Source organism: Mytilus trossulus, chromosome 3, assembly GCF_036588685.1.
Source record: "Mytilus trossulus isolate FHL-02 chromosome 3, PNRI_Mtr1.1.1.hap1, whole genome shotgun sequence".
Classification (NCBI taxonomy): Eukaryota; Metazoa; Mollusca; class Bivalvia; order Mytilida; family Mytilidae; genus Mytilus; species Mytilus trossulus.
Genome location: NC_086375.1, coordinates 63,558,734 through 63,620,641, shown reverse-complemented (window position 1 = coordinate 63,620,641; position 61,908 = coordinate 63,558,734). Strand labels below are relative to the sequence as shown.

Genomic DNA, 61,908 nt, shown 5'->3' with positions numbered 1-61,908 from the left:
ATATATCAAACAAGAATGTGTCCCAAGTACACGGATGCCCCACTCGCACTAAAATTTTCAATGTTCAGTGGACCGTGAACATGGGCTAAAAACTCTAATTTGGCATTGCAATTAGAAAGATTATATCATAGGGAACATGACTGTGTACTAAGTTTCAAGTTGATCGGACTTCAACTTCATAAAAAACTACCTTGGCTTAAAACTTTAACCTGAACTGGGATGAACGAACGGTACGACGAACAAACAAACGACGGACTTATAGACCCTCTACTATCGTAGGTGGGGCATAAAAATTTGCAATGCGTTTAAAACTGTAAGTATGAAACAAAATATCAGTTCATAATCATATCACTCACTTTAAAAAAAAAAGTGGGGATACACTGTTTTGCTTCTGTCTGTCCTTTTTAGTCAATTCATCCTACAGTTCGTCCGTTTGTTCCATGAATATTTTCGTCACATTACAAGGATTTCTATAATTTGGTTTCAGGGTTTATATAATTCACTTATATCGTGCGATGCGTTTTGAGATTCATCACCCAACAACTTCCTGTTTATCGAAATATTTCGGCGGGGGTATCATCAGTAAGCAGTAACTCAAATGTTTCACTTGTTTTAAATGCTTTAACGTTTACTTAAATCTCCTACTAGAATCGCCAAAATCGGCTTTAGAGGTCCCGGCCACTCATTGTGTAAGTGGAAAGGGGATGGAATTAGCTCGTCTCATACGGCACAAAAACTATAATAAACCTACAATTCGATTCTTTGGCTATAGGATGTTGTCTTTTTGACAGATTCTGCATTAATTTTCCTTTCTCAATTTTATTCAGTTTTATCGTAATTATTGTTTTACATTTTCTAAAAGTGAACAAAATATAGGTGTTCTGCTTCCATTCGAAAAAAAATCTTTTCACCTTTTATTCTTAAATGGTCTGTATGGTAGGCCATGAAGAAACAAAACAACAAAGAAAGGAAGAAAAAAAACAACGAAAATAAAAGATGCTAGAGGCTTGAGCTTATTCGAAAAATGATTAACAATTTTGGATGCATACACGAGATTGCTTAAGCTGGTTAATCATTGTTACAATGTTTTCAAATATATATATACTATTTAACGGTCGCAGTTCAATTTCATTTGTCTGAATTTTCTTTGATTGTGAATAAAACGAGATGCGGGATATTGTTTGACTTAAATTGAGTTGTTTACTTTGTTGAAATAAATATGCAACTCCAGTACGAAAGGTTATACAACGACGAGAAGACAATTTTTAAATTGATGTTTTTGACGACTGTATCACCCATCGTGTAAATCTCTTAATTCACGGAAAGATATGGTTAACAATCCGATAATAAACTTTCAAAGGAATTTTTAAACGCCATGTAAAAATCAGAAACAGAAACAGAAACAAATGCAATTTTGCAATGTTGCGTTAATTTTCAAAAAAGATGATGCTGGATATATTACAATGATCTGTAAACATGAAGCAAGGAGTAATTGAGGCAGCACAGGCTGAAAAAACACCATATAATTATATCACATCAAATAATCTTGTTGTTCTTCATATTTTTTTCAATCTTGAAATGTCATACTTTAGATGTTAAAAAACAAAGAGACATGTATTGTCGAAATGCGCATCTGGTGCAAGAAAATTGGTACCGTTAATCTTATTACTTTTGCATAATATTGAAATTTTCAAGTTCACTTCGAATCGATATCCAGCGAAACTTATTATAATTATAGTAATACATAAAAATAGTTAATATTTATTACGAAGACGGACAGGTTGAAAATTCGCACACGAGATATATTTTTAATGTTATTTAATAAAGTTTTTAAATGTTATTTTTCGTTTAAATCACTTTTAGTTTAACGTGCGTTATAGTTTGTTTTGTAAACATTTACATGCGTATATATTTATTGCAAGAAATATATCTGAAACGGACGAAATTGCACACGCAGATGCAGTTCTCATTTAACGATAACATTGAAAATAATACATGTAGAAATGAACTATCCAAAGAAGGCAAAGATACGAATTTATTGGGTAAATTAAAATAAAAAGGCGTAGATAAATCCTGTTCTAGATACGGAGAGCGAAAGCGAACACAATTTTACATAAACTTTTGACAACAGGTAAGTTTGTCGAGATGTATAGCTGTTACCTATATTATTCGAGAGTCCCGTTTAAAATCTTTGTTTAAACACATCAACAGTAATAGAAATACAAAGAAAATATCAAAATTTAAATAGACGTCTGAGGGAATTTTCAAATATGGTACACTATTTGAAAAAAATAGGCTAGTCTGCATGGTTTACCACAAACAGTACCTCATAACAGACATGACTCTGAACCTCAGATTGTGTTATCTTCTTGCGAATCAAAACAGTCGGTTTTTACACATATGTACCAGCATTTCAGACAAATGGAACTGGATGTAGATATAAGAAGATGAACATGAGCATGAGTGTCATTGAAACAACTCACCATCCATGTCATAACTTAAAAAGGTAAACCCTTATAGGTCAAAGTACGGTCTTAAACACGGAGCATTTATAGACTAGATATGTGCACTGAACAGAATGAACAAATGTCTGGTCGCCTTGCTGTCCGCACATAATGTTCGCATCTATATATTCTTATGTCGTAGGTGGGACCCTTATACTAGTATAATAGTCCCATGTCGTAGGTATATGCCTTCAACATTGAGATAAAACATACCGTATTGTCGGCTATAAAAAGACCCCGATATAAAAAATCTGAAACAATTAAATTAATTACAGCCGATTCCATTGAGTGTGTAGGCAAGGGTAATAACTTTGGTTAGCTAAGGTATACGACAATCCTTTCGGAGTAGCCTGGTCTTATAACAGACATATAGATTGGTTATCTGTCGGATGAGTTTACATTTAAAGGAGTGTAGTTCACCTGAACTAAAAATGACTTCACGGTTAAGCTAGTCGCGAATCAAGCTCACCAAAGATATTACCTTTGCCTTCACACTCAATAGAATCGGCTGTAAATTAATACCAGTATTAAACGCCCTATTGGCAAAATACATTCCACTCTTTTAGATTAAATGTTCAAAACACTGACCTTTCACGACAAATTCCCACACTGAGCTCCTTTAATCTATATTTCATTTCTAATTTTATTGTCAATTTGATTTTGAATGGACAAAGTGTTTTAACTGGCAATATGAATAGATTCATTCTGAACCTGAGAAAGTTCAAATAAGAGTAAAAATGAGTCAAGTTGATCCTTAATATCAAATAAATATAAACAAACACCACGCGTGCAATCATAACTTACATGCATAAACAGAAAACTCAGCTGACCATGTCTAAAATCAAACGAGTGATACAAAAAATAACACAGAAATTTAAAGTTTGAGCAACACAAACCCCATGAAAACAGATAATGCCCTGTAAGAATCAGGAGTTCACACTTCAGTGTTTGTTTTTTTATTTATTACATTTTAGATAACACTCAAATTTCTACCAAAATAAAAAGAATTCTTTTATATTTGAAATCCAACAAATGAAAGTCTTTATTGTTCTGTTATTGTAGGAGAAAAAAATCGGTATATGACTGACTATCTTGCTTTGTGTGTGCTACATGTAACTGGACAATATTAGAAAAAATAAGCCTTTGGTCATACTAAACGTTTGGTAGATTTTGTCAAGCTAAAAATTTAAGTTAAGTCGGTTAACATTGTAAGCAAGAGAACGATGAAACTACTTAGAAAATGGATAGATTAGAAACCAATTTTATCTGTTTAGATTAAACATATTCTATGGTATCAGAAAGTACCATTATTTCATCGTTGCTCATGATAAATCAGAAATTAATTTTGCAAAAAAAAATGCACAGAATAAAAGAAATAGATACTCTGCATCGTCCTTGATAATAGTTCGATAAGTTGGCTCGTCCTGTAGATATTCATGCAGTCAGAACTGCACGTGTTAGGTAGGAACATCTATACATGTATAAAAAAAATCTTCCATATGCTAGGAAGGGATATCTGGTTACATTTTGTCAAGCACCAGCAGAAGAGTAAAGTAGTAAATTGCAGCAAACTTAAATCGACGTCAAAGTGTATGATTTCAACGTTACGTTGAATTTTACGTTAGAACACATTTTATGTGTTACCAAAATTGAAATTTCTAAACTAATTTTTCACCGATCGTTTTCAAATTTTTTACATTGTGTTGGCATACGTATTTTCTGTTTAATTAATTAAAAATCTGATAATTCATAATTTTTGCCATAAGGGTCATTTTTGCTTGTCGGGCGTCATATATGTTATATGTGACGTATCATCCCTCGGGCCTAAAGGCCCTTGGGCTGATATTGATGTCTCGGGATGATACGACATATGATACGGATTTTGCCATGTATTATTCTCTATACATGTATATAGACAATAACTGTTTAGTGTCTTTAAATATCAGTTGTATTTGTACGAGGCTAAGAAACAGGTGTAATGCGAGCTTTAGCGAGCTATGACTCCTGTTTCGAGCCGAGGTCAAATACAACTGATATTTAAAGACAATCAACAGTTATTGTCTTTATCCTATGATTAATTCTGTATACTGTTTGTGATTTGAATGACATAACAACTCTAATTTTTGGCATTTATTTTCGATTTAAAATCCCTTGAGGCCCGCGTAGTAATACAAAAATCACACATTCAGCTGAAGACGGGTTCGCAACAAAAGAATCTCGAATAGTCAACAATAATAAATCGCTCAAGGTGAATAATTATCTATATTAACATGACAACTAATTTCAACAGTAAAAAAATAAGAAAACATTATCCCATTTGAAACAGAAGTGTACGAGTTGTCCTACGCTTCAGAATTTGAACTGAACTCGACATGATTGATTTTCTTACACATGTAATCATTCAAGTTTTGAAATCGATGATTGTCGTTGTAAAAAATACTGCTGTATGTGTCTGTTATCAAAAAATATTGCGACTGCACTTTTTAACCCCCCCCCCCCCCCCAAAAAAAAAAACAACCCGGTGCTTCGCAGGGCGCAGCTTTATACGACCGCAGAAGTCGAACCCTGAACAGTTGGGGCAAGTATGGACACAATATTCAAGCTTGATACAGTTCTGAATTTGTATTTTGATTGAATAGTTGGCACAACATAGGTTTCTGACACAGAATGAATGTGGTCCAAGAACTTCAAAACTTTTAAATTGGACATTTACCTATTATGGTCTAATATTCAAAATCAAAATACATAGTAAGATTCAGCATATCAAAGAACCCCAAGAATTTAATTTTTGAAGAAATCTAATGTAGTTCAATTTTGAACCCTTTAGACCTAACCGCTGACCAATTTGATAAATGGGCCCAAATATCAACCAGATGCTCCGCAGGGCGTAGCTTTATACGACCGCAGAGGTTGAACCCTGAACGGTTGGGGCAAGTATGGACACAACATTCAAGCTGGATTCAGCTCTAAATTTGGATTGTGATTAAATAGTTGACACAGCATAGGTTTCTGACACAGAATGAATGTATTCAAATGAACTTAAAATTTTTGTTTTCTCTTAGAGCAATTCACTATGCTGTTGAATATTAATCCTCTCAAAAAAATGTTTGAAGAAATTTTCTTTTTATTTATGAAATTTCAAATGAGAAAAATTGAACCCAATTTTTTAATCACATCCCCCTTTCCCTTATTCCAAAACTAATTTCAATTAAAATATTCTAATGGAGTTTGCAACAATTACTACTCATTTAAATACATCATAAAATATTAAGATGTAAAAAAACTGCTTGTTATCACTGAATGGTAAAGATTATTTAAATTTATCAGTTGGTAGTAAAAAGTGAATATACATTGTATATTGTATATAACAAAGATTTAAGTTGATTCTGGACAAAGAAAGATAACTCCAATTAAAAAAAATTCTTGCAGATATTTCTTGCTTACTATACTGGACAAAGAAAGATAACTCTTAATTAAAAAAAAAATTGCAATTTCACAATATTGTGAAATTAGATATTTCTTGCCATTGCACAATACTGTGCAATTGAAAAGACTTGCTATTGCACAATACTTAATATAATAATTTTAGATCCTGATTTGGACCAACTTGAAAACTGGGCCCATAATAAAAAATCTAAGTACATGTTTAGATTCAGCATATCAAAGAGGCCCAAGAATTTAATTTTTGTTAAAATCAAACTTAGTTTAATTTTGGACCCTTTGCACTTTAATGTAGACCAATTTGAAAACGGGACCAAAAATTAAGAACCTACATACACAGTTAGATTCGGCATATTAAAGAACCCCAATTATTCAATTTTGATGAAATCAAACAAAATTTAATTTTGGACCCTTTGGGCCCCTTTTTCCTTAACTGTTGGGACCAAAACTCCCAAAATCAATACCAACCTTCCTTTTGTGGTCATAAACATTGTGTTTAAATTTCATTGATTTCTATTTACTTTAACTAAAGTTATTGTGCGAAAACCAAGAATAATGCTTATTTGGGCCCTTTTTTGGCCCCTAATTCCTAAACTGTTGAAACCAAAACTCCCAAAATCAATCCTAACCTTTCTTTTGTGGTCATAAACCTTGTGTCAAAATTTCATAGATTTCTATTAACTTAAACTAAAGTTATAGTGCGAAAACCAAGAAAATGCTTATTTGGGCCCTTTTTGGCCCCTAATTCCTAAAATGTTGGGACCAAAACTCCCAAAATCAATACCAGCCTTCCTGTTATGGTCATAAACCTTGTGTTAAAATTTCATAGATTTCTATTCACTTTTACTAAAGTTTGAGTGCGAAAACTAAAAGTATTCGGACGACGACGACGACGACGACGACGACGATGACGCCAACGTGATAGCAATATACGACGAAAATTTTTTCAAAATTTGCGGTCGTATAAAAATCTAAATACATATGATAAGTTTCAGCATATCAAAGAACCCCATATATTCAAAGTTTATCTTTTTACCTCGATTTGGTCTAACTTGAAAACTGCCCGCATAATCAAAAATCTAAGTACATATACATGTTAAGATTCAGCATTTCAAAGAACCCCAATTTTTCATTTTTTGTTAAAATCAAACTAAAATTAGTTTTGGACCCTTTGGACCTTATTGTAGACCAATTTGAAAACGGGAACAAATAATAAGATTCTAAATACACGGTTAGATTCGGCATATCAAGGAACCCCAATAATTCATTTTTTTATGAAATCAAACAAAGTTTAATTTTGGACCCTTTTGGACCCTAATACCTAAACTTTTTGGACCAAAACTCTAAAAATCAAAATTCTTTAGTGGTATTGAACCTTATTTAAAAAATTTGTAGAGATCAATTTACTCAAACAAACGTTATTGTCCGAAAACTAAATGGGTCTTCGGACGACGACGACGACGCAGACAACATCATACCATCATACGACGCATTTTTTTTATTTTGCGGTCGTATAAAAACCACGGCGTCATATGTATCTTCATGAAGTTTTTCCCGCGGCCAATACACACATCTTATCAAAAGATCTGCACACAGTTCAAAGTCTTCGCCTCTGGTTGGTGCGAGATTTTCTGGTTGCAATGAAGACCAATTGGTCGTGTTTGATCTCTGATCTTTGTCGGACTGTTGTCTATTTGACCGACACATTGACAGTTCCATTCTCAATTCTATTGGATTGTAAAATACGATGGAGAGCTATGTGATTTGTTGTTGTCCTAAGTTTCAGAAAATATGACAAGCTAATAATAAGTCAAATGTAATTGACAAACGAGAATATCAAATATCATTGTTTGGAAGGATATAACTTGTATATTGCAAACAAGTTGGGATTCGAACAGGTATCTCTTATATTTAAAATAAATTAAATTAAAAACATCAATCAATCATTCGATGCAAAAAATTTACAAGTAGCATGTACCTGTGCTACAGCAACTTATTAAACTCTATGTGAACATTTTACTTTTTTTATAGTTAGCAAAATTTAGACACATTAATTATGTTATACATCTAAAACTGCTAAAACTTAAGGAATTTGGCATCGTTTCACTTACATCTCCTCGAATTTCTGCGAAACAGATATGGTGAAAGACTTACGCAAAATGTATATGTATCTGTGGTCTTAAATTTCTGAAAATTTCAAGTCTACTATTTCAAGAATTATTTTTTTCGTGTTAAACCAGATGATCCGCAGGGTGCAGCTTTATACGACCGCAGAAGTCGAAACCTGAACAGATGGGGTAAGTATGGACACAACATTCAAGCTTGATACAGCTCAGTTAAATTTGGATTGTGATTAAATAGTTGACACAGCATAAGTTTCTGACACAGGATGAAATAAACAAAAGTTTTTTTTATACCGGTTTGACCTCAATGTAGACCAATTTGATAACAGGGCCCAAAAACCAAAAATCTTAATACATGATTAGATTTAGCATATCAAGAACCAAATGAATTAATTTTTTGTTAAAATCAAACTAAGGTTGATTTTGGACCCCATTTTGGACCAACTTGAACAATGGGCCCATAATCACAAATATAAATGCGTGTTTAGATTCAGCATATCAATGAACCCCAAGAATTCAATTTTTGTTAAAATCAAACTAAGTTTTATTTTAGACCTTTTGCATCTTAATGTCAACCAAATTTAAAAACGGGACCAAAATTAACCAGATGTTCCGCAGGGCGCAGCTTTAAACGACCGTAGAGGTTGAACCCTGAACTGTTGGGGCAAGTATGGACACAACATTCGAGCTGGATTCAGCTCTAAATTTGGATTGTGATTAAATAGTTGACACAGCATAGGTTTCTGACACACAATTAATGTGGTCTAATGAACTTAAAATTTTTGTTTTGCCTTTGAGCAATTCACTATGCGGTTGAATATTAATCCTCTCAAAAAAATGTTTGAAGAAATTTTCTTTTTCTTTACGAAATCTGAAATGAGAAAAATTTACCCCCAATTCCCAAGATTTCTTGCTATTGCTGAGTACTGTGCAATTCAAGATTTCTTGCTATTGCTGAGTACTGTGCAATTGAAAATTTCTTGCTATTGCACAATACTTACTATAATAATTTTGGATCCTGATTTGGACCAACTTGAAAACTGGGCCCATTATCAAAAATCTAAGTACATGTTTAGATTCAGCATATCAAAGAAGCCCAAGAATACAATTTTGGTTAAAATCAAACTAAGTTTAGTTTTGGACCCTTTGAACTTTAATGTAGACCAATTTGAAAACGGGACCAAAACTTAAGAATCTACATACACAGTTAGATTTGGCATATCAAAGAACCCCAATTATTCATTTTTTTATGAAATCAACCAAAGTTCAATTTTGGACCCTTTGGGTCCCTTTTTCTAAACTGTTGGGACCAAAACTCCAAAAATCTATCACAACCTTCCTTTTATGGTCATAAACCTTGTGTTTAAATTTCATAGATTTCTATTTACTTATACTAAAGTTATGGTGCCAAAACCAAGAAAAATGCTTATTTGGGCCCCTTTTTGGCCCTTAATTCCTAAACTGTTGGGACCTCAACTCCTAAAATCAATCCCAACCTTCCTTTTGTGGTCATAAACCTTGTGTTTAAATTTCATTGATTTCTATTTACTTTTACTAAAGTTATTGTGCGAAAACCAAGAATAATGCTTATTTGGGCCTTTTTTTTTCCCTTAATTTCTAAACTGTTGGAACCAAAACTCCCAAAATCAATCCCAACCTTCCTTTTGTGGTCATAAACCTTGTGTCAAAATTTCATAGATGCCAACGTGATACCAATATACGACCAAAATGTTTTCAATTGTTGCGGTCGTATAAAAACCAAGAATTCAAAAATAAAACCCCATTGCAATTGGTCGAGAAATCAGCAATTTATACAAAGCATTAGAAAAGTATTCTGTTGACCCTTAATTCCTAAACAGATTGGGCCATAATCCCCAAAATCAATCCCAATCTTCCTTTTTTGGAAACCTTGTGGTACAATTTCAGAAAGATCCATACACTTGCACAAAAGTCAATGTTTTAAAACTAGAAAATACTTATGTTGACCCCCTTTGGGCCCCTTTGGTACTTCGCAAGATCTGGTTTGCGCTAATCCAGTTTTAATTAGCGTGGGGCACTGTCTTCCTGCGGATAAGTGTTCCAGTGTACTAGCACTCTAAAGTCCTGCAACTACGGTAGGCTAGCACAAAGCAGTAAAAATTTACATACACACTTTGGTTTTTTATTTATTTTATTTTATTTTATTTCACTTTTCTTTTTTTTTTTCTAGTACATACAAAACATCCCACTAAATATTTTTGCAAAACTCACATACACAAATTTAGGCTTATTGTGGTTTATACATAATATTTGGCATATAAATTCACATAAACAATTTGGCATATCAAAATTATCCGCTCTTTACTTGGCTGCTGGTATGCCAGGACAACGTTGCTGCCGTTCACTGCTGTTTGCTTGGCCAAGCTTTCCTCCTGTTCCTATATCCGGTGGCTCCGTGTTTAATAATTATTTATTATTTTGTTTTATTTTATTTTTATTTTTATACAAAATTATTTCTATATTATTTTTATACAAAATTATTTCTATATTATTTTTATACAAAATTATTTCTATATTATTTTATTATATTTATTTTTATATTCTTTCATTATTTTTTATTATTTTATTATTTACTTAATCCTAAAAATTTTACTTATTTTATTCATTTATTTATCCAAATTTTTTGCTTTTTAAATTTTTGTTTTTATTAAACTTTCTTATCATTCTAAATTATTTAAATTACCACATGGTAAAAATATAAATTATTTAATGCCCAAAAAGGCACAAGCCAGGGCCGACCGTGCAAGGGCTGTATAGCCAGTCAAGGTCGTTAAAAACTTCCATTTGTTGTATCACATGGCTAAATGGTGACAAATTTTTTTAAGGTTACCCTCTCGTCCAGACCAATTAAAAATCGATAATTTAAAGGATTTTGAATTGAATTTACAACAAGTTATTAAAGACAATGTTTAAGTTCTACATTTAAGCTCTGACTATTATTTGAGTATTCAGTATTATAATAATAAATTAAATAACACATAGCGTAGAGGGTGATAGAGTATATCGGCATCCCTCGAAAAAGCATTGTCAACCTTGTCTTCGCGGTTGACAATGATTTCTCGGGGTACCAATATACTCGATCACACTATGTGATATTTATATACTGTTTAATGTGGAGATAATTCTTGCGAAGTCGAAATGTCTTTTGAATATGAAGGACTATACAACTTACTTTTTCAATGTTACACTAAGTCTTGTACTTATAAAACGACAATTATACTTTATTTCCGTGTTGATACCGAGAAAAGCTCATCAGACAGTGAATGTTTAAGATTTAGAAATGAGCCCTGAGGCCATATTATTATATCAATCCTTTTTGTCCTGGTCGAGATTCAACTGCTGTTGTTTTTTTGTTTTTTTTTTATCAAAACGTTTACCAGATTGAAAAAAAAAAATAAAATACTCTCGGAACTCGTTTCGTGTTGTCAAAACATGACAAAGCAGCCAACAATGTCGTTGTTATTCATATACGAGGGGCGGGGGCAATAGGGTAGCACCTCGATTCTGGTAAAAACAGTCAACAAAAAATGCAAAAATACTGATAACAGTTAACAGCTTAAATTGATCTCAGATAACAGCTAACAACACATTTGCATCAAGTACATGCTGAACTACTAATATCGATGTTCGGCTGACTCTATTTAACATATCTTTATTAGTTTAAAAATTCGAATCTCTCAAATATTTGCCCTCGACACTTGAACACAATCATATCCACAAAAATATGTTAGTATTTCGGTGTAACTTTCTTTAGTAGTTGCAATGACTCCTTTTTCCACTTTTCATCTTGGAATATACTTATTGAACATGGGGAGAATTGAGCCTACCCATTGGGTTTTGCTTGAAAATATTTATTGTTTTTATGGTAAGTAGTCTTTACACATTTCAATTCAAATATATCGTGATTGACCATGAGAAACAAAAATATTTTAGCCATTGCTTTTTGCTTGAAAATATTGATAGTTATGAAACATGGTGGCATTTTATTGATTACATACTTAATTATTTTTTGGGGGGTGTTGAGTACCCCTTTCGACAATATTGGCTATAAAGGAGTGACCATTTTTGGTGGTCAAACCCAGAAAAACATCGACCCGTTTAGTAGGATATGACAATCTTTTAATAGTCAATAACGATAGAAGCCAAAAGCACCACCAATGTGAATTCACAATATCAGTGTTGGCAGAATGTAGTGATTGCAATTACTAGTAAACTACTTAGACCACTCGATAACTGAGGCCCCTCCAATGCTTTGAAGGTAAAGGTAAGGCGTTAAGCGATCATATTAATTCCCCGAATCTACTGGTATCCCTCTCTTTAAAATATGTAATACGGTTCCTTTATGGATTAAATCACGGATATGAACAGCATATTTTAAAACCAAACGGTACTACTATACATAATTATGTTGCTGAAAGTATAATCTATTTGTATGCCCCACCTACGATAGTAGAGGGGCATTATGTTTTCTGGTCTGTGCGTCCGTTCGTCCGTCTGTCCCGCCTCAGGGTAAAGTTTTTGATGAAGTTGAAGTCCAATCGACTTCAAATTTAGTACACATGTTGCCTATGATATGATCTTTCTAATTTTAATGCCAAATTTGAGATTTTACCCCAATTAAGGTCCACTGAACATAGAAAATGATTATGCGAGTGGGGCATTCGTGTACTGAGGACACTTTCATGTTGTTTATGTAAAAAATTGCTTGAGCAAACGTTTACGGATTCAAACTCACAACCTCAGTGTTGACTGTCTTTTGATTAAAGTAGTCGAAATATATAGTATTTAAAGCCACCGGGGTCCCTTACAAAGGCTTCTGAGACGCAGACGTACAAAGCTTAATAAATCAATTTCTTATGAGAAAGGACCATCTATTATATAACTCAGGTAAAATGTAGACTAACAGCGTAAATTACTATTCGCGTGGCAAGTAGATGAAAGGATGGATTCCTGTTTTACGATCAGTGACAAATTAATTGCCTATTCCGGACAAAAACATGTTAGATGGATATGAATATGAACCCTCATATGCAGAAGACCGACACGCTGAACCGGACTTTCTACGTGCTAATTCACTAGGTCATAGTGCGCATGACGACAAACCACCCCACCAGGCCTCAAGAGCCGATCAATCTTTGCTCTTATTCTTTAAAGCCGTCTGTTTAGCGATACCATTTGAATTTGTCCTTGTATTTCAATAGGTTTTTAAAGAAAACGGACCCACAAGCAAATTCAGTATGTACAGTTGCATCGAATGATGATCTGTATCAGTACTTAGACGACATGGAAGCAAGGTAACTCGTACCACAGTAACTCGTACCAAAAAAAGTTGACGACATCAACCATACACGAGATTATGTTCATTTCAGATCGAATCTCTTAATGTTACATAGAATACCAGATTCTGTATATATATGTAGTACGAGACTGTAAAAAGGATGAAATTTTCGGCATGATCTTACTAGACATTATATTGCATAGATACTGTTTTCACAACGAAAGTGAGTGGTTATACTTTAAGCATCATTTACCCGTTTATAATCTGTTTCCACATCGACTCAAATATCACAGAATAATTATTCTGAATCATATTCATTATCCAAGACTTGCGTTATTGTTATCGTATCATAGATTTTACTTAAATACGATTTTATGCCTAAATGCCTTCTTTTTGGTTGATCTGTGTTAATAGTCTTTCATTTGCTGAACTTTTGAATTAGTTTATTTACATACCAGTCACACTTTAATTCACATCACGTTTACCTCGAGTCCTTTGAACGCTTTATATACTTTATAGTATGCATCTTTTCCCGATCAATAGGTATAAGAAGTGTGGACATATACTTTCTTGGTCTGTTGATGTTTGGGGATAGCATTCTTATTCCAAAAAGTATTATATTGCAAAATTGGACACATAATGAGACAATAATTTTATTTCCGGAGGAAGAGTTATTTATGTAATATTAATACTGCCAGATGTATCTAAAATAACCAGCCCATAAGAGACTGAATCGCTCATCTGTCATAATTCGTTATAAAAGCCAATAAATTGCTTCGCCGAGCACAGCTGGATACGACCGCAAGGGTCCAACCCTGCATAATAGGTTTCTGACACATAATAACTGTAGTCAAAGAACTTAAAATTGGTTATATGATTTGAATTTATATCGATTTTTTGCTATAATGCTGAATTCAATGAAAGTTTGGTTGAAATCGGTCCATCGGTTTCAGAGAGAAATTTTGTAATAATTTGTACAAGGACGATCGAAAACCGTGTACACCACTTGATAATTTTTTATATAGATTTTTATAGATTAGACCAATTTAAATGGTTTTACATTAGTAATTTTTGAAGCCCTTTATGGTTTGCTGTTCTGTGGGAGCCAAGGCTCTGTGTTGAAGGACAAACTTTGACCTATAATTGTGACTTGGATGGAGAGTTGTCTCATTGGCACTCATACCACATCTTTTCATATCTATTTACAGAGAAAAAGCAATATACCACATGACATGATGAGCATAAACTCAGTTGCATTATTAAGGTAAAATGACAAAATGTAATTTACCTGCGTCATGTTGCACCAAATTACAGTATACATGCATATTTACAATCAATATAAATATTTTCCCACCTATTTAACCTTCTTTTGGTCGAAGAGATCAACTGTGTACCAGTACAAAAAATATTCCTAATCCGTTTTGATCATTCAAGTTTGGCTGTTTTTATATTATATTTAAAAAAAAAGTTTACAATCCTTCTACTTTATATCTGTAGTTCCATTTTTATTTTTTTCAAATGTTGTAGATGTACTGTTTATTAATAGTTTGTAAATAATTGTCAGCTGCTGACAAGAAATGTGTGCGATTATAACTGTTACTACTTTTTAGCTGCAATTTGATTTTATATCAATTAACAAAAATATTGTTAATCACCTCTTATTTCTTACTGTGAGATAATTTTCCCAGGCTTATCAAAATGATTTCAGTTTGATGATATACCCTCTAAACAAACTTTCCTAGTAAATACAGTATTGGACTGTTTTCATTCAACTTCCATAATAATAATTCACATTAGCAGTCACCTTAATCACTGAACCAAATCATTACTAAGATCCAAATCATTACTAAGATCCAAATCATTACTAAGATGTAGACTTTTTTTCCTTCAACACAAGGTAGAATCATTCATCTTGCCTATATGTCATTCCTTTTACTCCAGAAATGCATTTAAAAATCAAGCTCATAGCCTATATTTCTTCTTGACAGTCTCCAATTCTGGAAGTTCAAAAATTTCCCTTGAACACAATTCACAAGCTTGTCATGACCCAAATTCTACATTCATTATTCATACATGAAAGACAAAAACTAATTGTAAACAAGAGCAATTTTAAGTTTTTTTTTAGTCTCTTCTTCGAAATAATAATATGAAAGGGCATTTGCCATCAAATTCATGTTTACCGATTTGACTCAATTTCTAACATAAATTTGATTTATAACATACTAAAATGTATATCCAAATTACAACAAGTCTTAAATGAACCGTAGACAATGCATTTATTCTATAAAATATATCAGAAATTCATGTGTATTTTAGTCTAGGCATCATCTAATTAACTTTCCAGATGACCTCTATACTGCAGACAGTCACATTACCCGATATTATCATAAAGACAGCAACCTCTTGTAATTTTATTTGTCTACCTCCGTTTGATTTCAAGTTATAGGTAATATAACACAGAAACAAATTTGGGTATAATCTTATTTTACCTTTTTTAAACAGCAGATTGATAGTTCATAAAGCTATTTAACACATTAACTGATTATTGTGACCTGTTGCCATGCCAGGAAAATAGCTTTCAGTAAACCATATAATGCACATTGCTTTTTTGAACAGATGGCACATAAAAAATAAGTCAATTTTCTTATTTTCAACAAGCCAAATATACTTGTAAATTACTTTACTCACATCCAATAACTGTCCAGTTATTCTTGGATGTCTTCTTTTTAAATCTAGGCCTACCATTAGAGCAAATGTTCCATAGGAAGTCATAAAACCCTCTCCTTTTTTTATTTTCATTTCTTTTAATTATTGAAGGAGGTAGCTATAGATTGTGAGCTTAAATGAACAGTGATCCCATATTTTTATTTTATAATTCTATTAGGTATAAGATAAAGTTTAATCATAGAAAGAAATAGCAAAATCCTATATTAGAAGTTGATTTAGACCCGCAAGCCCCCTTAATAAGTGAAACCTGTTGCTTCTCATTTCAATAAAATATACAAATAAGATGTTATTTGAATACCAATGAGACAATGATCAACATATCAGAAAGAAATGAGATAATGTATTCATATCTTTCTAATCTAACTGTGCTGCATTAAAAATCTCAACCATATCAAACCTAAAGCATAATCCTTACTCTACCAAGAAGGTCAAATAATGACAATATGGCCAATACAGAAAATGACCCAAGTAATCAAACATGGAAAAGTTTATCACTGATGATCTATTGTGTATATGTAATCATCTAGGGCAAACACTGGCAATAATGTTAAGTATGTGGTGTTAGACATAGTCTTAAAATTTTTAATTTGTTTTTCAAGAAAAGGGGAACAACAATGGATACAAATTAATGGTATTGACTATTATATTCTTCATTAAAATCAGATGAGCTATATATATAAATTCATCACATCCATGTGTATATAGGTAAACCTTGGTTCCTATTTGAATTAATAAATTATTTCAGTTTTCTTCAATATAACTTTAAACAATCTGCCAGCCATGAATATATTTTCGAGCCTTCTATAAACACGGTACGTATACATATTTAATAATCCAAGAATATAAGCACTGACATAATAAAAACACATGACAAAGGAAAACCAATTTCCTTATAAAACAACAACACACAAATTAAGAATAACCAAATCTCTCCAGATACTTTTTGTTGTATTGTATTCAATGATTTTTAAAATGAACATGATCATGATTTTAAATGAAGTTGGGCCACAATGAATAAATTGTTCATTTTTTTAATGTCTACTTGAATATTCTTTCTTTTCAAAATAAACTCTTTTTGACTGCTCGAAAATGATGCAAATGAAATAAAATTATATTAATGAATTCATTGTGGCCTAATGAAAATGAATTAAATGAATATGAACATAAATTACATATATGGTATGATTGGTTAGATATTGGAACCGATTGATGGATATGGACAATAGTAGACTTTGTAAAAGGGTCTTCCTACGGGACTACGAATTATCTACGGACAATTGGTCATCAAGTGTAAGAACAATAATGTCTTTAGTTGGTATGGATGAAAACTTTCAACAAATGCTAAAATGTGATGTTAATAGCGTCAGAAACAAACTTATGGATATATGTGCAACAAAATGGCATACAAACTTATCTAACTTTCCGAAACTTCGTACATATAGAACTTTTAAATTGACATATTCAACAGAAACATATGTTAAACAAAATTTAAAACGTAGAGAAAGATCGGTACTGGCCCAGTTTAGATGTGGCATTCTTCCGCTAAGATTAGAAACAGGACGTTTTGTTGGTGAGCCAGAATGCCAAAGGATATGTAGAATGTGCGACTCTGGACATATTGAAAATGAACTACACTTTCTGATTGAATGCCAATTTTACAATGGACTACGTAATCAATTATTCTCTGGACTTGGTGAAACCGTATTAAATTTGAATAACAGTGAAAAGTTAAATTTATTATTGTCAGAATATCCTCGAAAAACAGCTCGATACTTAGAACATTCATTTACAAAACGCAGACAACACTTATATTTAAATAATTAACATGTATATAAAATTCCTGATGACAATCTGAATTAATAATATAGTATCTATTTGAAGTGACTTATAGGTCCATTGGGCCGGGTGTAATTTAATTGAAATATTTCAATATTGTACATAATTTGTTATACACAATGTCACTATAATAAACATATTTGTATTGTATTGTATTGTACAACATGTCCTGAATGAAAATACTACTCACACTTTTGCTGTTGCTTATCAAATGATGTCAATTAACATGACTTTTTTTTTTAAATAACTCTTATATTAAACTATTTGAATAGATGTATTTTTGATAAAGGATAAACAAAACTTTCCAAAAAATGACCATTTCAGTTTTTCACACTTGTAATATTAATTGACAGTCCATTATAATGCTACAAAGTATGATGAAATGTTGTTTTTTTTCAAATAAAGAGCAATAATGCATGTAAAAACAAGAAAAAGTTTAAATGAAAATGCTGTTATATCATGTCCAATAGGAAGACACAAAATCTAAATTCTAGATGATAAAAATATGTAACCTCTCTTAATTTGCATTGCTGGAGAAGATTAAGAAATATTTTCTTATTTTACATGGCCTTTTTTGTTGCAATTAAAAACGATGCAGACAAATTAAATCTTCACCTCTCGATGGAACACCTTAATAATAATGTAGCGATATTGACACTCTGCTGTTGTAGAGCACGTAACAATCAGCATATAAAGCGAACTAAATACATAGAAAAACAAGCTCGAATCACGAGACAAATTTATTCCGATGATACATAGCGACAATATGAATTCATAAAAATGTAACCAATGAGTTCTATGTACACTTCATTTAAAAGATGTGTAAAATTTCTGACAACACGATAATTACATTAATGTCATGAAAGGCGATATATTACAATGATTGCGACTTTAATCCAATTCCGTCTTCATTAACACACGATTATCCGCTGTCAAGTCTTTCTCCTTAATCACATTCATCCGCGCATTCTCTCCCGCTACGACAGTCAATATGGTGCCGGAATGCGACTTCTAGGTGGCGACATGCGAGTGGTTCCCGGCGGTGGTGGTGGAATAGGATAGCTGTACGATTAACAAATAGGAAAACATGTCAAATCAAATATTAATGAATATCATTCATTTTCTAACAAATGGTTCCATCCATAAAATAATATTTCAAATTAATATAATTTTTTAAGATAGAGTTTACTTAAATGATTTTAGACTGTCTGTATGAAAAGTAATACTAATGAAATTTTCCTTGCAGACATGAAAAGTGACAACATAAAATTAAGACAATTACATTCTAAGTAAGTCCCTTATTTTCAAACAAAAATTTATGTTTATGTACAAGGACAACATGATGACTAACTTGACTAATTTTCAGACAGTAAAAGGATCTTGACTGTTGTTTTTTTTTTACATCACTAGACATGCTAGAGAATTATGTCTGTATTTATTATACAAAACTTTCAATGTGAATCATTACAAATACCAGTATTAAATACATGTATTTTATGAAATGACTGCAAATCACAATTGAACCTGATAACTATCACATGACCAGATGATGATAAATGATTCGTTCAAAATAAATATATCAGGGTGAAACCAATGACATATAAAAATAAATATATCTAAAAATAGGAAAAAACAATAAACTTACTTTGTTCTTCTTTCATAGTAATGGTCATAGTATGGATCCCTGTAAATATAAAATATTATTGGGTGAAGAAAATGAATATACAATCAAAATGCTCCACTACTGGAGCTATATTTATTTTTCATTTTGCAATGTGAACTTAAAATTAAAAATTTCATTTATCAGTAAATTATGCTCAATATTTTGTATTGGAGATATCTTTCTATACATTGTACATGTTATTTTAGTTGATAATTTTCAAGAATAGATTTATACATCATCCACAACTTAATTATTTTTTATTGAAATGGTTTTCTTCTCAAATATGGTCATACACATGCAGATCATTTTAACTTAAATATCTAAACATAAATCATTAATATATCATTTGAAATGGACAATGATCAGGTTTGAAGAATATTCACCTCACTGCATTGAATTACAACACTGTGGTAAGTGCTCTCAAACCAGTAAAGACAGGATTTTTATGGAATTTCATGCAAGTTTTACCCCCAAAAGTATTGAATAACATGCAATACATGCCAAGACTTGATCAAAATTAATGACCTTTCCTGATAAATTTGATCAAAGCACACTCAGTAGCATTTCTGCAAAGAAAAGGCTATATTTTTCCATAAAATAATTGGTTTTTTTTTTATATATTTTTCTTGCAGAAATCCAACTGGAGGTACTCTTAAAGAGCACAAAATATGATAACTTACATGTAATAACTGAAATTGAATAACTAAGTTTTACTATAAATAAATGTATGTGGACTTTCTTGTATAGGAATAAAAATGTACTGCTAATAAACTGTTTTCTTCCCTTACTCCCGAAACGGAAATATTTTTCTGAATTGACCTTATTCTTATAGTTTAGAACTTTAGTTGGCCAAAAGCAAATTCAAGAGGAACCAGATGCTTCGCAGGGCGTAGCTTTATACGACCACAGAGGTTGAACCCTGAACGGTTGGGGCAAGTATGGACACAACATTCAAGCTGGATTCAGCTCTAAATTTGGATTGTGATTAAATAGTTGACACAGCATAGGTTTCTGACACAGAATGAATGTGTTCTAATGAACTTAAAATTTTTGTTTTCTCTTAGACCAATTCACTATGCTGTTCAATATTAATCCTCTCAAAAAAATGTTTGAAGAAATTTTCTTTTTATTTATGAAATTTCAAATGAGAAAAATTGAACCCAATTTTTTAATCACATCCCCCTTTCCCTTATTCCAAAACTAATCTCAATTAAAATATTCTAATGGAGTTTGCAACAATAACTACTCATTTAAATACATCATAAAATATTAAGATGTAAAAAAACTGCTTGTTATCACTGAATGGTAAAGATTATCTAAATTTATCAGTTGGTAGTAAAAAGTGAATATACATTGTATATTGTATATAACAAAGATTTAAGTTGATTCTGGACAAAGAAAGATAACTCCAATTAAAAAAAAATCTTGCAATAAGATATTTCTTGCTTACAATTTTGGACAAAGAAAGATAACTCTAATTAAAAAAAAATTTGCTATTTCACAATATTGTGAAATTAGATATTTCTTGCCATTGCACAATACTGTGCAATTGAAAAGACTTGCTATTCCACAATACTTAATATAATAATTTTAGATCCTGATTTGGACCAACTTGAAAACTGGGCCCATAATCAAAAATCTAAGTACATGTTTAGATTCAGCATATCAAAGAGGCCCAAGAATTTAATTTTTGTTAAAATCAAACTAAGTTTAATTTTGGACCCTTTGGACCTTAATGTAGACCAATTTGAAAACGGGACCAAAAGTTAAGAATCTACATACACAGTTAGATTGGGCATATCAAAGAACCCCAATTATTCAATTTTGATGAAATCAAACGAAGTTTAATTTTGGACCCTTTGGGCCCCTTTTTCCTAAACTGTTGGGACCAAAACTCCCAAAATCAATACTAACTTTCCTTTTATGGTCATTACCCTTGTGTTTAAATTTCATAGATTTCTGTTTACTTATACTAATGTTATGGTGCGAAAACCAAGAAAAATGCTTATTTGGGTCCCTTTTTGGCCCCTAATTCCTAAACTGTTGGAACCTAAACTCCCAAAATCAATACCAATCTTCCTTTTGTGGTCATAAACATTATGTTTAAATTTCATTGATTTCTATTTACTTAAACTAAAGTTATTGTGCGAAAACCAAGAATAATGCTTATTTGGGCCCTTTTTTGGCCCCTAATTCCTAAACTGTTGAAACCAAAACTCCCAAAATCAATCCCAACCTTTCTTTTGTGGTCATCAACCTTGTGTCAAAATTTCATAGATTTCTATTAACTTAAACTAAAGTTATAGTGCGAAAACCAAGAAAATGCTTATTTGGGCCCTTTTTGGCCCCTAATTCCTAAAATGTTGGGACCAAAACTCCCAAAATCAATACCAACCTTCCTTTTATGGTCATAAACCTTGTGTTAAAATTTCATAGATTTCTATTGACTTTTACTAAAGTTAGAGTGCGAAAACTAAAAGTATTCAGACGACGACGACGACGACGCCAACGTGATAGCAATATACGACGAAATTTTTTTCAAAATTTGCGGTCGTATAAAAACCATTATGAATGAATGTAAAATAAGTAACATGCACTGGAAGGTAAATAGTAATAACAATTGATTATTAATTAAAAACACCAACTCATTTTACAACTGTTTTTGGAAAATGTTTAATTATCACATGGGATAATATTAAAATTAAATGAACAACAACTCTCTGTGAGTGTGTTGGACTGCTGGTTACTAGTCAAATATAAGGAAGAAGTTTGAAACTAGACAACTTCCAAAGATAATGATCAATTTAAATTCAAATCCTAAGGTTGTTTTAAAGAAGCTTTAATTTTTCATTTCTCTTTAAAATGACATAACACTATCAACAAATCTGTATCTATTTATTGTTAACATAAATACTTTGTTTCAGACTTCATGTAGAGGTATGTAAAGGGCTATTATAAACAAATGTTTAGTTCATCTGCAAAACAGTTGCACAGAAAAAGAAATTGTATAAAATAACCAGATGCTCCGCAGGGCGTAGCTTTATACGACCGCAGAGGTTGAACCCTGAAAGGTTGGGGCAAGTATGGACACAACATTCAAGCTGGATTCAGCTCTAAATTTGGATTGTGATTAAATAGTTGACACAGCATAGGTTTCTGACACAGAATGAATGTGTTCTAATGAACTTAATTTTTTTGTTTTCTCTTTGAGCAATTCACTATGCTGTTGAATATTAATCCTCTCAAAAAAAATGTTTGAAGAAATTTTTCATTTTATTTATGAAATTTCAAATGAGAAAATTTAACCCAATTTTTTTAATCACATCCCCCTTTCCCTTATTCCAAATTAATCTCAATTAAATTTCTAATGGAGTTTGCAACAATAACTACTCATTTAAATACATCATAAAATATTAAGATGTAAAAAAAACTGCTTGTTATCACTGAATGGTAAAGATAATTTTAATTTATCAGTTGGTAGTAAAAAGTGAATATACATTGTATATAACAAAGATTTGAGTTGATTCTGGACAAAGAAAGATAACTCCAATTAAAAAAAAATATTGCTATTTCACAATATTGTGCAATTAGATATTTCTTGCTTACTATTCTGGACAAAGAAAGATAACTCTAATTAAAAAAAAATATTGCTATTTCACAATATTGTGCAATTAGATATTTCTTGCCATTGTACAATACTGTGCAATTGAAAAGACTTGCTATTGCACAATACTTAATATAATATTTTAGATCCTGATTTGGACAACTTGAAAACTGGGCCCATAATCAAAAATCTAAGTACATGTTTGGATTCAGCATATCAAAGAACCCCAAGATTTCAATTTTTGTTAAAATCAAACTAAGTTTAATTTTGGACCCTTTGGACTTTAATGTAGACCAATTTGAAAACAGGACCAAAAATGAAGAATTTACATACACAGTTAGATTTGGCATATCAAAGAACCCCATTTATTCAATTTTTAATGAAATCAAACAATGTTTAATTTTGGACCCCGATTTGGACCAACTTGAAAACTGGGCCAATAATCAAGAATCTAAATACATTTTTAGATTCAGCACATCAAAGAACCCAACCGATTAATTTTTTATCAAAATCAAACTTAGTTTAATTTTGGACCCTTTGGACCTTAATGTAGACCAATTTGAAAATGGGACCAAAAATTAAGAATCTACATACACAGTTAGATTCCGCATATCAAAGAACCCCAATTATTCAATTCTTGATGAAATCAAACAAAGTTTAATTTTGGACCCTTTGGGCCCCTTTTTCCTAAACTGTTAGGACCAAAACTCCCAAAATCAATACCAACCTTCCTTTTATGGTCATAAACATTATGTTTAAATTTCATTGATTTCTATTAACTTAAACTAAAGTTATTGTGTGAAAACCAAGAATAATGCTTATTTGGGCCCTTTTTTGGCCCCTAATTCCTAAACTGTTGAAACCAAAACTCCCAAAATCAATCCCAACCATTCTTTTGTGGTCATAAACCTTGTGTCAAAATTTCATAGATTTCTATTAACTTAAACTAAAGTTATAGCGCGAAAACCAAGAAAATGCTTATTTGGGCCCTTTTTGGCCCCTAATTCCTAAAATGTTGGGACCAAAACTCCCAAAATCAATACCAACCTTCCTTTTGTGGTCATAAACCTTGTGTTAAAATTTCATAGATTTCTATTCACTTTTACTAAAGTTAGAGTGCGAAAACTAAAAGTATTTGGACGACGACGACGCAGACGACGACGCCAACGTGATAGCAATATACGACGAAATTTTTTTCAAAATTTGCGGTCGTATAAAAACTTGCAATCATCAACTTCGTAACAGTTATTAAAACTAACAATGGTAAATGAACCAATATGCGCAAACTTTATATTGACATATCATTTTGCATTTTTACCTTGTTGGAAGTGGTGCAGGTGCAACAGGGGACCTTCTTCCTCCTGAGGCGCCATAATACTCTGGAGGGGGTCTTGCGTAAGGGTCTCTTTCTCTCATAAATGGATCCCGTGGATCTCTTGCAGGAGGCAGAGGACGTCTATCATAAGGATCTGGATATGGTCTGTATCTATCAAATCTGTCCATTGGTGGTGGAGGCAGGTATCGGTCTCTGTAGTAGGCATCATAAGGGTCTCTAGGATAAGGATCCCTGGGATACATGTCTCTCATTGGGGCTCCCCCTCTAGGTTTTGATCTGTCGTTAGAAATCCTATACGCAATCATGAAATAGTCAATTCTTTAATTAAATCTTTTTCAAACACTATTACAATAATAATATATATAAGCCAAAAAAAAAAATATTTCTGTTTAAATCTGGCAACAAAGTGTTTATTTCATCACATGAGTAGTGAATTTCCTTAAAACAGCTATCATATTCAAGATTGTGAACTTTGGGATGTACCAGGCAACACTATCTTCACTTTTGACAGGAGTTCAGTTTATTTTTCAATTAATGACGGAAATAAAATGACTAAGGGTAGGTCCGGTAACCGTAAACAGACATATATTTTTTTTGGCCTTATACAATGTTAAAGATTTGTTGGTTGCGAAAGTGTGAAGTGTCTTCAAATTTCCCATAAATTGTGCTTGCAAAAAGTCAAACATTTTAAAAATCTGTGCTATATTAAAGGTAACTATCTTATCTATCACTTGTATACCTATTTATAAATATACTTTTTTTCAAATTGTTAGCGGTCTCATCTTGTTAATTTTTCTGTTTACATTTACATAAATCACATCAAATTATTAATGTTCTTTGGAACTACATTGTCATTTTCATGTTTTCTGTCATCTCTTTTTCTTCTTACAAAATTTCATATGAATTTAAAGTATCTTGGTTTTTGTGATTTATTGTACTTTATGTGATCATTACTAGAACTATATGGCTATTTTGCAAGACCCTAATGAAGCAGTTTTATCCATTAAATACACACATGAATGTCATACAAATTCACACCAAGTCACAAATAATTCAAAACTTCATATCAGTAAAGTTAAACAGCTATATTTCAATACACTCTGACTACATAATTTGTATGAAAATACTTACGGACCCTTGGGACAATCTTTTGACCTGCAAGTAAACAAAAACATTAGTTATTCAATTGAAATTATTGTACACTTTCGTTTTTGTAAATGTATTTTTTTCTTATATCATGTATATGCATGTGAACTCAACTTTTATTCACATTTCTCTGAAGAAGGAAACAAATCTTAATTTAAGAATTAAACAAAGCAATAAGCAGATCATTTCAGACTAAAATTTAATATTTAAAGTATTTTGATAAAAGAATTAAAATCACTTGCCCTACCATCACGAATAACATATTGTGAGAACAAACTAATACAGTCGACTCTCGTTATCTCGAAGTCAGCCGGACCGGAGAAATATTTTGAGATACACATAGTTCGACTCAAACGAAAACCGGAAGTTTGACTGAACAAGGGACACAACTCTTGCTTAGCATGGTAAAGCTAAAATAAATCCGGGAAGGGGATCGATATTCTAGTATCAAATCGATGTATTTGTGTCATGGTCTTTCGTTATTATAATAACATTGTTTTACTTATTCAATTGTTTCAGTTACAATTGTTTCCTATGGCTTTTATCCGAGAGAGTAATTTCCAATCGATAGTTCCGTTATTCAGGTCGTTTAAAGTTGACAAAATTGTTTATTCTCGGATACAAAAGACTTTAGAAAATTTATAGATTCCTCTTCATTTTGTATTCTTTCTTTTAATAAAAGAAAATACAACAAGATAAAGACACCGATTGAGTAGTTTTTAGGTGATGATCATCAACGGAAGTCATAATCCTTACTTTATACACACCCAAGCTCATTAGTGTAAATCACAATTAATTGTTTTGTTAACATTTTAAATACTTTTTCATGAACATTAACAATGTATCACTAATTATTTATAAAAATTATATAAAAGATAATCTTAGGTAAACGCTCGTGGAAATAGCATGTCATAAATGAATACAGTGGTCAGTGACCGGAAATTTAATTACACGTGTATTGTCAGATTAACTCTTCAATCAATTTAAATGCCGGAGGTCATGTTTTGACATAATGTGTATTAGTTCGAGATAAATAATGAATTTTGAATGCTTTTGTTAACCTTGGGATCGTGAATTTAGTTCGACTCAACCGAAATTTCGACACATCCAATTTCGACTCATCAGGAGTCGAATTACATACATTTATATGGAACAAAGTTCGGGACCACGTGAAAACTTCGACTCATCCGAAATTTCGAGTCAAGCGAGTTCGAGACAACGAGAGTTAACTGTATTGTATTTTTATAAATTAGACAGCTTATTTTCTCATTTAAATATTACACATTTTTCATATGGAGACCAAATATAAGTTACAGCTTTTTATTGTTGTTGAATGATGTAGGGTAACCTATCATTGCTTATACATAAAACTGAGAAAGGAAATTGGGAATGTGTCAAAGTGACAACAACCCAACCATATAGAGCAGACAACAGCCGTAGGCCACCATGCCATTTGAACTCTGGTGGTTAGGGTCTCATAGGAAATCTTTCCAAATCTCATTATTTTTATCCTATGTAATTGTATACATACCAATGGCCTTCTTTTCCACATCTGTAACATTCACCTTTACCACCCATGCCTGGTTTCTGTCGGACTTTACTGTGTGATAACTACAAAATAAGGTGATCAGTTCCTTAACAGAGGTCAAGCTAGGATTTAACAAGTGTATTCACCTTCGATTGTACTGAAAAACAGACCCTTTTGGACTTGGGCACTTATGAGTTATTGCATTGATATAAATACATGCAGAAAATGTGTAATGTGTTCTTCCATTTTCTTTTACAGCATTTATTTAGTCAACGAATAAATTTAATTTTAAATCAATAAAGTTTAAAACAAAACATATGCTATGCTTAAAAGGAGATGCATATCACATTAAAAAAAGGTTGTAAAAAGCTTGAAAAATACATTTAATATATGTAACAATTTAGCTTCTTTTTTTTAATGCTAATCATCTTATTTTGTAAAAAAATACATTTGAAATTTTTCCCTAGATTCAGTATGAGTGTACCTGGTCATTTAAATGATGGCAAAGTGAATAGTCCTATTGAATAAATAAAATGTTTATTGGTCTCTCTAGAGTTTATTCAAGAATTTAAAACGTAAGTTCTCCTTGAAAAGGAATCCTTCATTGAATAATTTGGCTCCCTTTTAGTCAGCTTTTTATTAGTAGTTTATGCTAGAAAATAGCTTACATGTACAATGTACATCTAGGAAGTTCAAACCTTTGGACTATGACATATTTGGACTCCATCATCAGGAAAAAAAGTTACATGTATGCATGATAGACAATGAACACACACAGAACGGTGATTGCGAAAGACGAAACAAAATTTCTATACAAAATCATAAAAATAGTATAAGTTTTTATGTACCTCAACTTTCAGCTTTGAACCTTCAAAATCTGTTCCATCTAAATTTGCTTGTGCCATCTTAGCTTCATCTGGATTTTCAAAGTGCTGGAAATCATTTATAACATTTTTACAAAATGTAGATGCTAACGCCAATATCAACATATTCATGATATGATATCAATCTTTAAATAAATAAGTATCATCCTAATTTTTTATTACTAGTACAATATTCAATTAGAAGACAGATGACTAGCCATTTTCATATCACCTGATATACATATACAAACCTGGCATGTCATTAGATTTTTGTTTTGTTTTAGCTTTTCTTCATCTAGTATTACATGTTATGTACATGTACTTTACAAGCCAATTAATTGAAGTCATTCTTTTCACACACAGATACAAATGTCATGCTACTGATCTGACTCATCTTTGTGCCTTTTTGATATTAAAATGAATGTACGTGTATGTATATAAATGCAAATGTTGAAATGCAAAAAGCTATACTAAAAACAATTAAACTACAGTGCATCATGCTTAACAGAACATCCAAGTGAAAGATCCATGACTGAAGTTGCAGGGCTAAATAAACCTCATAGAAACATGTTGTGTTGCAGCAGGGTAAAATACTTTCAATGAATGAGATGTAGCAATGCTAATACAACTGCAAATGACATGTAAATAGCTTAATATCAATATCATAACACTACAGTTTCCCCTTAAACTGTCTTTATCACAAACTTAAAACATTGCTGATGCTGCTGCCACTGAAAAAAAGCCCATTTAATTCTTGCTTTTCTAATTTTCTAAACATCATTATAAAAGGTAAAACAAAAATAACAACATAAAGCCTATTGGGCACAATATTAAATCAACTTACTACAAAGGCATAGTTTCTGACTATGTCACATTCAATTACTTTTCCATAAAGTTCAAACATCTTTTGAAGTTCTACTCTCCGACATGTTTCTGGTAAATTACCAATGTAAATCTTTGTTGATATTTGTGGCGGCATTTTGAAGTTATGATCTGGAAAAAAGTAAAATAACACATGCATTTTCAATTGGAATAAATATATGTAGGACTCGGAACCGCGATGGTACTCCGAATCGCGATGGTCACGCTGAAGTGCGATGGTCTACGCTGAAGTGCGATGGTGACATTGTGACGTTAACTTGCTGATATTTACGCTGAAGTGCGATGGTGGTTACGCTGTAGTGCGATGGCCAACCTAAGAATTTGTTCAAAAGCAAAATATATGAGCTTTTTCATTAAAATAACACCATTAAGATTTGACAAAATAAGCTGCTAGCCTCTAATTTGGAAGATTGTTTAATATCTGTTTAGATCATACCAAAGACTTTTATTTTTGTTTTAATCTAATTTTCCAATTCTCCCTTTAGCACGCAAGAGTATGGAATAAGGTTTTCAAGTTAAAAAAAAAGAAAAGATTCAGCGTGTAGGTCTTTATAATAGTACTAAGAAGTGTCAATATCATTTACAGAGGCGGATTAAGGGGGCAGAGGACCGGATCCCCCTTTTCTGTGGCTTATATAGGGAATCACTGAAGTATGACTCTAGCGGATCCCCTCTTAAGCAGTCAGCGGGCCCCCGCTTGTGGAAATTTCTGGATCCGCCACTGATTGACTTAAATATTATGATAAAACTTAGTAATTGTTCACAATAATTCTTCATCAATTTATACATACCTGATGATGAAACAGTATCCACGAAGTAAAATACTGCCAAGTAAATCTATGCTTCACTAATAGTGAGGCTTGTCAATTATTTCACGAAAAATAAATTTGAGGATAATCAATTGGGAAGTACACATAGGGTTTAGTCAGGTTATTTTATGTCTAACATGTTGTAGACCATCAACACTGAAACCATAATAAAAATAAGACTATAGCGATTGTGTTCTTTAAAAACTAAATTTATCTTGGGAATAAAACATCATTATATGAACATGAAATAGCAAAAAAAAATGAAACAAAATGCTATTACTAGCCTTTTTTTATATATATAATTGCCCATATAAAATCATGTCCCGATTACGTAAAGATAAATTAAGATTAGTATACTGTATTTGCCGTACAAAAAGTCTGCGGAATAATTCAGAATACTGGTTAGCCCATTTGGTGACCAAGTTCATCTTTTCAGCCGCTTTGATGCCTAAAATGTTTAAACATATGTTTTTAACCTCAACATTTAATGCTAAAACTGTTCGGGACTTGAATCGTTCGTTTCATTCCCCCCCCCCCCTTTACTTTCCTTTAATAGCATGTAACCTTATTCTACAAAATCTATTTTCCTGCCTTCGAATCCATGTTGTATTTTGAAAACGTCACATTATTTAAACATCATACACAAAACCATCGCACTTCAGCGAAAAGGACCATCGTACTTCGGCTTGGACCATCGCACTTCAGCGTGACCATCGCACTTCAGCGTCCCCATTGCACCTCCGAGTCCTACATATATAAGACAAGCACAAACTCCCTTATACTCACAATTCTATTCTTTTTAATCTTAAATTCTTGTGGTTCATAGGAAAGCAGAAATTATCTTTAAATTCTTTGGTTTGAACTAGCCAGGGATTGAACTCATTACCAGACACCTATCATAATTAAGAGCCTGCTGTGGCAATTTTGCTAAATGATAAAAGTACAAAAGGTTGAATGAAAGCCAGAATTGGTATTTTCACAGTACACATACAGATTTATGGATATGCCAAATATTTTGTAAACAATGAACTTTTTTAGATGTAAAATTTTCAGTCTGTTAGTGTTATAAGATCTTATAGGTTAGGAGGGTAGGAGGGGCCCTGATCCCGAATTCCTGGGCTTACAAACATGAATTCCCAAAATCCTCATGAGGTCCCAAAATTCAAAAACAAGAATTTCCGGATCCCAAAATCCTGAGCTCAAGTTTCATCATAACAAACAAAAAAATATAGCTGTATTTACATGCCAAAAATTACTCTGAGTATAGACTTACCTGTAAAGTTGGGAAAGTTTTAATGCCTAGCATCCACTAGGTATAATAAAGTTAAATGCATTTTGTGTTTCAGAAAGATAAAATCTTTTGGATTGTGATGGGCATTTTTTTTCTTTCATGCTTAAGGTGTGAAAATTGACTAAGTTGTGGTACAACTATGAGATGCTCCCTCAGGTAAAAAGCTGGTTTGTATTGTTTTCATTGTCCTTAATTGACATGGACACCAGGTATCTTCACAACTATAGGTGAGTTAAAGAGTTTATTGGAGTCAGTGAGTGGACAGTATCAAAGTAATTCAGGTGTTTGTTTATTTTTGCACCTTCTGAAGAAAGGAAAAAAAATGCCAATCAAAAACCAAGAAAGATTTTATCTTCCTTAAACACAAAATGCATTTAATAACTTTTACATATCTAGTGGATGCTAGGCATTAAATCTTTGCAAAAAGCACAGGTAAGTCTATACACAGAGTAGTTTATGAGGTGAAAATACGGCCATATTTGTCCATTTGTTATGATGAACCTTAAATACATCTCATCCCAGAGACTGCAGAGTCCCGATATAGATCCTATCCCCCTCACTGATTTAATTGCCAAAAAGTGAAGATGAGGAAATTATTAATAGTAGTCCTCTTCAAATAAATGGTAATTATGATTCTATATTGTGTATACCAAATGTTAGATTGCACTTTAAAATAATCAAAAATGAAAATAGAAATTCCCCACTAAACAATAAAGGGAGATAATTTATCAGCATCATCATTTTCCACTGCAGATTCACATTGCATTGCAAGAGAACCTCAAATTCATGTTTTATAAACCCGTATGCCTTCAGCAACCTAGTTGCTTGATTGATTGCTTTCAAATAGAAGATTTCTTGCAGATAATTATACAGTAAACAAACAAGGACTGGGTGCCCTTTGTCTCTCTCTTGACTTCAGTCATTTTTTTTAATTATTTGTTTCTTCTTTCACATGTCTAGAGATGCAATGAGATTAATACATAATTAATTGAAATATGAGTTATTCAGTGTGTGTCGTTTATCTTGGTAAGGGAAATTAGCAAATCTAAAAGTAAATTTTTAATTGACTTTCCTTACCACGCTAAAATTCTTAATACTGCGCACGCATCGTTAAGGGACGTAAGTCGGAAATAAATAAACTAGAGGCTCCACATTTCCAACAAGCTCTTTGATACTTACCCACACCTGAAATAAACAGACAATCAGTGTATATGCTAAACAAGGAGATTATATGGTTATATAAACTCCTTTTCTCAAACTAACAAAAAATAAAAAATGTAAAATTACAAAAAAAACTCGTGACAGAAAAAAGTATGAACTACATGTATACAAAAAATAATTGTAAAAAAAAATGAAAATAACAATACATATGACTATACAAAAATTAATAAAAATATAATAAACTTAGACATTTGATAGATAAATGATAGATGATGTATAAATATGTTCTGAAGGGTATAATTTACATTAAATTAAGTTGAGCCGAATGGAAATGGGGAATGTGTCAAAGAGACAACAACCCGACCATAGAAAAAAACAACAGAAGGTCACCAACAGGTCTTCAATGTAGCGAGAAATTCCCGCACCCGGAGTCGTCCTTCAGCTGGCTCCTAAACAAATAAATACTAGTTCAGTGATAATGAAAGCACGGCATACTAATTTCCAAATTGTACACAAGAAACTAAAATTAAAATAATACAAGACTAACAAAGGCAAGAGGCTCTAACTTGGGACAGGCGCAAAAATGCGGCGGGGTTAAACATGTTTATGAGATCTCAACCCTCTCCCCCTATACCTCTAGCCAATGTAGAAACGTAAACGCATATATATAACAATACGCGTATTTAAAAAATATGTTAAAAACTAAGATTGTTGTATTTAGAAACAGAAGTGTTATCAAACCAGATGAAAAATGGTTCATTAATGGAGGGATCATTGAGTTATGTGATGAATTTATATATCTAGGTATGCTGTTTAATTATAATGGAATTTTTATGAATACTCAGAAAATGTTGTCAAATCAAGGTGAAAACGCTGTTTTAAAGGACACATGTAAAGAAATTTGTTTTTAAAGTAACGTTTATTGTAATTAGAAAATGACGCATTCCGTCAAAGTTCGGTTCAGTACCGTTCGAGGTACTTTCGTTCATGCCTTTTTCTGTCTTTAAATTTGGCCTGAGCTGAAATAAAAAAGGAAAAGCTATTTATTATCGAGTGGTGGTGCTTGTACTTTAAATAAATAGTGACACCGTTTGTATACAAAATTTCACTTCCTTTATATAGTTTGTAGTTCGGATGTCAGGTAAAAGCGTTTCTATTAACATGAGCAGAATGGGATATGCCATGATCTCTATAAGACACACACAAATAAACTAACTAGAATACCGATCTCCAATGAAAAAATATATATGGAATGTCCCAATTATCAAATGTCAAAATCAAAAGATCAAACACAATAAACGAAACAATTGTCATATTCCAGTAAAAAATCACTCATATTGACCCCGTATAACCATGCAGATACAAATGAATCCGGACGTTGACGCGTTCGAGTCGAGCACACCGTGAACAACTGAGGTTAGACAGACTAACAATTACAATTTTAAGGTAAGTCTTTTAATATTTCTCATGATATTTTGCTTCAAGATATACTATGATATGTCACTTATATCGTATTGATATATTTTTTTAAACAGTTTATTTCTTATGGCTGAAATTACAAAACGCACGACCTTGGCAATAGTAAAAGCATGTTTTCCATTTTTAATCGTTATAAGTTCTAAGTTTCTCATACCTTTTACTTTTGCAAACATATACATTTCCAAAATTCTTATCGTTTTACATAAACAAAACACTTCAAGTTGTAGATATACATACTATGTATAGAAACGAAAAGTGCATCTCTTTATGCGTCTTTTATTTTAAGGTTCATGTGGACCCTATGGCTAAAATGGCTGTATTTTTACCTCAAAATTTACTCTGAGTACAGACAAACCTGCGCATCTATAAAAATTTTCAGGCATAGCATACCCTAGATAAATAACTTTCAAACATATTTTATGTGTTAGAAAAATTGTCCACATGAACCTTAACTCTGTACGCTTCGTTGTCTTTACACTGTTTAATATACTGTACGAGTCGTTGTGACAATATTTCTTTTTAAACTCAAAATTATCATGTTTTTAGACATATTTTTGTATGCAAATCATAAACTTTGCAAATTTACCACCATTAGCCAATATAGTATTCTCATTGTACAGATAAATTCCAATTTCATGTATTTCAATTCGTTTGTATATATATTTTAGAAGTTTCGTTAACCATGCGAACATGTATATTATTTTAAAATTTGTTCTCGAGAAGGGGGAGGGGGTGGGTTAGAGTCCTGGGGAATAATTTCAAGGCCTGGTAAACGCTGAAAATGAGCAACCTTAAAAGAAACAGGATTAAAATTATATTCTGAAGTAAATTCTGTAAAAATGCCAGAAAAGTATTTCTGTTTATAAAGCATGGCAGCAAGTAAGCAAAAAAAGACACACAGTTGGTTTATAGGATTGTGCTTACAAAAAAGTTCAGCATTTTTTTAATAACAATTTAAAAAAAGATAATCTGAAAGCTTACGGGGGCTGCCGACCATTGGTCCCTTCTAAAAAAAAGTTTTCGAGTGGCTATGCTACTATTCTCTTGGCTTTATGCTAGTAAAAAGCACGAACACATATGACAAAAAGACATGAAATACCGATCTAAGAGTAATTGTAGTAACTGGAAGCTAGTTCAATGTCATTTTTTTAACTACGTTTTTTTTTTATTTGAGTTGAATGTAATACATGTACTTTTAAAATGTCTGTGTATATCTTATGGAGGAGGAAACAGTCGAGGGGTCCGATGAGTCAGAAAAAGAAGTGGAATATCACAGATGTAATTAACCTATGTGTTTATGAAACCAAAAGAAAGTTTGAATGACCTTAAACGTCACAAAAACAGAGTTCATGAAAACCCAAAAACAGGACAGTGTTCCCCATGAGAGTAAAACTTATTGCTACCTTTGTCATGTTTGTGGCCTTATGTTCAAGTCAAGATCTAGACTATCAATCCACATAAAGCACAAACACACATTAATATTCAGATACAAATGTAGCACTTGTGGTGATGGGTTTAACCGGCTTTGGGACTTTAGAGGACACCCCTATCAACACAATAACATCAGAACAGAGAAGTGTTCCCTGTGTAGTAAACAATTCACGTACAAGAATTCACTGAATGTTCACATTAAGGGTCAACACTGAAAAACAAGAGGTTCCGTTGTTCCTGTGTAGTACCTGTGGTTGTGGATACAAGTCTTTGGGCGCGTTGAAGGAACACAGGAAAGTGGTTCATGAAGGTCGCCTTTTGTCCTGCATATGTGCAAAACAATTCAAATGGCGATCAAGTCGAAAGTATCATGTATCTGTTTGTAAACTAATACAGAAAAACACATAATAATAAACAATTTCACTACAAGTTTTTTTTAGTTTCGCCTGGCGAATTACACAAAACTCAATGACAAAATAATGGTTACAGCTTGACCTCAGTATCATGTTGTGTTGGATTTCATTATTACTATAAAAAAAATCGTAACACTTTATTCAAAACAAAACGTAAAAATTATAACAGAAATGGGATCTGAAATTAAATGTTCACTGATTCGTCATTGAATTTAAGTCCTTTGCAAACATGAGGAAGTGTTTTTGATTTATCTAACCGATGGAATTGGCGAATAGGTCGTATTTCTCTGGCTGGCATCGATAGATCACTGATGCAAGATTACACTCGTCTTCGTGGTGTCCCCGTTAACTTTGACCTCTCAGGTTTATCAAATGGGTGATTTCTTCTGGTGGTGGTTACGGCGGTGATAGTGTTAGTGGTTGTGGTGGTGGTGGTGATGAAAGTGGTAACGGCGGCGGTGGTAATGATGGTGATTGCGATAGTGGTGGTGGTTGTGGTTACGGCGGTGATACTGTTAGTGGTTGTGGTGGTACTGGTGATGAAAGTGGTAACTGCGGCGGTAGTAATGATGGTGATTGCGATAGTGGTGGTGGTGGTAGTGGTAACGGCGGCGGTGGTAATGATGGTAATTGCGATAGTGGTGGTGATTGTTGTAGTGGTGGTGGTGGTGGTTAAGGTGAAAAGATAGAGAGATTGATAGATATCTGTTTTTGTTGAATCTGTAGCATAAAATGATTTCACACGAAGTACTCAATGCTGACGGAATGTCGTCTGGTCTAATTTAACCACTACCTTTTGGATCAAGGTCTTGAAAAGCCCCAAATAGATTTTCTGCCTCCAGAGTCTCAAGTGACCTGACGTTATACATTCCAGTTTTAACAAAGGGAAATAATTGAAGTTTCCTGTCTATATTTGTCAACAACCCTTCATACATAACTATTGGTATACCTTTAATGAACGCACCTGGCGGAGGAAACTTATTCAAACTAACATCCTTCAACAGCCATTGTCTACGAGTCAGTCTCCGCTTCACGAACGTCTATGCCTGGATCATCCTCTGCTGTATACCATTCCCTTATTAAGCGACAAATAATTGATTCGTTGTAATCGCCGTTTAATCTCTTCGCATCCTCAACTTTCGGAGAAAAAGTCTACTGTGCGAAACTATTAGATTGACAATCGACAAGGTCCTCCACCAAAGCTTTACTCACAATATTGTCATGTTCGCTTGTTGTCAACTTCATCCATGCCTGTCTATTTATTCCAGCCTCGGCAATGCCAGTCTAACAACATTTTATTCGAGCATTAGTGAGAATATGATGCCAATCTAATAAGAAGAATTTGAAGCTTGATGTTTCTCGCGAGTATTCCGGTTTATAAAACCAGTTGATTTGTTTTGTTAATCCACATATTTCTAAATTAGAATGAAATTCAAAACAGTGTGGCTGTGGCTATTGATTGACAGATTTAATTCATCCATTGACTGGGACAATTTACGTGAACGTTTGTCTTTAACGACCACTGTTCACGACGTACCTACGATAGACATTTATTAATAAACTGTGGGGTCACCAAAGGTTTCTAAACGCCTTTAATAATAAAACAATTCGAAAAATTAATCAGAACTAATCTTTATATTTTGATTTATACAATTGATATAAATCAAAACATCGTGTTATTTCTGATTAATTTTTCGAATTACTTTATTTAGGTGTTGAGAACCTTTGGTGACCCCATAGTTTAAGAGTCTTTTAAAAGTGCATAGTGAGCAGTGGTCGTTACATACAATCGTTCACCTAAATTGTCCTAGTCAATGGATGAATTTAATATGTCAATCAATGGCAACAGCCACACTGTTTTGAATTTCATTCTATCCTCAAAAGGCATATCGAGTATCCACTTTTGTTTTTCTAGAAGAAGGCATATGCTGCGTCAACTCCTTCGATACAACATTTTTTCGACGAAAATTCGCTAGTTTCTTTACTTTAATACCAACCGCAATATGATTTAAAAATTCTGTTATCTTATATTTTGCACAGGTACTTGTGGACAGGATACCCTTTACTGACAAACAGCATTTGAGATTTTTGTCAGTCGACTGATATGTACTGGGAATATATGTCGAAGTTACTGACAACATATCAGTCGACTGGCAAAAATCTCAAATGCTGTTTGTCAGTAACTTCGACATATATTCCCAGTGAAAACAATTTAAATAAACGTTTAATAAAAAATGAATCAAAATTAAACTACATGGGGGTCATTCGGGATATACCCACTCAGGGGCACCCAATGGGTATCCTGTCCACAAGTACCTGTGATATTTTGGCCAAGATATTAGAAAATGTATCTTTTTGTCTTTCAGTTTGCATGCGATTGACTTCAAACATGCAAGTATTGTTTTCTTATTAAAAACTGCAGACATAGTTTTTTTAAGGAATTTTGTTCAAGTTTTTCACAAATTTTCAATGATTTGTCTAGTCGTAAATGATCTAAGATAGTCTGGTTATCATTTTCCTTTAAACAAAACAAATCTTCTGAGTTATTTGATTGGTTGTCTTTATCTAGTGTTTGTGATATTTCATGCAATGATGAAGGGTCTTCCGTGCTGTTCACCGTGGAGAAAGAATCATCTTTTATCACAACTGTAGAATAAATAGCTACTATTTCTTCTTGTTGCAATTCGAGACAAATACTTTCATTTAGCTGCTCAAACTCAACTTTTAGCCTGTTGTCAATTTTGTCAACATCGTCATTGGGAATTGCACTGAATATGTGATCTTCTAAATCCCGATCGCTTGTGTTCAACATCAGACAATCGCCGTTCACGGAAATCGTCTAAAATTTAAGTAAAATGCTGGAATTGTTAAGATTTCAGTAGTTTAGCATGATTTAATGGTGCTAGTACCCAATATATGTGCATTGTAATGTCAAAAACAGCCCATATTTATGTAGCAAAACCATTCTACTATCCAATAAATAACTAAAAGTTTACATTTTAACAATTTTGTAAAACGGCTATATTTTGGGGCCAAAAAGGTGTCTTACTGAACCTACTCCTTTGCCATAGACATTCCTTGTATACTGTACATGCACTTTGCTTTCTAGGCTCTCAAACGAATCATTACTTATTATTTATTCTATTAACAGAAAAAATCATCTGTAAGATGGGTGTTTTTGTTTTCGCCTTTGATTTCTTATAAACGTCTTTTTGAAGCTGAAGAAGACGAGTGTCATTGGTTCTTTGATATCACACACAAATTGTACCATTGACCGTCAAACGAAATAACTGACACATACAGTCCTTCTTTTCTTTTAAAGCAAACGCAATATAGGTCCATTTCACTTTTAAACATTTGATCTAAATCGCTAAGGAAAACCCCGAAAACTTCACAAGCCTTATGTCTCAGTAATCGATAAGATGTTCCAATAACAGTTTTACATTTAAAAACGACATCAAAAGCATCATCTAATGTGGTAAAAGTTGATGTGGTATCAGTAATATCCATGGAATGTCCTAACCGTATACTATCATTAGAGCATAAATCATGTGAAATGGAAACGCCTTCAGGAAAGGAACTTCTGCAATGAATAGTACACGAGCTTTTGCGTAATCATCCATTTTTTTTGTCGCAGAGTAGGAATAAAAGGATGTAACTTGGTTAGCATTTTGCGATTATTGCCATAAACGTCGTTTATAATTTTACAAATTAATGTTCAAATGCTTTCGTCGAAAATTGCTTCTAACATTGAAGTACTTTCTAGAGAGTAGGAAAGAAAATGAGTTTATCCGTTTTCAAAGCAGCCATTTCGCATAATATTTGTGGTATGTAGTATTTTGGAATATCATATTGAACTGGTGTCGTAAAAGTTTTTCCTTGGTATGGACATTTAATTTCAACAGCAAGAATGATTTGTCCATTTTTGTTTCTTATACTTCCGTCTGGACTATCAATAACAGAAGGCATATACTGTAAAACCATTACTACAGGTATAACAGCCTTTTAAAAAATAAGAAGATTGCTCATAAAATACTGGTAACACCTTTCCTGTTAGAGTTGCTACACAGTTTATTTCGTTTGCAGTGCCGTAATTAAAACGCATTTGCTTTTATCTTTTATAACAAAAAAGTTATGTCTTTCTTTCGAAAAAGAAATTACGGCCACAAATCTGAATTTCGAGCAAATATACAAAATTTCGACCTCATTTTACTCAAAAAGTAGCACATGAAGGTATATTTTTTATTACATATTTGATTCAATCAGGTAAAAAATTGCCTATATGCAAATTTTCATGAACTTGTAAATACAGGATCAAAACTGTATCGTATGCCCTTAAGTCTAAGACCTTACCCTCGCAGTAAAGGTTTCGTAACCTTCTCATCTCTGCTGCTATGCATCCCAATTTATCTATGCAACTTAAGGAATCTTCTATGCAAGATGATATTTAGAACAGTGATGTTTTTACCGGGGAACCGATTAAAAAAGCATATTTGATTTTCTCCAGTCACCTTCTGTTATTTTAAGAAATTTGTCGTATGCCATATGTTTTCCAACTTTCGCTTTTCTCAAATCTCGAATTGTATGCTCTATTGCCTGTATAGTGTTAATACAATGCTCAATAAAACAGTTTTTTTTTGTTCTTTACACAATTTAAAATACTTTCAGTTCTCTCACTTTGAATATCCTGCAAAAGATTTCTCAACTGTTCCATGTTTTTTTTTGTCTTCATCGAGTTGTTTCATTTTACTTGAAATTTTTTGTGGATCTTCATGGCCCCATATGTTTACGTCACCTGAATTGTCTATGGTAGATACGTTGATCTTTTTTTCCATCAAACTGACATAACTTGAAAGTTGCTTTTTTATCCGGATCGTTCTCGTGTATTATGTTTATCATTGTATCGAATAATTCAGGCCTTAAAAGGTGTCCGTGCTTACGGGTGTAATCATTTTGTCAAGAACACTCCCGGAGCGGACAGCAAAAATTAATTTTCTCGTATGTTCCTCTCTCAGACATTCCTTCTTTTATATTTCCCGTGTTTTTTTTTTTTTAGACCTGACATAAAACAAATAAATTTCCCATTAAACAATTTGTATCCTGTTCTCCAAAAAGTAGCGCATTGATGAAGTGTTAGATAATGTATACCACTGTACAACGTCACAGAATAAAGGGTACGCAGTGTTATCAAACGGAAAGGAACCAGATGCCAAAAGTTCAATGTACTGTACAAAAGATTCAATTCGCCAACATCTCTCAAATTTGATATCACCTTCGGCAAGATAGATGATTAACGTTCAAGGGCGTCTTTTTCAAATATCTTGCCGTCATTCGATTCTATAAAAGACTGGTCATCTAATACATCTTGCGAACAATGGTCAACGAGCTCCTCTGGTCGTTTTCGTTTCGGCAAAATTGGACCATCAATTGCATTTTGAAGATGCTCGAAATTGTGAATATTTAGAGATATCGAATTTGTATTGACTGTAATACATTTATTTTTTGACTTGACTTCATCTGGAATAACGTGGAAATTACGAGTTTCTGTAAATTTTTGCCTTCAGATGTGCGCTTAATTATACATTTCAATTTTTGCTTTGGATGACTGATAATTTCATGATCTATTTTTTCGCCAAAGTTGACAGATGACATTTTACAATAGAAACACAGAAAAAGGTTGCTGCTGCCATCACGAGTACCATAAAAAGAAGTTTATTTGTGACGGTTTTTGTCAACGAACTGTACAGTGGTTATTTGATGGAGGAACGAACTTGACAAAATTGGTGGAACGAACGATACACTACGAGATGACCTAATTTTGTACGATTTCGTTTTTATTTACAATTCTAGAGAACATTTGAAGCTGACGAGATGAATTAAAGGCATCAGTAGTATACCGCTGTTCTAAACTCATAAATCCATGGAAAAAAAAAAAATCGGGGTAACAAACTAAAAACGAGGGAAACGCATTAAACATAAGAGGAGAACAACGACATAACACTAAAATGTAACACACACAGAAACGGAGCGAGCATCAGACAAAATCCCACGAGAATAAAAATATAACATTAACTAGTTATTGTTTATCATTGATCAAACTATCGCTTCGCAAAAGTTTATGTAAGATGAGATATTGACCATGTTTTACCCCAAAAAAACGTCGAAAATCACACCATGACTCTGCGTTTTACATGTTGCAGTTTTATCAAATGATTTTTTACAAAATCTGGAATTTTCAACCACTTTATAATTGATTATATAAACTAACATGCTTATGTACATATTGATATATACTCACATAAATTCAAGAAAAGGCCCTTGAAGTTGTTGTCATTCCAAATGTTGTCCTAACTATTGTTTCGAACGCGTCAACGTCCGAATTCATTTGTATCGGGGTTATACAGGGTGGACTTTGAACAGACATTTCCTTGTTTGGAAAATATTTGATTAAACCTGAAAAAAATATTCTTCAAAGATTGATGGACGAAAAGTCAAATATATCCAGATCACCGTGTGAAAAAAATGTATAATTTATAGTTTTTAAAGAAGATGTGATGTAAAGGCTACAGTAGTATACCGCTTTTCGAAATACATATCAAATCGATTGAGAAATAAACAAATCCGGGTTGCAAACTACAACTGAGGGAAACACATCAAATATAAGAGGAGAACAACGACACAACAGAAACACTAAAATGAAACACACACAGAAACGCACTACAATATAGCAATAAAAGAAAAATATAGTGGGTTGAACCTGGTTTTGTGGCTAGCCAAAACCCCGCGTTTATGGCAATGTTAAATACAACATTAAAATGGCATAATTATATGACGGGACTGCAATGCAAATAATTTGGAGAACATACAGAACAGAGAAACACACAAGTAATAGTTATCGCGAAAGGTACCTGGTTTATAACTTAATACGCTAGACGCGAGTTTAGTCTATATAAAACTCACTTAAGGTAAAAGAGTTGATATTAACATGAGCAGATGTGTCATGATCCATATTACAACAAAAGAAGAATACCCAACTACAAACATTGAAAATTCCAAACGGGTCGTCCCTTATCAAATGTCAAAATCAAAAGCTCAAACACAAACAACAAACTGTCATATTCCATAGTCATATTGACTTAGTACAGACATTTCAACATCTTCTTATATTTATTTCCTAATGAAGAAAATTGTTTATTAAAACTGAAAAAAAAAGTATCCCTTTAAGATGAACGGAGGAAAAGACAAATATATTTACATCACCATCTTGTAGTTCAAATAATCAAGGGCAATCATAATTCTAAAGTACTATCAAATTCGCCCACATATCAATGATCCCTCACATTTATACACTAAATAAGTCCTCATTTACATGTTTATCATGTTATAAATTGATAAAATGACGGCAGCAGCAGACCCTCTATGTTGCCGGCTCTGATTGAAATATCCTTATTCAAACCAGAAAAATAGCCTGTATTGGATATTTTCCTTATGTCGTTACGACAATACCCTTCCACTTTCACGAATGTGACATACCGAATTAGACTATTTAAATAACATAAGCAACACGACGGGTGCCACATGTGGAGCAGGATCTGCTCACCCTTCCGTAGCACCTGAGATTACCATCAGGTTTTGGTGGGGTTCGTGCTGCTTAGTCTTTAGTTTTCTATGTTGTTTTTTCTGTACTATTATTTGTCTGTTTGTCTTTTATTTTAAGCTATGACGTTGTAAGTTTATTTTCGATCTATGAGTTTGACCATCACTCTGGTATCTTTCGTCCCTCTTTTACATAGCTAAAAAAAAAATTATATAACTTTCACTGGCTTATGAAATAAAAGTCAGTTATTTGTGTAAACAAAATATTTTTTTAACTTTGATTCCGCTTACCTAATGCCAGCAAAATAACATATTTTTCTATTTTTCCAGAACCAACAACAAATTCACTATGTATTGCTGGTGCTGGTCAAATAGCCATTTCTATAGAAATAGGCTATTTTGCTGGCTTTAATTTCTATATTTAAACCAGAGCCGGCAAAATAACCACTGTCTTATTTAATTGCTGATAGCAGCAACTAATTGACAAGCTCATAAAATAAAATATTTTTCCAAATTCAAACAAAAATGTGTTATATATGAATATTAAACTAGAAGATTGGATACTTTGAAGACTATGTCGTGTGTGATAAATAGTGTAAATATTTTTTGGGAATTAGGATTCAATGTATAAGCATTTATTATGAACATGAACAGGTGTAAAGTATCACCTGTAAAACAATAAATCACTCTAGAATTGAAAAATGAAAATAAAGCTTTATGAGTAAATTCGTAAAAAAAAATAATGTTCATTCTTTTTTTGTGGGGTGGGTGGGGAGCAAGTGCATTAAATCTTGTTTTTTTCCCTGTGTGTATGGAGAAGGGGTTGACTTTTTAGAATGTACACTAAATTGGTGTGAGGAGGGGTCTGTGTGTGTGCGTTGGGGTGACTTTACTGAGAATGTATGATCATTTGGGTTTTGACCATTTTCATTTAAATGAACATGGATTTTTTTGTTAAATTTAATGCAGGATATGGTATTCTCTGGAGATAGATCTATTTTTGTTTTGAAGAATATCTGGAGGATCCTACAACATGCTATAAGTTTACAATCCAGAATAACCAAGTTTAAATTTGAAATTGAGTTTTGATTTCTGACCTTAAAAATAATGTAATGAACCTTGTAAACTTCAAACCTCACAATTATTTTGTGACCTTGACATCTAATACAGAAAGTTTATTAAATGAAAGAAATTGGATGAAGATTGGATTGTATGCAAAGTAGACTTTTATTGCTGAACAACAGGAAATAACTGCTTTAACAAGTTCATGTATAATGTGAACACATTTTTGTAAGTGGCTAATGATTTAAAAATTAAAACAAATGCATTTTTATAAGGATATTTTATTCATAACTAGATATAGATATATGTAAATATAAAAATAATTATTATGATTTAAAATGTATATAATGGGTAGTGTATATATAACGGTGTCATGGCTTTTTATTGCAAGTTTCCAACATTTGGATTTGTCATCTGAGGCATCATTCATTCTAATGTTTATTCAAAAGTTTAAAAAAATAGCTGCAATATTAAAATGGTAAAAATTGAAGATTACAGGGTACTTAAAAAAACTGCGACTTCTAGTATCATTAGGCGTATTGCATTTGTACACCCAAAGGCACAGAATCATATTCATGTTAAATTTTTTTACATCTGACATAGTTAGAAATTTTGTGTAATATTATAAATTATAATCTCTAAAATATAAATGTACAAAACTTTCAACAAATTCAGTAAGTAGAACTTACTATAGATTCCCCAACTCAAATTCTGTTTTTAATTCAAATATAAAGTTGATGACTGGCATTTTTTTAAACAACCTTTATTACACAAGAGGGTCTATATAAAGCTGACTTTGAAAGTGATTCATAATCTGATATATATCTACTAATAATTGTGTTGTCACTTTGTGAACTTTGTCCTGGATTTAAATGTGCAGCCAACTATTTGCATTATAACGGCAACATGTCCTTTATAATACTTGGACAAACTAACATGAACAATATCCTTCAATCGTCATGGTGAAAACTGATTATTTTAAGAAGTGATATCAATTTTCCTGAGAAGGTATATATAATTATTATATACTGGTATATAAAAAAATAACCCTATTAAAAGTAAAGACTGATAAAATGTTTTCAATATTTTAAAAATATTCATTCTGTTTAGGATAAGATATAAGTTGTATTGATACAAAAAGAATTATAAATTGCATAGATACAGATAAAATATAAGTTGCATTGATATATTTTTACATATTAAAAATGAAATTACAATGTATAGAAACATCACCCTGGATTAATATATTAAGAATAAAACATTTCTGAATAACAACCTGATTAATTAAAACAAAGGATTAAGACACATCATCTCAATATAAAATATCATAATACTACTCCAGTAAATTGCAAGGATTATAACACCTATTCACAGAAATGATAAATGATGGTCTACTACTGTATTAATTCCATTACAGGAAACAAGTAACACCCTGATAACCTGTTAAGTTAAGTGGGGATGCTTTCACAGAATAAATAAATAGTATTTGCAACCATCAAATGACCAATTGATACTGTTGGAGAAATAAAATATTGTTATCTTCATTCTAATAATGCTAATTGAAAACAATGTCAAATCATTCATTAAAAATCTGTCATACATCGTTTGGTCTTCCATGTATGTTTTCATAGCATCAATTGTGAATTAATGTCATGAAAATTAGTGACATAGATATATATAAATATTTAGATTCTACCACTACATCGAGTTTAATACGATATTTATCCACTCGAGACAGTTAAATTTTCAAATTTAAAACGCGAGGCTTGTCCGAGCGTTTTAAATATTTAAAATTTAACTGTTGAGAGTGGATAAATTTCTTATTACCCAAGATTTGGTGGTGGAATCTGTTTCCTTAAAGATTTTCTATCATTATGTAGGCAAACTTATTCTTTCTTTTCGAATAATCTGCAAAAAGATGTGTTCTTTCTATGTGACTTCATCAGACATAGTCGCCTTTTTTCATGCTGTCACAATAGGAAATTCAGAGGAAAGCAAGAAAATTCGATGTCATAATCGGATTTTAATTAATGAAGTACTGAGATCAAATGAACCACACGTTGATTAAATTTTTCTATACAATGGGTGCAGAAAGGGATAAATTGACTAAGAATCAGAGAAATATATATATATATATATCAAAATGAACGACACAAATAATGTTGCATTACAATTACTTGTATACATGCTGTGGTAATTAAATGTTCAAAAGATACAGTAATCATGTCATCATTTTGGATCCACAACCAAGACTATTTAATGGATACAGAATGATTTTTTTTTAATCAGAAACAACAAAATGTAATTGCAACTTCCAAAATTATAACATTTATTGCAAAAGGATAAGATCAACACAACATATTTTCTATTATATACTGTAATAATTCTCAAAACCACAGATCCTTAGTACTGTCAGAAAATTTAAAAAAAATATAATAACAAATCTGCAGACATAGCCAGACAACCTTATAAGTATAAAGATAAATTCAGAATCATTGATCTTGCAGTCATTAACACAGCACGAATCAGCTGTAATGGCACATAATGTAAAGTACAGTGTGTAACCTATGTTATCCAACACACTGGTGGACCAAAAAAATGTCAGATTAAGTAGGGTGTAGAATATTCAGGTTTTTTCTGCAAGGATAGGCATATTTTAGGACCATAAAAATGTGTTGGTTAAAGCAGGATGTTGGGATAATTGGGTGTCGGATAAGGCAGGTTATAATGTACACATAAAGTTCAACAACATACAAGTTTAACAGAAAATCTTGTATTAAATAGAGTAATAAAGTTTATTATATTAATATAATATAAAGTCAAAATTAAATAATTTACATCAATGATTAACTTTGAGTTAAAAAACTGTTCAAATGATACACATATATAATTGATTGACATTATTACTTTATATACTTGTGGTAGTATAATTTTACTAACAACCAAACAAACCACAGTCATTTAGTTACTATATAAATAATAAAAAAAAATGTGGTATGATTGCAAATGAGATAACTCTCACAAGAGACTAAATGACCATAAATATAATGGAATACAAAAATTTATGTATGTAGCTCTCTCAGAGGCAAAAAAGCCTAATTTTTAAAAATATATGGGCATAAACTACAGACATAAAGATCCCCAATTTATACATTACTAATACCTCAATAACAATTTAGCAAGCAATTCTTTTAGCTATCCAATCACACTAACACTAGTCTTTTTCATCTTAGGGATTGAGAATCTGATGCATTTAAAGAACTTAATATATAGAATCTAACCAAATCTTATATCTTCATTTGCAGCTTTATGCTAAGAGAAGGGTTTATAGTGTAAGGTTGAAGTGTATACCTTTGTGAGAAAACATCAATCTGGATAATCATTGAAAATAATCTTGAGAAAAGAAGGTGTGTATCTTGACCAGAAATTCTCTCAAACAGAAATTTCAAAGAAACTGTGATGTTACCAATTCCAGATCTCACGTATATCTAATATGAGACCAGTATCACTCAAACACCAACCCAGAGAGAAAACGCCAGAGGAGTGGCAAACCTGCTGATATTGAAGCTTCACTAACTACTTGGTTTAATTATGCAAGGTCAAGAGACATCCAACTCAGTGGTCCAATATTGGAAGGAAAAGCAAAAAACCTTGCTGTTGAATTAGGCAATGCCGACTTCAATCCAACATCAGGCTGGCTATCACGTTGGAAGAACCGCAATGTGATAATTCATAAAAAAAAGTTGCATGGTGAAAAGAAGGACTCAGATGTTAAAGCTGCAGAAAACTACCTAGAGCACGTCCTATCGGACCTACAAAAACAGTTCAACCCAAATGATGTCTACAATGCAGACAAGACGGGGCTGTATTACAGGGCACTACCTGAAAACACACTTAAGTACCAGCAATGATGATGATGTTGCCGGTGGCAAAAAGCTAAAAGATAGAATAACTACCATGGTTTCCTGCAACATGACCAATACTGATAAGCATCAACTACTTATAATTGGTAAAAGTGAAGACACAAGGTGCTTCAGGGGTAAAAAGAGTCTAACCGTGTTCTACAAAAACAACAAAAACTCCGGGATGACATTTGAGATATTCAAAGAGTGGTTGAAAGACTTAAACAAAGATATGTGCCTGTCAGAACTGGCAAATATTAATGCTTGTCGGCAATTGAAGCGCCCACCTTCAAGATGCAGCTGATAGACCTGAACATGTTGTTTTTGAATTTCTACCACCAAATACCATTGCCATAATTCAGCTATGTGACCAAGATATAATCCGTAATCTTAAAGGACATTACCGAAGTCAATTAGTACAGAAAACATTAACTGAGATAGATACAACAACTGCTACTGCTGTCGAAATAGCTAAGAAAGTCACACTCCTTCATGCCATACATATGGCAATCAAAACAACCGCAATATGGAACTGCTCCAGAAAGGCTGGCTTTAAAGACGCTCATGAAGAAGAACTTATCCCAGAGATAAAGGACATTGAAAATCCACCCAACATGACAGAAGATGAGTTCATTGAGTACGTCGATCACAATAACAACAATGAATGTTATGGAGAGCTAACTGACGTCGACATAGCCACATCTATTCTTCAAGACAAAGCTATGAGGAATTCCGACCCAGTAGAAGATTCCAATAGCGAAGATGAATTAGAAGAAAGCATCATTCCTGTGAATTTCTCCCAGGCTAACACACATCTGGCTGGTTTACGCCGGGCTATGGAGGAACATCAAATGTACTGACTTCTCAACATACTACAAGATAGAAGCAGATATTCTAAAGATATTTGCACAGTGAAGACGGCAATGTAAGATTACTGAGTTTGTTAACTGGATACCATAGTGACATTTATTTTGTAACTCTGTACAGACTAGTGCTGTGACTATTATATGTGGTTTAATGAAAATTATATATTATAAATGTTATAAAATATTGTTTTTTAATGATTATTCGCTTTAAATATTTTAAATCTCAGCCAATAAATTATTTTATATGTATGATTGATTAAAGATACAATTAACTTCTCATTCTTATTTGAATTAATTATTACCCTAAAGGAGCCCTTTCAAACTTCACACAAGGAAAAACGTAACTGATCCAGATAAACAAAAATTGATTCTCTTGTAGAACAGCACTTTAAATAAACATGGATACAAAATCATATAACATCAATGATACAATTTATAATGAACAGTGGGATATGTTTGGATCCAAGTTTGTTCTTGTATTTTCTTTTACTTTCCTTGACGTCAACCCCAAATCATAAATTTGGTTAAAAGCCTACAATTTGTCTGACAAATAGGCTTTGCAAATAACCTGAATGAACTTTACTGATAAATTGTACAAAAGTCTGTATAAAATATAATTTGCATAAAATTACAACTTGTATACAACATTTATATAATTTGTTGTTTATTATAATGTCTTTATCATGATTTTTTTGTGTTTGTTATTTGAATGATTGATTGATTGTTGGATGCTTTACGCTGCATAAGCACAAAAAGGCTATATCTCAGCGAGTTATTTGAATGAAAGAACAAATCTTCCTAGAAATACATGTTGAAACCAAGGATACTCCAGAATTATAATTGCCCTTCAGAGGTAACCTAATAAAGTCAACTTAATTAAGGGTTTTGTTCAAACTTGATTTCACAGGGATAAAGCTGAGATTGTTATAGTAATCTCAGGATAAACACATGAATTGTTCAACAGTCACTATGTACTGTTACCAGCATTGACAGGAGTAATTAGCCTTCAAAACTGTCACATAAAGTCAATGTACAAACAGCTCCACCTTTGGGTTTTAATGTTGTACTCTCTTCTATGTCAAATGACTGGTCTGGGTCCATCTCAAAGTTAAATTTCTGTATTATTTTAGCAAGTATAATTTTTGCCTCAATCTGAAATTGATGAAGTAAAATTATATACATCATAACGCATGACTGCAATTTGCATCTTACAAAAAAATGGCAAATCAACGTCCTGTAATTTGTGGTAAATCTAAAGAAAAATCAAAATCCAAAAATTATGCACATCCTTTATTTATATACAAACTATCTGAATCATATAAAGTTCTATCATGTAATCCTTATGAGGAAATACATGTAGGTGCAAGCAGTCAAACTAAGCATTTTTTTTCTTTTTTCTAATTTCTTGGTTTTACCTTGCAATGAACCAAACCAAATTACTCTCCTTTGTACTACCACTGGGCTAGTACTTATTTTATTGGCTTTGTTTACTTTAAAAGCAGTGTTGATATCTTTAAAAGGTAAGGTAAAGTTCATAATACTTACTTCAGCAAATGATTTTCCAATACAAGTTCTTGGGCCTAGTGTAAATGGATAGTAGGTGTACGATGTAATTCTGAAAACAGACATGGATACTCATAAAATGATGAATAACTGTAATACCATAAATAAATATGTTTTATAAGAAAAATATTACACTCATATGGTTGGCTTACTTACGTTTTTATTTGGTATATAATTGATGAATACAAACCCTTAATATACAGTGTATTCAGATATTTATTTCAATGGATATTTGATTTCATGGTTTTGACAAAACTTACATATTAGGCTATAAAATAATTTGTAATCCATAGGACAATTGAATTGATGTTCACTTATACCCACCACAAATGCAAAGGTTGACATCTCATGCATAATTATGAATTCAAATACTTGTTTTAAGCATTATTTCTTCCATTGTTATGCCCCACCTACGATAGTAGAGGGGCATTATGTTTTTATGCCCCACCTACGATAGTAGAGGGGCTTTATGTTTTCTGGTCTGTTCGTCCGTTCATCCCTCTGTCCCGCTTCAGGTTAAAGTTTTTGGTCAAGGTAGTTTTTGATGAAGCTGAAGTCTAATCAATTTGAAACTTAGTACACTTGTTCCTTATGTTATGATCTTTCTAATTTTAAAGCGAATTAAACTTCTGACCCCAATTTCACGGTCCACTGAACTTAGAAAATGAAAGTGCGAGTTTCAGGTTAAAAGTTTTTGGTCAAGGTAGTTTTTGATGAAGTTGAAGTCCAATCAACTTAAAACTTAATACACATGTTCCCTATGATATGATCTTTCTAATTTTTATGCCTAATTATATATTTTTCACCCATTTCAACGGTCCATTGAACATGGAAAATGACAGTGCAAGTGGGACATCCGTGTACTTTGGACACATTCTTGTTTTAAAGGAATTAAAATTCAAACTTATATTATTCTGTTTACTTACTTGTTTTCAGCATCTGGACTGAATCTTTCAGGGAAAAACTTCAATGGATCAGGGAAGTATTCTTCCAGCCTTGAACTTACATAAGTACTCATCTATAAAAATAAGTTTATCTACTGTAAATTCAGAAATAATTGCGAGGTTTTTATTATTGCGAATAATGCGACAGAGTTGTAAAGGCAATAATTAAAACTCGCGTTTTATAATATTTTAACTGAATAAAGCATGACTATTTCCAAAATCATAAAATTTAAAATCGCATTTAACACATGTTTAAGTTGAAATTGACAAAATCGCAATAATAAATGTACGCAATAATTTCTGAATTTACAGTATATACAAAGTATTCTTCCAGCCTCGAACTTAAATAAGTACTCATCTATAAAAATAAGTTTATCTTTATAAACAAAGTATTCTTTTACATATTATTTTAATATTCAACTTTTCAAATATTTTTTTGCTAGCAAACAGATATAAGTGCTGGAGTCATATGTAATGAAGAATTTTCAACAAACACTTCTCTGTGTACTACTGACGAAATATATTGTGGCATAGGATTTATGGTTTCTGAGACAATTACTTATTCATGAAACATGATTAAGTTTTCATAAAGTTTTAGAATTAGGAAAATGAAGTGCAATGTATAGCACAACAAATATATTCTAGACAGGATCTGCCAAAAAAACAGCTGACATATATATGCAAAGCATAACATTACACCTTTCTACTTATTGCATGTGTAAATTTGTTTTACCTTCTAAAGCTAGGGATGGAATTGTATATAATTATGTAATATAGCCTGCAATTCAAAACAACTCACCAAAGCCAGGCAAAAGAAAAAAATACAGTTTACCACTATTATACATAAAACAGGTAAAAAGAGGCATTCAACATAAACCTTGGTACTCCAGTAAAATGTGATCCTATTATAAGTCAGATGTCCTTTTCAGCTTTAAAATCAAAGAATTCATTCTTGACCTTCTTATGATCGATCAAAATTTTGGGATTTTTTTGGCAGCAGACAGTTAAACTGACGGCCAGTAAAACTTACAGCTATTGGTGTTCCAGCAGGAATCTTGTATCCAAGGATTTCTATGTCATTTTTTGGCTCTCTGAATGTATTTGGTCCGGGAGGATAAAGCCGCAGACTCTCCTTTATTACCATGTCCAAGTATTTCATTTTATTCACATCTTCAATGCTGAGATAAGCTTTCATACCAACAGCATCATATACCTCTGTGCGTAGCCTAAAAAGCAATAAGTAACATAATTGTGCAAAGTTAAAGGATCTAATTGGCACTCCAATTTAACTGTATACATACCAAATAACACAGATCTCTGTGATGGTTTAGCCCTCAGAAACATGTTTAACCATACCACATTCTATATGTGTCTATTCTAATTGAGTTGGCGGCATTGGTTGCTGTGTTTTGTCATAAAAAGTTAAAAAGTAAGTATCTTACCATATTTCTCCATATAACAACAACATTATTGAAAGTTTGTGAATTTATAGAAATACATTGACTGTCAATCAAGACAGTTGTTGCTTCAGAGGTAAACTTTCCAAAGAATTGAATTAAACGACTACCTTTTAAGTACATCTTTATTCTGCCATAAACAGATCATGGTAAAACTCAATAAACAAGCTGTTGTTTCTTGTCCTTTAAAACAAAAAAATTTGAAGAATTAATAAATAAATACTTATGACACATTGAATATATGTCATGAGACAGCACTAAAACTAAAAAAAAAAAATAAGCAGGAGGCATCTAGGAACCAACCATAATTCAAATAAAAGAGATTTTTTATTATACTTCTTGAAAAATGTGAATTTCTGAATATATCAATTTAGAAATATGATGGAAAGCTTTTATTAACAAAAAAAAATCGAACACAACAATTAACAAATTAACAATTATTGATAAACAAATGCTGAATCTCAAAAAGAGACCTATTCAGGTTATCATAGACTCAATTGGAATTTAACTTTACCTGCCACAAAAAATACAATTATATCATCCACTATAACTTCATCTTCTAACTCTGGATTCTCTACTAATAAATAAGAGATTATCTAAAAAAGACTACATTCTGTTTATCAACATAGCAAGGGGAACAAACTAACATACAACATTCTATTCATCACCACAAGAAGAGTCCATATAAATATGACCTACCATTACCTACTGCATGAATTGGGTACATTTGTTTACCGTAAAAAAAAAGTAAAAAAATAATATTTCTGTGGTTCAAAAGTAATTTATACCTATCACAGAAACCTATAGTTGTTCATTTCTGCTTCATTTGATTTATGGTGGAGATGTCACGGAATAGAAGTTCATTCATAATGTAAGTTCCAAATGGAAACAATATTCTGGAATATTATTTCCACTGGAATAAATATTACAGTAAATGTTCCTAACGGAATAAATGGTATAGAATATTTGTTCCAACAAGAACAGGTAATATGACATTGTTTATAACAAAGTTTCCATTGGAACTTTTTTTAGGTGGAGCAAATATACCTTGACAGAGAGTTGTCTCACTGGTAATCAAACTCCATTTTCTTCTTTAATCTACAGAAAACTTGTATGTTGTTGAGTTTTTCTTCTTTTATCTACATAAAACTTGTATGTTGTTAAGTTTTTTTTTATTGTAATCCACATCTGTTTACATTATGTTACATTGACAATCCTCAGTTTTTAAATTAAAATAATTTTTTCAATTTAATAAAAAGCAATTCCACTGACTTGACCAATAAGTTATCAAAATTTGTTATTCTAACATCTTTTTATATTTTGAATGTAGCAGAACAACAAAGTGAACAGACAAATGCACAGAGCAGGCAACATGTACATCTTCTGACATCAGACTCGGACTTCTCTTGAACTGAATTTTAATGTGTGTATTGTTATGCTTTTACTTTTCTTCATTGGTTAGAGGTATAGGGGGAGGGTTGAGACCTCACAAACATGTTTAACCCCGCCGCATTTTTGCCCCTGTCCCAAGTCAAGAGCCTCTGGCCTTTGTTAGTCTTGTATTATTTAAATTTTAGTTTCTTGTGTACAATTTGGAAATTAGTATGGCGTTCATTATCACTGAACTAGTATATATTTGTTTAGGGGCCAGCTGAAGGACGCCTCTGGGTGCGGGAATTTCTCGCTACATTGAAGACCTGTTGGTGACCTTCTGCTGTTGTTTTTTTATTTGGTCGGGTTGTTGTCTCTTTGATACATTCCCCATTTCCATTCTCAATTTTATATTTTACCTTCTATTGTTGGTGGGCATACAAACACAAAATGATACTTAATTTGAAGACTTACTGCAAAGCAGAATATCTTGTGCAGGAAATTTAAGGAGAACAAATATCTTTTGAGTTTTATAAGCTTACATTTCATTTTCACTATGTGATTTAATATGTCATCTGGTGTGTAATCTCCCCTTTCTATAGCTGCCTTTCTCTCTTCGAAGCACTGCTTAGCAAATACTCGCAAGAATCTCAAAGCTTTCCTCACATCTTTTATAAAACTCCAGTTGGAAATTTTAAACTGTAAAAGAGAGGGACATTCAAACTCATAAGTGGAGAATAAACTTACAATGCCATGGCTAAAATACTTTTTACAGAAAAGGACCAATAGGCAAACAACAGTCAACAGTACACAAAACAATAAGTATAAATTAAAGACTGAGCAACAAGAATCCTACCAAAAAATGGGGGTAATCTGCTCCTAAAGGTTATGCAGATCCTGCTCCATATGTGGAACAAGATAAACAAAATAAAATGACCAAACTTATGAATGATGATAGCATTGTTTATCAGCATAATAATCAATATAGATTATGACATGTTGATATTACCCTAACAGGGCAGTGTTCTTCAATGCACAGATCATGCATGACTCATATCAAGAAGATCATTTACTCAGTTAACTAGGGTAGGGGTAAAACTTTGAGTGATTTTTTAGCCTCACATTGAAGGCCTTGTTAGCAATAACATCTATTCTTCTTAGCTATTTTTAGTGTGTACAGAAATTTGAGTCCTGAATTAATTTACCATATCAGCTATTTTTCATCACAAAAAAGTCAAAAGATACATGTATACAATATTGAAAAGTAAAAAGTGACAATCATGTGTTCCTTATTCAAAAACGTCAATTTACTAAAATATATCCTGTTTTGAGGAAAATGCTGTTTACTTAAACAATATGTGATAAAACAATGTACAAAATTTTCCTGTCCCAGAGATTTAAGGCTCTCTTTGTTGACCAAATTTGTATCTTTCTAGAACAAAATGATCATAATTTAACCCTATTATGCAAATTAAAAAAACATAATATATACAACCGTTTGTATAAATAATAAACAGGTAGAACAAAGGTCATATTTCTCACAGAAGAAAAGGTAGGTTTAATTAACTCAAGATCCAGAATCATTCCCAACTTTAAAATGTGGACACAATGTTTTTTGTGATAACGAATTAAGTGTTGTCTGACAGGTCTGTGCCTTTACCCTTTTTCATTCACAGAATGTCAAGAGTTATAATTTTTGAATGCCCCGAAATATCTTCTCTCTATGTTTTAAAAAATATAGATTTCAATATGATAAAAAATTTGGGCTTTTGTCTTTTTATTGTGAGCTTCACAGATGTTTCACTTAATTTTTTTTTAGATCTCATACTCTCATTGAATTGACCTCTTTATTTTCTAATAATCATCATCATTCAATCCTTCCCTTTTATTTTGCTACTGTTTGTATGTATAAGTTTCACTGCATATTGTCAAACTTAATCCGATAAGTTTTATATTTATTTATCTCACCGAAAAGAAAGGGTCCTTAATGTTTTCAGATATTCCTCTAAAACACAGCTGTATGGCTTTGGTAAATTCTGATTTTTCTGTCCTATTGACAACATTGTTCATTTCCATCCCAAAAGCAATCTAAAATGAAGTGAACATAATAATTGGTTTGGCTACAATTTTATTACAACCAGCAATCACATAACAAAGGGGATGTTATTTATAGAGTTCATAAACTTCTATAGGATCAATGATTTATCCTTAAATAAACTTATGCTGAAAGGTTATTTATTTAGAGCACTGTTGTGAGATCTTTGAATATTGTCACGTATAGGCGAGAACATAAATATTGTTTTACCTAAATCAAAACATAAAATATGCATGGCTGTACAGCTATGAACACTTTTATTTCTAATGAAGGCTTCATTATGTTTATAAATATATTTTTGAATTGCACAGGCCAATGCTATTTTTTGTTTCTGCATACATATAACCTGTTATATGCGTACATAAAGAAATGTTATTCTGGGCAAAATTAAACTAGGAGTGGTCATAGATTTACCTTTTTGTGTTGTATTGTTTCGGGTTTTTTTTGTGTGCTTACTGCTGATTTGATGATTCTAGCCTCTTGAACTGATTTGTATAGTTTGCCCTTATGTTGTGCTGTTGTAAAAAGTTCAAGGTTATTGGAGGGTTGAGCAATCACAATCCGGACATTAATTTCACCAATATTTTTAGCCTGTCCCACATTAGAAACCTGTCATTTATTGATAGAAATTAGATGCTGTCTGCTTTATTTGTTTTTCATTTGTTTTGGTTTTTAATAGTCAGACCATTGTTTTTTTCTATTTTAAATTGATTCTCACTTTGTCATGCTACAGCCATGAAAAGCTTACTACATGTATATGATATGTTTTTTTGTTCAATTACAATTACAGTTTTTATAGAAATAATTATGCAAAAAAACACTAAATTTTGTCAAAATTCCTCTTTAAGGGCAAAATTTAAACTTCTAAAGACATTTTTCTGAGAATAAGTTTTTAAAAGTTTATATTCAGACAGAAAGACAGAAGACAAACAGAAATGAATGGCAAAAAATTGCAATTCTAAAGTGTGGGCTATCTGTAATTGGTTTTAGAAGAGGGACGAAAGATACCAAAGGGACAGTCAAACTCATAAATCTAAAACAAACTGACAACGCCATGGCTAAAAATGAAAAAGACAAACAGAAAAACAATAGTACACATGACACAACATAGAAAACTAAAGAATAAACAACACGAACCCCACCAAAAACTAGGGGTGATCTCAGGTGCTCCGGAAGGGTAAGCAGATCCTGCTCCACATGCGGCACCCGTCGTGTTGCTTATGTGATTACAAATCCGGTAAATAGTCTAATTCGGTAGGTCAAATTCATGAAAGGGAAGGGGACTGTAGTTACGACGTAAGGAACATATCCGATATCATTTGTGAAACGGTTATTCCATAACGGTCAACCAACTCGTGATGGCGTCCGTAAAATTTACGAAGGGATGATTTCAACTTCACCATTTGGAACTCTTGATTTAATAGCTTCCTTGTGAGCAGTAACCCTCTATCAAGAAAATCATGATGGGAAATGCAAGCACGGGAATATCGTATCAATTGAGAGATATATACCCTGTATGCAGGTGCTGCTGGAATGTTGCTACTTAGAAATGGAAAGCTGAAATCATCTCTTTTGTCGTAAAGTTTTGTCTTCAACCGACCCTCATTGTCAATTTCTAGATGTAAGTCAAGATATGAAGCTGACTTAACTGTATCTGTAGTATCCTTTATCTCAAATTCGATGGGATAGTTGCGTTCCACATAGTCACCAAATTTGGAATTGTTTAGTGAAAGAACGTCATCTATATAGCGGAAAGTAGAGTTAGGTGTTCTTTGTTGCAGACAAAGGACCCTAAGACAGCTGAACTAGTCATAAATGTTTCCTATGCCATAGTACAAATACAGAAACCACTAGGCCATAAACAGTGACCCCTGTCCAAATAAGGGTTACGAAAATTACATATACCTAGTAACCTTTATACATTATATTTCAATACCTACTTTTCCTATAATGTCAAGAGTCAGATGATTAAATTCATCCAGCATGGACACTTTTGTTTTGTTGTCTGCTAGTCCAGCAAGTCTAGTTATCAATAAGTCTATTTCTGTATTTAATGCAGATTCAAGTCCTCTCAGATAACTGAAAACAGAAAAAATCTACAGTAACATATCTACAATTAGGCCCTAAAATTGCTAACAATTCATGCATATGAAGTCCAAATATCTAATGGTGCTCCATAATGATACAATCAAAGACTGAAGGTCTCTGGTGTTAACCAGAAGATTGTGACTGTTTTAATCCTTTTTGTCATATCATGACCTCACAGGGGGAGGTAGAAGGCAGAATCTCCAATTATTTACCCTCTGTGGTCCATAGGAGGTCAAAAGTGATAACAAGTTTATCGAACAAGTTAACAAGTTTATCTAACAGAGAAATTTTTCTGTTGCATTTTGTAAAATAATAAACAATAAAATACAACATTAATGGATGACATCACTGTTAACAGTAGGCATAATGCATGAACCCCCTATGAAATTTACTAATCCCCTACAGATTCATAGGGGTCACTACGTAACAGCATTAAACCAATCACAATGTGATAATTTAACTGAGGTTCCATAAAGTCTGTAATGGTAGCAGATCACCTACCTTTTTTGAAAACAAGGGTTCATCAACTGCCTCCTCCATACCCAAACTTTTTGGTCAATTTCGGACACAAGACTCTTTCCGAAAAATCTAAAATTCAAAAGAAAAACAATAATTTGTTTCTATTGTTCTTTAGTTTGTACACATCACTTACGCTTATCCAAGTTTTTGTGATCACTGAAGGATAAAGTCATTACATCTCCGTAATTGTAGATAGAACAGATAGGTTTATTCGCCATTAACTTGATTATCAAATTTATATAATTTTTTAATTTAATCAAATGGTTTTCTGGACTAGTAAAGTTATTGAAGTATAGGTATACATCAATGATACAGCAACCTGAAAACAAACAAAATCAAGATATTTGAGTCTTCAGATTTCATGGATGGAACATTGATACTTAGGCATATGTATTTATGTCCTGGCATGAAATACTGTCATATACAATTTACAATAGCATAGTTCTAGTTATGTCTTTACCTTTCTCTAAATAAATATATTATTCCTTCCAATGTAATGTAGGATTTTGGATGATTTCCTGTGATCTGTAATTCCTGAAAGGCATTCATATGTTATTATAGTTTTTTCTGAGTTCCTTATCAAATGCAAGTTGTTTTCTGCAATTATTCCACCAATGCAGAAATGGAACTAATCTCTCTATACTATCTTTTGATTGAAATAAGCTTCTGTCTAAGTTTGGTAAAAATCCAGGATAGATCATGAATCTAATAAATGTTTTAAAAATTGCAACTGCAGACTGTATGTGATTTTAACTTGAAGAAAAACTAAGTCAATTTATAAGTAAAATACAGAAAAACAAGAACAGAACTTCAACAAAAAATCCTAGGTACTATAGCTTTTGATCATAAACAAGCCTCTGTCCAAGTTTGGTACAAATCCAGGACAGTTTAAGAAAATTAGTAAAATCTTAAAAACTTTAACTAGAGTGAATTTAATGTGAACCAGATGCTCCGCAGGGCGTAGCTTTATACGACCGCAGAGGTTGAACCCTGAATGGTTGGGGCAAGTATGGACACAACATTCAAGCTGGATTCAGCTCTAAATTTGGATTGTGATTTAATAGTTGACACAGCATAGGTTTCTGACACAGAATGAATGTGTTCTAATGAACTTAAAGATTATTTAAATTTATCAGTTGGTAGTAAAAAGTGAATATACATTGTATATTGTATATAACAAAGATTTAAGTTGATTCTGGACAAAGAAAGATAACTCCAATTAAAAAAAAAATCTTGCAATAAGATATTTCTTGCCTCCTATTCTGGACAAAGAAAGATAACTCTAATTATTTTTTTTTTAGCTATTTCACAATATTGTGAAATTAGACATTTCTTGCCATTGCACAATACTGTGCAATTGAAAAGACTTGCTATTCCACAATACTTAATATAATAATTTTAGATCCTGATTTGGACCAACTTGAAAACTGGGCCCATAATCAAAAATCTAAGTACATGTTTAGATTCAGCATATCAAAGAGGCCCAAGAATTTAATTTTTGTTAAAATCAAACTTAGTTTAATTTTGGACCCTTTGGACCTTAATGTAGGCCAATTTGAAAACGGGACCAAAAATGAAGAATCTACATACACAGTTAGATTTGGCATATCAAAGAACCCCATTTATTCAATTTTTGATGAAATCAAATAAAGTTTAATTTTGGACCCAGATTTGGACCAACTTGAAAACTGGGCCAATAATCAAGAATCTAAGAACATTTTTAGATTCAACATATCAAAGAACCCAACCAATTCATTTTTTGTCAAAATCAAACTAAGTTTAATTTTGGACCCTTTGGACCTTAATGTAGACCAATTTGAAAACATGACCAAAAGTTAAGTATCTACATACACAGTTAGATTCGGCATATCAAAGAACCCCAATTATTCAATTTTGATGAAATCAAACAAAGTTTAATTTTGGACCCTTTGGGCCCCTTTTTCCTAAACTGTTGGGACCAAAACTCCCAAAATCAATACCAACCTTCCTTTTATGGTCATAAACCTTGTGTTTAAATTTCATAGATTTCTATTTACTTATACTAACGTTATGGTGTGAAAACCAAGAAAAATGCTTATTTGGGTCCCTTTTTGGCCCCTAATTCCTAAACTGTTGGGACCTTAACTCCCAAAATCAATACCAATCTTCCTTTTGTGGTCATAAACATTGTGTTTAAATTTCATTGATTTCTATTTACTTAACCAAAAGTTATTGTGCAAAAACCAAGAATAATGCTTATTTGGGCCCTTTTTTGGACCCTAATTCCTAAACTGTTGAAACCAAAACTCCCAAAATCAATCTCAACCTTTCTTTTGTGGTCATAAACCTTGTGTCAAAATTTCATAGATTTCTATTAACTTAAACTAAAGTTATAGTGCGAAAACCAAGAAAATGCTTATTTGGGCCCTTTTTGGCCCCTAATTCCTAAAATGTTGGGACCAAAACTCCCAAAATCAATACCAACCTTCCTTTTATGGTCATAAACCTTGTGTTAAAATTTCATAGATTTCTATTCACTTTTACTAAAGTTAGAGTGCGAAAACTAAAAGTATTCGGACGACGACGACGACGCCGACGACGAAGACGATGACGCCAACGTGATAGCAATATACGACGAAATTTTTTTCAAAATTTGCGGTCGTATAAAAACTAAGTCCATTTTTAAGTAAAATATGATAATTAAAATTTACTTCTGGATACTATCTTATGTCATAGACAAGCTTATGTCCAAGTTTGGTAGAAGTCCAGGATAGTTTCAGAAAGTTATTAAAACTTTAACCACAGAGTGAGTACTTATGGAAGCCACCAACCATGACTACCATGGAATGTAGGATTGCTATGTCTTGCTTTTTCAAAAAAAGTCAAAGGCGAGATAAAAATGAGGTCAAGGC

General features: G+C 32.3%; 3 protein-coding genes across 4 annotated transcripts in view; 1 reads left to right on the top strand and 2 right to left on the bottom strand.

Annotated features, from left to right (window-relative positions):
• Nucleotides 1–18,675: 18,675 nt before the first annotated feature.
• Nucleotides 18,676–32,255, bottom strand: LOC134712091 (RNA-binding protein lark-like). 2 transcript variants are annotated; one of them, XM_063573244.1, is made up of 8 exons: nt 32,148–32,255; nt 28,933–29,081; nt 28,074–28,157; nt 27,229–27,308; nt 25,683–25,706; nt 24,534–24,842; nt 19,594–19,632; nt 18,676–19,010 (listed from the first exon to the last, which is right to left on the bottom strand). In XM_063573244.1, the coding sequence occupies exons 2-8, from the start codon at nt 29,065–29,067 to the stop codon at nt 18,935–18,937; spliced, it is 747 nt and encodes a 248-aa protein (XP_063429314.1). In that variant the 5' UTR covers nt 29,068–29,081; nt 32,148–32,255; the 3' UTR covers nt 18,676–18,934. The 2 variants fall into 2 exon arrangements, with proteins under 2 accessions (XP_063429314.1, XP_063429315.1); XM_063573245.1 differs by having other exon boundaries at nt 24,534–24,827.
• Nucleotides 32,256–34,549: 2,294 nt separating this feature from the next.
• On the top strand, nt 34,550–36,230 carry LOC134710941 (eggshell protein 1-like). The gene is made up of 2 exons (XM_063571359.1): nt 34,550–34,560; nt 35,918–36,230. The coding sequence occupies exons 1-2, from the start codon at nt 34,550–34,552 to the stop codon at nt 36,228–36,230; spliced, it is 324 nt and encodes a 107-aa protein (XP_063427429.1).
• A 13,397-nt stretch (nt 36,231–49,627) lies between these two features.
• The window catches only part of LOC134712089 (cholesterol 24-hydroxylase-like), a 16,573-nt gene continuing 4,292 nt past the window's right edge, over nt 49,628–61,908 (bottom strand). Inside the window, exons 5-15 of the mRNA XM_063573240.1 lie at nt 59,478–59,551; nt 59,000–59,086; nt 58,351–58,489; nt 56,284–56,403; nt 54,858–55,014; nt 53,459–53,521; nt 53,055–53,127; nt 52,518–52,713; nt 51,470–51,561; nt 50,526–50,595; nt 49,628–50,132 (exon numbers count right to left, since the gene is read on the bottom strand). Of these exons, the coding sequence (XP_063429310.1) occupies nt 49,980–50,132; nt 50,526–50,595; nt 51,470–51,561; nt 52,518–52,713; nt 53,055–53,127; nt 53,459–53,521; nt 54,858–55,014; nt 56,284–56,403; nt 58,351–58,489; nt 59,000–59,086; nt 59,478–59,551 (1,224 nt within the window). The 3' untranslated portion in view covers nt 49,628–49,979. The remainder of the gene's footprint in view (nt 50,133–50,525; nt 50,596–51,469; nt 51,562–52,517; nt 52,714–53,054; nt 53,128–53,458; nt 53,522–54,857; nt 55,015–56,283; nt 56,404–58,350; nt 58,490–58,999; nt 59,087–59,477; nt 59,552–61,908) is intronic.

Bases quoted from the DNA above. Each gene is read 5' to 3' on its own strand.
- LOC134712091 (XM_063573244.1), bottom strand. From the start codon at position 29,067: ATGCCGCCACAAATATCAACAAAGATTTACATTGGTAATTTACCAGAA. The intron at 28,158-28,932 runs GTAAGTTGATTT...AATGATTTCCAG, and splicing joins TCAGAAACTATGCCTTTGTA to CACTTTGAAAATCCAGATGA. The intron at 24,843-25,682 runs GTAAGTATTTTC...GATTGCGTATAG, and splicing joins AAAGATTGTCCCAAGGGTCC to GATTTCTAACGACAGATCAA.